The sequence below is a fragment of the Staurois parvus genome, unplaced genomic scaffold (genome assembly GCF_062004578.1).
Source record: "Staurois parvus isolate SC_StPar_1 unplaced genomic scaffold, SC_StPar_1.0 ptg000444l, whole genome shotgun sequence".
NCBI classification, from domain to species: Eukaryota; Metazoa; Chordata; class Amphibia; order Anura; family Ranidae; genus Staurois; species Staurois parvus.
The window spans coordinates 4,196,262-4,268,350 of record NW_028318240.1 but is presented as its reverse complement, the minus strand read 5'-3'; the positions used below and the strand labels follow the sequence as shown (position 1 = coordinate 4,268,350).

General features: G+C 45.3%; 2 protein-coding genes across 2 annotated transcripts; one reads left to right on the top strand and one right to left on the bottom strand.

Annotated features, from left to right (window-relative positions):
* Positions 1–20,632: 20,632 nt before the first annotated feature.
* On the top strand, positions 20,633–39,824 carry LOC149453968 (protein turtle-like; the record flags this gene model as incomplete). Its single annotated transcript, XM_089688003.1, has 4 exons — positions 20,633–20,984; positions 30,286–30,675; positions 32,609–32,617; positions 39,727–39,824. Coding segments are annotated over 4 exons (849 nt in total), but the record flags the coding sequence as incomplete, so codon positions are not given.
* A 15,714-nt stretch (positions 39,825–55,538) lies between these two features.
* Positions 55,539–60,908, bottom strand: LOC149453967 (uncharacterized). Its single transcript, XM_089688033.1, has one exon. The coding sequence runs from the start codon at positions 60,813–60,815 to the stop codon at positions 59,091–59,093; it is 1,725 nt and encodes a 574-aa protein (XP_089544159.1). The 5' UTR covers positions 60,816–60,908; the 3' UTR covers positions 55,539–59,090.
* Positions 60,909–72,089: the final 11,181 nt, after the last annotated feature.

The window sequence follows — 72,089 nt, the reverse complement described above, 5'->3', positions numbered from 1 at the left end:
GGGGATTTCTGCACATCCAACTGCGAGTACTCACGGTAAGGAGAAATTCGTTAAAGCGAATTTCCAAGACAGTTTGGCGAGCCTGGTGGATACTAACGCGTATTCTTGCGTAGCTAACCTAGAACGAGGGGGGAAATGGCTATCATGAACTAGCAAAAAGTATGCCGGCACATTTCAGGTCTCTCTGCCATTAAGAGGATCGCTTTTTGCGTGTTCGTGTGGCTGATTTCGCTCTCTGTTAGCTAACAAGAAATACCGCTTAACAAGGACCTCGTTTTTTGTCCTAAACTCTTGATTTGTGGGTGAAAAGACGAGGGTTTGTCTCTGCTGAGAGCAGCAGGGGGGGTGGGTTTGGTTGGCTGGATTTGGTCAAGTTTAAAAATCTTCCAACCAAAAATTAAACGGGTATATGTTTTAGTGGGTAAAAGTTGTTGCATAGTGTTAGGTAAGTATTTGTGGGCTGTAGGTACTGTGGTGATTGCTTTACCCCCCTCCACGTGAGGTAATTATTACAGTGCTGAAAGGCTTAGGTTAATTGTTAACTGTTGTAAGATCTCTGTGTGTATGTGATCTGTACAATGTGTACTACTGCTCCCAGCAAGCATGCAGCAGGGGGTCCTTTCTGTTACATGTGCATGTTAGTGTGATATGTTGGTGTTTTATGTCCGTTCTGTGATTGTGCCCAAATTGTGTTGTATGTGTGCTTCATATTGTTGTGTAATTGTCCAGTGTATGTTCTGTCTAAAAGTCTGTTTTATGTAAGAGGCAATTTTGAGGCTAGAGTCTGCCGTGTGCTCCTCTGTGGGGGGTCATTCTAGTATCTGCTGTCATGGAAATTTTGTATTGTTGGTCGAACTTTAAATGTGTCATGTATTCGTGTTATTCATATGTCTCTCGTGTGGCTTAATTAAAGCTCTGAAGGCTGCAATCGGGCCATGCGCATGTACAATGTATGTATTACAGTACTCAGCTTGGTAATGGATGAGATGGCAGATCTGCGCTTATAGACCGGCGTGTATACCACCACGGCATTCCATGCGAATGCTGCTGTCAGTAGACCGTGGGCCTGTATCCACATATCAGCAGCATGGTACCACGTGGGCTTCATAACGCAATGCGCAAGCGGTGTGAACTCCACGTGTAGGCTTATGCATATCTTACAACCCATTACCAACTTGAAACTGTATCTGGGATGGATGTGTTTTAATAAAGATCGTATCGGGCCCATCCAGGTACAGACTGATATTTTTAGGGAGTGCTTGTGCAGAGAATTTTACATACCAATAGAAGCTAGTAGGACAGGAAATATGACCTCAGATGGCTCATAGGGGGGAAGGGGAGGAAGTCTGCTGACCTCAGAAGGTTCATGGGGGAGGACCAGTGATAGATAATAGCAAAGGCTATGCTCCAATTGGAATGTACATCCTCTGTATAGGCAATCCCCATTGTATTGTTCGGTGGGAGGGATTGACTTTATTCATGTGGGGGGCATGTGTGTATTCTTAATAAAACAGAGAGCTGAGCCTAAAGCCGGCCCTTATGTGGATTGCAACCAGCCTTAGAGTGTCGTGTGATCATTCCAGGGTAACGGAGCTCCATCACCCACAAATTCAACAGAACCAAAGTATTTGGATGGGCAGGAATCGTGTAGTTTGGCTGCAGTCGTGGTAAGCGAGATTCGCACAGCTTTATGGGGGATTTCTGCGCATCCAACTGCGAGTACTCACGGTAAGGAGAAATTCGTTAAAGCGAATTTCCAAGACAGTTTGGCGAGCCTGGTGGATACTAACGCGTATTCTTGCGTAGCTAACCTAGAACGAGGGGGGAATGGCCATCATGAACTAGCAAAAAGTATGCCGGCACATTTCAGGTCTCTCTGCCATTAAGAGGATCGCTTTTTGCGTGTTCGTGTGGCTGATTTCGCTCTCTGTTAGCTAACAAGAAATACCGCTTAACAAGGACCTCGTTTTTTGTCCTAAACTCTTGATTTGTGGGTGAAAAGACGAGGGTTTGTCTCTGCTGAGAGCAGCAGGGGGGGTGGGTTTTGGTTGGCTGGATTTGGTCAAGTTTAAAAATCTTCCAACCAAAAATTAAACGGGTATATGTTTTAGTGGGTAAAAGTTGTTGCATAGTGTTAGGTAAGTATTTGTGGGCTGTAGGTACTGTGGTGATTGCTTTACCCCCCTCCACGTGAGGTAATTATTACAGTGCTGAAAGGCTTAGGTTAATTGTTAACTGTTGTAAGATCTCTGTGTGTATGTGATCTGTACAATGTTTTGTGGTATTACTGCTCCCAGCAAGCATGCAGCAGGGGGTCCTTTCTGTTACATGTGCATGTTAGTGTGATATGTTGGTGTTTTATGTCCGTTCTGTGATTGTGCCCAAATTGTGTTGTATGTGTGCTTCATATTGTTGTGTAATTGTCCAGTGTATGTTCTGTCCAAACGTCTGTTTTATGTAAGAGGCAATTTTGAGGCTAGAGGCTGCCGTGTGCTTCCCTGTGGGGGGCCATTCTAGCGTTACCATGTGCTTCCCTGTGGGGGGTCATTCTAGTATCTGCCATGTGCTTCCCTGTGGGGGGTCATTTTCTTGACTAAACCACATGGACTCCTTTTGTTTGGTGGCCATTTTGTTGGCTACCATATGTGCAGTAATCTCTATGCAATGTGCATGAAGTTTCCTATATGCATTTGACCCATATTGTGTTTTTAATCCAAATTTTTTACAGTTTCATTTGTTTGCTTTTAGCTTTAAATTTGCGTATTGCCAGCCAATTTAAAGTGTATTAAGCGAGTTTTCCCTTCACGTGTTCCACATTTAATGAGCGCGGTGTAGTCTGGGTTTTTGCACATAGATTTCTTGTATAGTGATTATGTTTTTCTTGTGTTTTTCCTGTTAAAAGTAGTTCCTTATTGTAAAGCGGGTTTGTTTTAAGCTGCTGTGTCGCGTGTTTCACGTCCAGCAGACTTTTTGTGTAAACGGTTCTAGGTGGTTGCAGTAAAGATTGCGTGTATAACGTGGATCGTTTAGCGGTGCTGATAGGAGTGATTTTTGCGTCAGCAACAAGGTTACTTTTGGCGCAGTTTTTCGGTTTACCTCTGTGTAATTGTTTTACTGTGAAACGTCCCGTGTTTTTCATAAGGATCCACTTTGTCCTTTTTAACAGTTTTTCAGGTTGAAAAGAGTTTTTTTTTCTGTGTGTATTAGGAAAGTTTTTTTCTTTACACAAATTTCCTAAAGGTCAGTTAGCAGGTTTCTGCCCAACCAGTGACCCCTAAGTAACATCCAAGAACCCCTCTTTTTGTTTTGACTTGTGTTAGCTACTGTGTGCAGGGAGAGAAAAGCCACTTTCATCATTGTGCGGTGTGGCCTGCCAAACACAGTGGGTGATGAGAACCACATAAATTACGCTGTGCGAGTGGGCGGTCCAGGGAAATCCTGGTCACCACAAACACTTCGGGTGGTCAGGATCACACAAATTGCGCTGTGGGAGTGGGAGGTGTGCTCTCAGTCTGACCGCCACTTGATGCGCTTCGGGTGATCGATAAGTATCACATAAATTACGCTGTGCTGGGAAAGTGGTGGAATCAGGCCTCTCGGTAGGATCCCACCGAGTGCTCCAGGGGGTAAACAGGTACCCGGACGCGGGATATATACCAGTGACTAGTCACGATGGGCAGTAGTCAGTCCATGAAGAGAGAGGGGGAACCAGCCCTCTTCAGGGTAAGGACAGCTGCACAACTGATGAAGGTGAGTTTGGGGGGGAAGTCTACAGAACCCCTCAAAAGGTGGAATAAATGGTCGAAGGGTACCAGATGGGAAATTCCCCGGGAAGGTACATTTGACGCATGGAGGTGGGAAAAATTCATCTCTGAATTTGGACCACGGATGCAGGCGTCAGAACTAGAGATCGCACAGCTATGGCTTCACAGGTCAATCCGATTAGGGAAGCAAGGCATACATAAACTGGTGTCTGTCCGGAAGAACCAGGTGATGTATACCTGGCCTCCAGAGGGAATAAAACAGGAGGATCCGGTGTCAGAGGTGGAGGAAGCTCTTTCAGGGCTGACTCTACTAAGGCAGGCAGGATCAGGGTCTGCTGGGGTTCCCCAACAACCAACAGTGACTGAGATAAGTATAACTGCACCTGTCTCTTCTGTTAGTGACGTCACTCTTGATGTACCTTCTGTCTCTATGCCTCAGCCTCTACCTCTACCTCTCCTTTCTTCCTGCTTCACCCCAGCTCCTTCTGTTTCCAACTATGAAGCCTACTCAACAACCGATTTGCAGACTATCTGTGAATCAAGGGGAGTAGACACCCGGTTAAAAAAACAGGGCGGATTGCATCAAAGCGCTACGAACCACTGATCAAACCCCTGCCCCCCAGCTATACCCTGATCTGAGGGACCTCAAACCTGAAGGTGCAGTAAGCGAGGTGGTTAATCTAAGCCCACCGATGATGCTGGGTCAGCCCTTGCACTCTTCCCGGACCGAGGCCTATCCAGTCAGGGTGCAGCAATTTGAAGGTCCTCCCAATGCACGGGGGGAACGGACTTTAGGGGAACGGGTAGTTTGGCATGTCCCCTTCACCCCGGCAGAGATCCGCACTATTCTGGCTGAGCTCCCGGACTATCGAGTCAATCCGAGAGGATTTGCTCGAATGTTTGGACAAAACCAGTTCAGCTATGGTATGAGCGGGTCAGATTGTGCACAGATCCTACGGGCAAAGGTGGGCATGGAAGTGGCCAGTACAGTGATTGCAGGGTGCTCTATAACCACGCATGAGGAGATGACTTCAGGGGGCAAAGAGTTCTGTACACAGCTAAAGGCAAAGCTTCCAGAAATGTATGGTGCTACCTCTACTACGGACATGATGAAGCTCACCCAGGGTCCTAATGAGGAAAGCGCCTGCTTCTGGCGCCGTCTCAAGCAGACGGCACTGGATGCGGATCTGGAAGTTGGACCTGATGCTCCAACTGAAGGGGTAAAGGTGACCGCGACGCACATTCTGTTGCGGGCCAAATTTTTGGAAGGCATCGATACTAAAATTCGGGAAAGGCTGGTTCTGGCCCGACCCGAATATAATGAGATGTCTATCCCTGCTATCCTTTCCACTCTTGCGGCAATAGAGAGGGAAATGGATAGAAGAAAACAAGACAAGGCCAAAGTTCTTATGTCCCAGACCCCACACGAAAAACCAAGGGATCTGGGTCACAGGAAGAATAGGCCCCCACCCAGGTGCTTCCAGTGCCACCAAACGGGGCACATGAGGAGGAGCTGTCCCCAATTACCTAAAGGTCGGTGGCAGTTCATTCCTGATGAGTCCTCCGCCCCTATGACCACCATGGTAAGTAACTCCTATGAATTCTCATAGGAAGTTGACAAATCGGTGTCGGCCCAGATCCATCTTTTTCTAGAGGAATTAAAATATCCCCTCCCTTGCCTCACCGACACCAGTGCAGCAAGAACGGTCCTGCGAAAACAGGACATCCAAGGCAAGGTACCCCTCTCAGGGGAAAACCCTCCTAACCCCTACTAACCTCACTATCAAACGATGCACTATTCTTAACCCAGCTTCTCTTCTTCCTGTGTCGGAAGATGAGAAGGGGGGGGAGGACAGCAATGACAGTGCTGAATTTTGCAACACGACTAACAATACTAACACCTCTTCTGCTAACATGTCTTCTTTGTCCACTACTAATCTCTCTTCCAAAGGACACGACTGCATCTCTTTGGTGGAACTGGAGTCAGCGGCGACACACCCCATATCACCCCGAGAGTAGCGGTAAGGTTGAACGTCTTCCGATACCCAAAAACCTTGGCCTGAGTGTCTCCCCATTGCCCTCTATTCCATCCGGAATGCCCCTCGGCAACCACATGGGCTGTCACCCTACGAGGTGTTGTTTGGGGGACCTCCCAAAACAGGGTTGTACTTTCCTCAACAGTTGTCGTCTTTGCATTCACAGCTTACAGGTTATGTGCAATCTCTGCAATGGGAGCTGCAGAAGATACACCATCGGGTTCGCGAATCGCTCCCCGATCCAAATACAATAACAGGTGTTCTTTCTATTGAGCCAGGTGATTGGGTCGTCCTAAAGAAACATCAAAGAACCGGACTCGAGCCACGGTTCACCGGACCATACCAAGTCCAGCTGACGACACCTACCTCACTCAAGCTCGAGGGACGAGACAACTGGGTGCACGCAAGCCACTGCAAGAAGCTTCTCAGCTACACCAGAGAATGAGGGGTGTCATTTTCCTTTTTCTTTTTGTTTGTATGTCATACATGTGTGTGAACGGAGGAAAAGACGGCAGATACCCCAACCTTTTATTTAAAATGCACCTGCGTTTAGCCAGAACCGCCAACAAAACCAACTGTTGGGTATGCTCTAAGCCCCCACCCAGTCATCACATGTCCGCAATGGCCGCTGTTCATGCCCTATATGACATCCGCGTCGGCATGAAAAAGCAAGGGACCCCTGGTCAGCCCCCACGTAGACATTTGTCGGTAGAACTTAATGACACATTTTTAGCAGGTAACATCAGTTTCAGCACCAATATTAGCTCTAGCTCCTGTAGGGCCCTCACCAGTCCATTATGGGTAACTGGGCAGCTAGGCAGCCCTCAGGTGTGCTTTAACATCAGCTTTGGCACAGGTAACAAGTTTGTTGGGACTACCACCTGCGAGGGAGGTATAACTGTCAATCTGACTAACCAGACTTCCTTTCTGAGTAACCACACTGACCGACCAGACCACGTGTGTTGGAAGGACGGATGTGATGTGCAGACTGAGGGAGCAATCCCCCAGTCTGTGCAACTGTTGCTCAGTACCAGAGGCCGAACGAGGAACTCCTCCTGTTCTGCTCTGACAGGTCCATACTATTTTCTGTGTGGTTCGGCAGCCTATAGAACATTTCCCCAGAACGCGTAAGGTTCGTGTGCCCTCATAAAGCTAGTCCCCGCATCCTATGTAGTGATGGATCATGAAGAGTTGATGGTCCACAAGAAGGTAAGGATGGCAGGGAGAGTTCGCAGGGAGCTGTTCTCTGAGGGCGACCAGGCATGGGCTTGGTTCCCCTCATGGACAGGATGGGGAATAGAACTTATGAAGCGCCTGAACAATTTTTCTGTCATCGTGGATAGTATGTTTAACGAGACCGTAGAGGCTGTCAGAGAAATTGCCCAAGAACAACGGCAGATGGGAATTTTAGTGCTTCAGGAGAAGATGGCCCTTGATTATCTTTTAGCCGCCAAAGGGGGGTTCTGTGAGTTCATCGGAGAGGATTGTTGTACTTGGATAGAAGACACCGATGACAAGGTCCAGGCCCATATGGACAAAGTTAGTGAACTACAGGGAAAAGCTAGAGCTATAGCTAGTGAGGGTTGGAATCCGTTGAAGGGTTTGGGAGGATTGGGAGATTTCCTGTTCTCCATCGGATCTTGGTTGAAGGAAGTGGGAGTGTATATCCTGATGCTTCTCTTTTTCATCTGCCTTTTATATGCCGCGGTGAGATGTTCCTGTTGCCTCATCGACCGTGTAAACCAAGCTCGGGCAGACGACCACATCTCCATGCCCGCTCCTGGGATCCCACTCCAACCACTGATCGGAGGAAGACCTCACCAACCATCCACCTTCTCTACAGATTACGTCCTGGCTTCCCTCTAATTTATCTCTCTGAAGACCACATTCTCCAAGACCTTCAAGCAAGCTTCAAGCCTCATCATGGTTTGTGTCTGCGATTTGGAAAACTGTCTGGGTCGAGACCAGCCTTGTGTGGCCCCGTCTGCAGGGGCAATTTGAGAATCTGTTGCTGGATCTCCCCAGACCACCGTGGGATCACAAGCTTTATTCATACCACAAGTCTGTTTGTGGTTTTTGCAAGAGCCTTCCTGTAGTGAAGGTTCCAACGCTCTTGAGGATCATCGCTTCAATCAAGCCTGTTTGCGTCGAGTCTGCGTCGGGTCTTGTTGTTTCAGGTACCCCATGGAGCTTTATTCTCAGGGACAACTACAGGAACTCTTTGAAGTTTGAGACTACACCCATCAAGCTGAAGAAGATCAAGAAGGGACACGAGGAGAATATGATAAAACAGGAGGGAATGTCATGGAAATTTTGTATTGTTGGTCGAACTTTAAATGTGTCATGTATTCGTGTTATTCATATGTCTCTCGTGTGGCTTAATTAAAGCTCTGAAGGCTGCAATCGGGCCATGCGCATGTACAATGTATGTATTACAGTACTCAGCTTGGTAATGGATGAGATGGCAGATCTGCGCTTATAGACCGGCGTGTATACCACCACGGCATTCCATGCGAATGCTGCTGTCAGTAGACCGTGGGCCTGTATCCACATATCAGCAGCATGGTACCACGTGGGCTTCATAACGCAATGCGCAAGCGGTGTGAACTCCACGTGTAGGCTTATGCATATCTTACAACCCATTACCAACTTGAAACTGTATCTGGGATGGATGTGTTTTAATAAAGATCGTATCGGGCCCATCCAGGTACAGACTGATATTTTTAGGGAGTGCTTGTGCAGAGAATTTTACATACCAATAGAAGCTAGTAGGACAGGAAATATGACCTCAGATGGCTCATAGGGGGGAAGGGGAGGAAGTCTGCTGACCTCAGAAGGTTCATGGGGGAGGACCAGTGATAGATAATAGCAAAGGCTATGCTCCAATTGGAATGTACATCCTCTGTATAGGCAATCCCCATTGTATTGTTCGGTGGGAGGGATTGACTTTATTCATGTGGGGGGCATGTGTGTATTCTTAATAAAACAGAGAGCTGAGCCTAAAGCCGGCCCTTATGTGGATTGCAACCAGCCTTAGAGTGTCGTGTGATCATTCCAGGGTAACGGAGCTCCATCACCCACAAATTCAACAGAACCAAAGTATTTGGATGGGCAGGAATCGTGTAGTTTGGCTGCAGTCGTGGTAAGCGAGATTCGCACAGCTTTATGGGGGATTTCTGCGCATCCAACTGCGAGTACTCACGGTAAGGAGAAATTCGTTAAAGCGAATTTCCAAGACACTGCCATGTGCTCCTCTGTGGGGGGTCATTCTAGTATCTGCCATGTGCTCCTCTGTGGGGGGTCATTTTCTTGACTAAACCACATGGACTCCTTTTGTTTGGTGGCCATTTTGTTGGCTACCAAATGTGCAGTAATCTCTATGCAATGTGCATGAAGTTTCCTATATGCATTTGACCCATATTGTGTTTTTAATCCAAATTTTTTACAGTTTAAGTTGTTTGCTTTTAGCTTTAAATTTGCGTATTGCCAGCCAATTTAAAGTGTGTTAAGCGAGTTTTCCCTTCACGTGTTCCACATTTAGTGAGCGCGGTGAAGTCTGGGTTTTTGCACATAGATTTCTTGTATAGTGATTATGTTTTTCTTGTGTTTTTCCTGTTAAAAGTAGTTCCTTATTGTAAAGCGGGTTTGTTTTAAGCTGCTGTGTCGCGTGTTTCACGTCCAGCAGACTTTTTGTGTAAACGGTTCTAGGTGGTTGCAGTAAAGATTGCGTGTATAATGTGGATCGTTTAGCGGTGCTGATAGGAGTGATTTTTGCGTCAGCAACAAGGTTACTTTTGGCGCAGTTTTTCGGTTTACCTCTGTGTAATTGTTTTACTGTGAAACGTCCCGTGTTTTTCATAAGGATCCACTTTGTCCTTTTTAACAGTTTTTCAGGTTGAAAAAGGGTTTTTCTGTGTGTATTAGGAAAGTTTTTTTTTCTTTACACAAATTTCCTAAAGGTCAGTTAGCAGGTTTCTGCCCAACCAGTGACCCCTAAGTAACATCCAAGAACCCCTCTTTTTGTTTTGACTTGTGTTAGCTACTGTGTGCAGGGAGAGAAAAGCCACTTTCATCATTGTGCGGTGTGGCCTGCCAAACACAGTGGGTGATGAGAACCACATAAATTACGCTGTGCGAGTGGGCGGTCCAGGGAAGTCCTGGTCACCACAAACACTTCGGGTGGTCAGGATCACACAAATTGCGCTGTGGGAGTGGGAGGTGTGCTCTCAGTCTGACCGCCACTTGATGCGCTTCGGGTGATCGATAAGTATCACATAAATTACGCTGTGCTGGGAAAGTGGTGGAATCAGGCCTCTCGGTAGGATCCCACCGAGTGCTCCAGGGGGTAAACAGGTACCCGGACGCGGGATATATACCAGTGACTAGTCACGATGGGCAGTAGTCAGTCCATGAAGAGAGAGGGGGAACCAGCCCTCTTCAGGGTAAGGACAGCTGCACAACTGATGAAGGTGAGTTTGGGGGGGAAGTCTACAGAACCCCTCAAAAGGTGGAATAAATGGTCGAAGGGTACCAGATGGGAAATTCCCCGGGAAGGTACATTTGACGCATGGAGGTGGGAAAAATTCATCTCTGAATTTGGACCACGGATGCAGGCGTCAGAACTAGAGATCGCACAGCTATGGCTTCACAGGTCAATCCGATTAGGGAAGCAAGGCATACATAAACTGGTGTCTGTCCGGAAGAACCAGGTGATGTATACCTGGCCTCCAGAGGGAATAAAACAGGAGGATCCAGTGTCAGAGGTGGAAGAAGCTCTTTCAGGGCTGACTCTACTAAGGCAGGCAGGATCAGGGTCTGCTGGGGTTCCCCAACAACCAACAGTGGCTGAGATAAGTATAACTGCACCTGTCTCTTCTGTTAGTGACGTCACTCTTGACATACCTTCTGTGTCTTCTGTCTCTATGCCTCAGCCTCTGCCTCTACCTCTCCCTTCTCCCTGCTTCACCCCAGCTCCTTCTGTTTCCAACTATGAAGCCTTCTCAACAACCGATTTGCAGACTATCTGTGAATCAAGGGGAATAGACACCCGGTTAAAAAACAGGGCGGATTGCATCAAAGCGCTACGAACCACTGATCAGACCCCTGCCCCCCAGCTATACCCTGATCTGAGGGACCTCAAACCTGAAGGTGCAGTAAGCGAGGTGGTTAATCTAAGCCCACCGATGATGCTGGGTCAGCCCTTGCACTCTTCCCGGACCGAGGCCTATCCAGTCAGGGTGCAGCAATTTGAAGGTCCTCCCAATGCACGGGGGGAACGGACTTTAGGGGAACGGGTAGTTTGGCATGTCCCCTTCACCCCGGCAGAGATCCGCACTATTCTGGCTGAGCTCCCGGACTATCGAGTCAATCCGAGAGGATTTGCTCGAATGTTTGGACAAAACCAGTTCAGCTATGGTATGAGCGGGTCAGATTGTGCACAGATCCTACGGGCAAAGGTGGGCATGGAAGTGGCCAGTACAGTGATTGCAGGGTGCTCTATAACCACGCATGAGGAGATGACTTCAGGGGGCAAAGAGTTCTGTACACAGCTAAAGGCAAAGCTTCCAGAAATGTATGGTGCTACCTCTACTACGGACATGATGAAGCTCACCCAGGGTCCTAATGAGGAAAGCGCCTGCTTCTGGCGCCGTCTCAAGCAGACGGCACTGGATGCAGATCTGGAAGTTGGACCTGATGCTCCAACTGAAGGGGTAAAGGTGACCGCGACGCACATTCTGTTGCGGGCCAAATTTTTGGAAGGCATCGATACTAAAATTCGGGAAAGGCTGGTTCTGGCCCGACCCGAATATAATGAGATGTCTATCCCTGCTATCCTTTCCACCCTTGCGGCAATAGAGAGGGAAATGGATAGAAGAAAACAAGACAAGGCCAAAGTTCTTATGTCCCAGACCCCACACGAAAAACCAAGGGATCTGGGTCACAGGAAGGATAGGCCCCCACCCAGGTGCTTCCAGTGCCACCAAACGGGGCACATGAGGAGGAGCTGTCCCCAATTACCTAAAGGTCGGTGGCAGTTCATTCCTGATGAGTCCTCCGCCCCTATGACCACCATGGTAAGTAACTCCTATGAATTCTCATAGGAAGTTGACAAATCGGTGTCGGCCCAGATCCATCTTTTTCTAGAGGAATTAAAATATCCCCTCCCTTGCCTCACCGACACCAGTGCAGCAAGAACGGTCCTGCGAAAACAGGACATCCAAGGCAAGGTACCCCTCTCAGGGGAAAACCCTCCTAACCCCTACTAACCTCACTATCAAACGATGCACTATTCTTAACCCAGCTTCTCTTCTTCCTGTGTCGGAAGATGAGAAGGGGGGGGAGGACAGCAATGACAGTGCTGAATTTTGCAACACGACTAACAATACTAACACCTCTTCTGCTAACATGTCTTCTTTGTCCACTACTAATCTCTCTTCCAAAGGACACGACTGCATTTCTTTGGTGGAACTGGAGTCAGCGGCGACACACCCCGTATCACCCCGAGAGTAGCGGTAAGGTTGAACGTCTTCCGATACCCAAAAACCTTGGCCTGAATGTCTCCCCATTGCCCCCTATTCCATCCGGAATGCCCCTCGGCAACCACATGGGCTGTCACCCTACGAGGTGTTGTTTGGGGGACCTCCCAAAACAGGGTTGTACTTTCCTCAACAGTTGTCGTCTTTGCATTCACAGCTTACAGGTTATGTGCAATCTCTGCAACGGGAGCTGCAGAAGATACACCATCGGGTTCGCGAATCGCTCCCCGATCCAAATACAATAACAGGTGTTCTTTCTATTGAGCCAGGTGATTGGGTCGTCCTAAAGAAACATCAAAGAACCGGACTCGAGCCACGGTTCACCGGACCATACCAAGTCCAGCTGACGACACCTACCTCACTCAAACTCGAGGGACGAGACAACTGGGTGCACGCAAGCCACTGCAAGAAGCTTTTCAGCTACACCAGAGAATGAGGGGTGTCATTTTCCTTTTTCTTTTTGTTTGTATGTCTTACATGTGTGTGAACGGAGGAAAAGATGGCAGATACCCCAACCTTTTATTTAAAATGCACCTACGTTTAGCCAGAACCGCCAACAAAACCAACTGTTGGGTATGCTCTAAGCCCCCACCCAGTCATCACATGTCCGCAATGGCCGCTGTTCATGCCCTATATGACATCCGCGTCGGCATGAAAAAGCAAGGGACCCCTGGTCAGCCCCCACGTAGACATTTGTCGGTAGAACTTAATGACACATTTTTAGCAGGTAACATCAGTTTCAGCACCAATATTAGCTCTAGCTCCTGTAGGGCCCTCACCAGTCCATTATGGGTAACTGGGCAGCTAGGCAGCCCTCAGGTGTGCTTTAACATCAGCTTTGGCACAGGTAACAAGTTTGTTGGGACTACCACCTGCGAGGGAGGTATAACTGTCAATCTGACTAACCAGACTTCCTTTCTGAGTAACCACACTGACCGACCAGACCACGTGTGTTGGAAGGACGGATGTGATGTGCAGACTGAGGGAGCAATCCCCCAGTCTGTGCAACTGTTGCTCAGTGCCAGAGGCCGAACGAGGAACTCCTCCTGCTCTGCTCTGACAGGTCCATACTATTTTCTGTGTGGTTCGGCAGCCTATAGAACATTCCCCCAGAACGCGAAAGGTTCGTGTGCCCTCATAAAGCTAGTCCCCGCATCCTATGTAGTGATGGACCATGAAGAGTTGATGGTCCACAAGAAGGTAAGGATGGCAGGGAGAGTTCGCAGGGAACTGTTCTCTGAGGGCGACCAGGCATGGGCTTGGTTCCCCTCATGGACAGGATGGGGAATAGAACTTATGAAGCGCCTGAACAATTTTTCTGTCATCGTGGATAGTATGTTTAACGAGACCGTAGAGGCTGTCAGAGAAATTGCCCAAGAACAACGGCAGATGGGAATTTTAGTGCTTCAGGAGAAGATGGCCCTTGATTACCTTTTAGCCGCCAAAGGGGGGTTCTGTGAGTTCATCGGAGAGGATTGTTGTACTTGGATAGAAGACACCGATGACAAGGTCCAGGCCCATATGGACAAAGTTAGTGAACTACAGGGAAAAGCTAGAGCTATAGCTAGTGAGGGTTGGAATCCGTTCAAGGGTTTGGGAGGATTGGGAGATTTCCTGTTCTCCATCGGATCTTGGTTGAAGGAAGTGGGAGTGTATATCCTGATGCTTCTCTTTTTCATCTGCCTTTTATATGCCGCGGTGAGATGTTCCTGTTGCCTCATCGACCGTGTAAACCAAGCTCGGGCAGACGACCACATCTCCATGCCCGCTCCTGGGATCCCACTCCAACCACTGATCGGAGGAAGACCTCACCAACCATCCACCTTCTCTACAGATTACGTCCTGGCTTCCCTCTAATTTATCTCTCTGAAGACCACATTCTCCAAGACCTTCAAGCAAGCTTCAAGCCTCATCATGGTTTGTGTCTGCGATTTGGAAAACTGTCTGGGTCGAGACCAGCCTTGTGTGGCCCCGTCTGCAGGGGCAATTTGAGAATCTGTTGCTGGATCTCCCCAGACCACCGTGGGATCACAAGCTTTATTCATACCACAAGTCTGTTTGTGGTTTTTGCAAGAGCCTTCCTGTAGTGAAGGTTCCAACGCTCTTGAGGATCATCGCTTCAATCAAGCCTGTTTGCGTCGAGTCTGCGTCGGGTCTTGTTGTTTCAGGTACCCCGTGGAGCTTTATTCTCAGGGACAACTACAGGAACTCTTTGAAGTTTGAGACTACACCCATCAAGCTGAAGAAGATCAAGAAGGGACACGAGGAGAATATGATAAAACAGGAGGGAATGTCATGGAAATTTTGTATTGTTGGTCGAACTTTAAATGTGTCATGTATTCGTGTTATTCATATGTCTCTCGTGTGGCTTAATTAAAGCTCTGAAGGCTGCAATTGGGCCATGCGCATGTACAATGTATGTATTACAGTACTCAGCTTGGTAGTGGATGAGATGGCAGATCTGCGCTTATAGACCGGCGTGTATACCACCACGGCATTCCATGCGAATGCTGCTGTCAGTAGACCGTGGGCCTGTATCCACATATCAGCAGCATGGTACCACATGGGCTTCATAACGCAATGCGCAAGCGGTGTGAACTCCACGTGTAGGCTTATGCATATCTTACAACCCATTACCAACTTGAAACTGTATCTTGGATGGATGTGTTTTAATAAAGATCGTATCGGGCCCATCCAGGTACAGACTGATATTTTTAGGGAGTGCTTGTGCAGAGAATTTTACATACCAATAGAAGCTAGTAGGACAGGAAATATGACCTCAGATGGCTCATAGGGGGGAAGGGGAGGAAGTCTGCTGACCTCAGAAGACTCATGGGGGAGGACCAGTGATAGATAATAGCAAAGGCTATGCTCCAATTGGAATGTATATCCTCTGTATAGGCAATCCCCATTGTATTGTTCGGTGGGAGGGATTGACTTTATTCATGTGGGGGGCATGTGTGTATTCTTAATAAAAACAGAGAGCTGAGCCTAAAGCCGGCCCCTTATGTGGATTGCAACCAGCCTTAGAGTGTCGTGTGATCATTCTAGGGTAACGGAGCTCCATCACCCACAAATTCAACAGAACCAAAGTATTTGGATGGGCAGGAATCATGTAGTTTGGCTGCAGTCGTGGTAAGCGAGATTCGCACAGCTTTATGGGGGATTTCTGCACATCCAACTGCGAGTACTCACGGTAAGGAGAAATTCGTTAAAGCGAATTTCCAAGACAGAAGGGGCCCTCAAACCTACCACCATGCACTTACTGGACGGGCACCTTAACCACTATGCTACAGCCACTGCCCTATCCATTGCTATATAGAGGGTGGGCCTCAAACCTACCACCATGCACTTACTGGACGGGCACCTTAACCACTATGCTACAGCCACTGCCCTATCCATTGCTATATAGAAGGGGCCCTCAAACCTACCACCATGCACTTACTGGACGGGCACCTTAACCACTATGCTACAGCCACTGCCCTATCCATTGCTATATAGAGGGGGGGCCTCAAACCTACCACCATGCACTTACTGGACGGGCACCTTAACCACTATGCTATAGCCACTGCCCTATCCATTGCTATATAGAAGGGGCCCTCAAACCTACCACCATGCACTTACTGGACGGGCACCTTAACCACTATGCTACAGCCACTGCCCTATCCATTGCTATATAGAGGGGGGGCCTCAAACCTACCACCATGCACTTACTGGACGGGCACCTTAACCACTATGCTATAGCCACTGCCCTATCCATTGCTATATAGAAGGGGCCCTCAACCTACCACCATGCACTTACTGGACGGGCACCTTAACCACTATGCTACAGCCACTGCCCTATCCATTGCTATATAGAGGGGGGGCCTCAAACCTACCACCATGCACTTACTGGATGGGCACCTTAACCACTATGCTACAGCCACTGCCCTATCCATTGCTATATAGAGGGGGGGCCTCAAACCTACCACCATGCACTTACTGGACGGGCACCTTAACCACTATGCTATAGCCACTGCCCTATCCATTGCTATATAGAAGGGGCCCTCAAACCTACCACCATGCACTTACTGGACGGGCACCTTAACCATTATGCTACAGCCACTGCCCTATCCATTGCTATATAGAGGGGGGCCTCAAACCTACCACCATGCACTTACTGGACGGGCACCTTAACCACTATGCTATAGCCACTGCCCTATCCATTGCTATATAGAAGGGGCCCTCAAACCTACCACCATGCACTTACTGGACGGGCACCTTAACCACTATGCTACAGCCACTGCCCTATCCATTGCTATATAGAGGGGGGGCCTCAAACCTACCACCATGCACTTACTGGACGGGCACCTTAACCACTATGCTATAGCCACTGCCCTATCCATTGCTATATAGAAGGGGCCCTCAAACCTACCACCATGCACTTACTGGACGGGCACCCTAACCACTATGCTATAGCCACTGCCCTATCCATTGGTATATAGAAGGGGCCCTCAAACCTACCACCATGCACTTACTGGACGGGCACCTTAACCACTATGCTACAGCCACTGCCCTATCCATTGCTATATAGAGGGGGGGCCTCAAACCTACCACCATGCACTTACTGGACGGGCACCTTAACCACTATGCTATAGCCACTGCCCTATCCATTGCTATATAGAGGGGGGGCCTCAAACCTACCACCATGCATATACTGGACGGGCACCTTAACCACTATGCTACAGCCACTGCCCTATCCATTGCTATATAGAGGGGGGCCTCAAACCTACCACCATGCACTTACTGGACGGGCACCTTAACCACTATGCTACAGCCGCTGCCCTATCCATTGCTATATAGAAGGGGCCCTCAAACCTACCACCATGCACTTACTGGACGGGCACCTTAACCACTATGCTATAGCCACTGCCCTATCCATTGCTATATAGAAGGGGCCCTCAAACCTACCACCATGCACTTACTGGACGGGCACCTTAACCACTATGCTACAGCCACTGCCCTATCCATTGCTATATAGAGGGGGGGCCTCAAACCTACTACCATGCACTTACTGGACGGGCACCTTAACCACTATGCTATAGCCACTGCCCTATCCATTGCTATATAGAGGGGGGGCCTCAAACCTACCACCATGCACTTACTGGACGGGCACCTTAACCACTATGCTACAGCCACTGCCCTATCCATTGCTATATAGAGGGTGGGCCTCAAACCTACCACCATGCACTTACTGGACGGGCACCTTAACCACTATGCTACAGCCACTGCCCTATCCATTGCTATATAGAGGAGGGCCCTCAAACCTACCACCATGCACTTACTGGACGGGCACCTTAACCACTATGCTACAGCCACTGCCCTATCCATTGCTATGTATGCTCCAACATGGAGACTCTCAAAGATCAAAGTGGAGTTCCAGACGTTTTTGTGTTTATTACAAGTCAGCAGCTTCAAAAAGTCTTGACTTTTAATAAACACACACTTACCTGTCCCAGGGTCCAGCAATGTTCTCACCCGTGGCGTCCCTTCTCTCTCTCTTCTCTCCTCCACGGCGCCGGCATCTCTACTGTGGTCACAAGGCTGTGACGGCTTTTGGCTTCATAGCCTGGTGCCCACTGCGCATGCGCAAGTCGTGCCGCTCCTCCTGATTAGTCCAGCAGTCTCCTGGAACCTGTGAAAGTCCCCAGGAGACTGCAGGAGGAAAGAGGGGGTTGAATTTCCGGCTCACTTCAACGTAGCGAACTGAGCCGAAAGTGGGAGCGGGTACCTGTCAAAACTAGGTATCCGCTCCCCCCCCCAAATATGGCAGTGTGGGGGGGGGGGCAAATAAGCAGAGCTTCCGCTTTTGAGTGGAACTCCGCTTTAAGGTTAGGACCACCTTATACATGGGGGGCCTCGATGAGACAGTGTGGCTTCCACATATATGTGCAAATGTTGTTCAACTAAAACCTTTTTTTTTTAAAGCAAATTGAGTGTTTTTTGCTAGCTAGTCCGATACGCTTGATTGTTCGACTAGCAAAAGTACAGCCAAAGTTCTTTTCATGGGGATCACAAGAGTATAGTTCGTTCTACACTCCTGTGACCCGTTTTCAGCCAACAGCGGACTGAAGCCACTCAGCTGGTCCAGGTTGGGGAAAGATCCCGAGTCCTCCTGCACACGGGACGTTTTTACAGCGGCTGTTTTTGGCTTTTGACATTTTTTTCTACAGCCAGTAAGCCCCCAGCATATTATCTTACGTGTCCATCCCCGGCATGTTATCCTATGTGTCCATCCCCGGCATGTTATCCTATGTGTCCATCCCCGGCATGTTATCCTATGTGTCCATCCCCGGCATGTTATCCTATGTGTCCATCCCCGGCATGTTATCCTATGTGTCCATCCCCGGCATGTTATCCTGTGTGTCCATCCCCGGCATGTTATCCTATGTGTCCATCCCCGGCATGTTATCCTACGTGTCCATCCCCGGCATGTTATCCTACGTGTCCATCCCTGGCGTGTTATCCTATGTGTCCATCCCCGGCGTGTTATCCTATGTGTCCATCCCTGGCGTGTTATCCTGTGTGTCCATCCCCGGCATGTTATCCTATGTGTCCATCCCCGGCATGTTATCCTATGTGTCCATCCCCGGCATGTTATCCTATGTGTCCATCCCCGGCATGTTATCCTATGTGTCCATCCCCGGCATGTTATCCTATGTGTCCATCCCCAGCATGTTATCCTACGTGTCCATCCCCGGCATGTTCTCCTACGTGTCCATCCCTGGCGTGTTATCCTATGTGTCCATCCCCGGCGTGTTATCCTATGTGTCCATCCCTGGCGTGTTATCCTGTGTGTCCATCCCCGGCATGTTATCCTATGTGTCCATCCCCGGCATGTTATCCTATGTGTCCATCCCCGGCATGTTATCCTATGTGTCCATCCCCGGCATGTTATCCTATGTGTCCATCCCCGGCATGTTATCCTATGTGTCCATCCCCAGCATGTTATCCTACGTGTCCATCCCCGGCATGTTCTCCTACGTGTCCATCCCCGGCATGTTATCCTACGTGTCCATCCCCGGCGTGTTCTCCTACATTTCCATCCCCGGAGTGTTATCCTACGTGTCCATCCCCGGCGTGTTCTCCTACGTGTCCATCCCCGGCGTGTTCTCCTACGTGTCCATTCCCGGCGTGTTCTCCTACGTGTCCATCCCCGGCGTGTTCTCCTACGTGTCCATCCCCGGCGTGTTATCCTACGTGTCCATCCCCGGCGTGTTATCCTACGTGTCCATCCCCGGCGTGTTCTCCTACGTGTCCATCCCCGGCGTGTTCTCCTACGTGTCCATCCCCGGCGTGTTCTCCTACGTGTCCATCCCCGGCGTGTTCTCCTACGTGTCCATCCCCGGCATGTTATCCTACGTGTCCATCCCCGGCATGTTCTCCTACGTGTCCATCCCCGGCATGTTATCCTACGTGTCCATCTCCGGAATGTTCTCCTACGTGTCCATCCCCGGCATGTTATCCTACGTGTCCATCCCCGGCATGTTATCCTAGGTGTCCATCCCCGGCATGTTATCCTATGTGTCCATCCCCGGCATGTTATCCTAGGTGTCCATCCCCGGCATGTTATCCTATGTGTCCATCCCCGGCATGTTATCCTATGTGTCCATCCCCGGCATGTTATCCTATGTGTCCATCCCCGGCATGTTATCCTATGTGTCCATCCCCGGCATGTTATCCTATGTGTCCATCCCCGACATGTTATCCTATGTGTCCATCCCCAGCATGTTATCCTTTGTGACCATCCCCAGCTTGTTATCCTATGTGACCATACACACAAAGACTGGGATCAACGTTTTTTGGCTGGAAAAAAAAACAGAACTAGTGGGCTTCTAGAGGAGTTTTTTAGCTGAAAAAACACTCTAATGCTGAAAAAGACTGCAAAACAAGGTAAAAATCAGCAAACTGGCATTTTTGGACTTTTTTTGACCCCTGCAATTTTTTTTTTTGTAAAAAACCTCAAACGCTGAAAAACATCGCTAGATGCTAATGCAAAAACGCCAAAAAATAGCTGAAAAACTCAAGTTTTAACGTGACTTTACACAGCTTTCCCCGGCATGTTATCCTATGTGTCCATCCCCGGCATGTTATCCTACGTGTCCATCCCCGGCGTGTTATCCTATGTGTCCATCCCCGGCATGTTATCCTACGTGTCCATCCCCGGCGTGTTATCCTATGTGTCCATCCCATCTTTTATGTTTTCCTGGCATTTCGCTGTAATGGATGATTTTGTTGTTTATTTTTCCCCCTTTTATTTAAAGGCCAGTACTTCGTAGAACAGCCGGATGTGGTCCCTGCTGTGATGGGAGAAGATATCTCTATACCTTGTGTTGTTCATTATAGATCACCTGATATTGTAGATGAGATCATCTGGAGGCGAGGAACAAGCGACCTGTGTTCTGACAATCCTGAATTGTTAAGATGGACAATACAAAGTATCCCATGCAAGGATGGACGATGGACGGTGCAGAAATCTGAGGACGGCTTCTTCTTACACATCGAAAAAGTTACAGGTGATGACAGCCTGCAATACTGCTGTGAGGTGAAGATGAGAACAAGGGAAAGCAGAGAATCATCTGCACACGGCACCCAGGTAGTGGTAGCAGGTAAGATCATTTTAGATTTGAGCTTTGAAATACACATCAATTCTAGAAATCCCAATAAATGTTCTGGGTGATTTTAAATGATCCTGAGTTATTATTTAGTGACCTGATTTCCTTTGCCTTATTTGCCTAGATCAGTGTTTCTCAACCTTTTTTCAGTCAAGACACTCTTTAAAGTTACGGACAGTCTTGAGGCATCCTTTAAAGTTACGGACAGTCTTGAGGCATCCTTTAACGTTACGGACAGTCTTGAGGCACCCTTTAAAGTTAAGGACAGTCTTGAGGCACCCTTTAATATTATGGACAGTCTTGAGGCACCCTTTAAAGTTACGGACAGTCTTGAGGCACCCTTTAATATTATGGACAGTCTTGAGGCACCCTTTAAAGTTAAGGACAGTCTTGAGGCACCCTTTAAAGTTACGGACAGTCCTGAGGCACCCTTTAAAATTATGGACAGTCTTGAGGCACCCTTTAAAGTTACGGACAGTCCCGAGGCATGCTTTAAAATTATGGACAGTCTTGAGGCACCCTTTAAAATTATGGACAGTCCTGAGGCAGCCTTTAAAGTTACGGACAGTCCCGAGGCATGCTTTAAAATTATGGACAGTCTTGAGGCACCCTTTAAAATTATGGACAGTCCTGAGGCAGCCTTTAAAATTATGGACAGTCCCGAAACACCCTTTAAAATGATTGACAGTCTTGAGGCACTCTTTAAAATGATGGACCATCCCGAGGCACCCTTTAAAATTATGGACAGTCTTTAGCAGGGGCATACTGACGACTCATGGATCATGGATCATGGGGCCCCTGTGTCCTTGCCCAAACTCAAAAAAAGCCTATGAAAAAGGTACCAGGCAGGGGCAGACTGACAACTCATGGGGCCCCTGTCAAGGTCCTACCTTTCCTCAGGGCTTGTGCTGTTCCATGTGCTGGCATCCATCTTAGGTGTCTGCAAAGCATTGTGGGATCCTTTATGCTTTCAGCCCTCTGCGGCTCCTCCCCCAGGAGGTGCAGTTTATCACATTTAAGTCTGCTGTTTGCAGCTGTCCATTGCATTCGTGTCCTGTCTGTTGCCCAGCAGCAAGCTCCTGTTTAGCTACTCATTGCTTTCCTGGATACCGACTCGGCTTTGGCTAAGACTCCTCCTGGCTTCTGACCCCGGCTCTGGCGACGATTCTTCCTGGCTCCTGATCCCGGCTCTGGCGACGATTCTTCCTGGCTCCTGATCCCGGCTCTGGCGATGATTCTTCCTGGCTCCTGATCCCGGCTCTGGCGACGATTCTTCCTGGCTCCTGATCCCGGCTCTGGCGACGATTTCCGCTGTTGGACTTGCATAGACTCTTGTCTTATTTTTATATTAATAAACCTACCTTTAATTGCACCTTCTTGTGTGTCTGGCTCCTCGCTCCCTGACAGCCCCCGGGCAATAAGAGATCATGGGGCCCCTGTGTCCTTGCCCAAACTCAAAAAAGCCTATGAAAAAGGTACCAGGGGCATCTCGTGGGGCCCCCTACTGACCGGGTCCTCGGGCAGTGCCCGAGTTTGCAAATGGTCAGTCTGCCCCTGGTCTTTAGGCACTCTTTAAAATTATGGACAGTCCCGAGGCACCCTTTAAAATTATGGACAGTCTTGAGGCACCCTTCAAAATTATGGACAGTCTTGAGGCACTCTTCATAATTTTAAAGGGTGCCTCAAGACTCCATAATTTTAAAGGGTGCCTCAAGACTGTCCATAATTTTAGAGTCTTGAGGCACCCCATTCTAAAATGTGAAAAACTATTCTAATAGTTTTGTATAACGCAGCAACATCCACACATGTAGGACACCCAACATTAGAGGTGATTTATTCTTCCAAAGCAAATACACTTTTGCACACTGGTACTGACTAGTATTCCAATGTTTCTCCTCTCCTTCAGTTTTTCTCCATCACTGAGCTAATGTGACCCCAGCACTGACGGAGGGGGGCAGGGGAGGGTCAAACTAGGATGCTGTGCAGGTAGCTGACATCCTCCTTATCAACTGATGATGTCATTGGTTGTCAGGATGCCAGCAGCTTGAATGTCAAAATGTTGCACAATGAAAACCTGTTGCTTTGTGTAACTAAAAGGCAGGCTAGTTTCACCCGCTGGCTTGTATACAAGTTTTGGGCAATTTTTAGACATTTTGCCAAGGCACCCCTGAAGAAACCTCAAGGCACCCCAGGGTGCTTGGGCACCCTGGTTGAGAAAGGCTGGCTTAGAGATTGAAAGGGGCCATAAGTACTGTGTTGTCCTGAGTTGTCCACACAGACATTCCGATCGGGTCCACCTGCCTGTTTTTCAGGTGGACCCGATCAGAACCTCTACTCTCCTCTATGGAGTGGCCACCAACACCTGCCGACATCCGAACTGCCAAAAAGAGATGGCTGGTGATCCATTCCCCTAACGTCTGTCAGATAGGATGGCAGTCAGATGGAAACAGGCAGTCCATTTCCATCCAACCACCCATAGAGGACAGTGGGTTGTGTCTGGTCTGCTCAGCAGAGCGGACACGTACTTGTTATCCTCTTGATCCCCCACCTGATCCACCGCTCAGCAAGCAGATCTACTGACGGGTTCACCCCATGTGAAAGGGGCCTTCATCTTTCACAGAGCAGCAATCAATCAGTGCACTTGCCGGGTGTAACCTTTCAGCTGATGGGTATTTCATGCTCCAAGGAGAGGGATCTCACATGAGGCAGAGCTAACTTTACTCTAGAAGGGTTGGTTTTAACTTCATAGATAAAGATAACAAATGTCTTTCTACTGTAAAATGAAACATACATTTTGTTACACTGACAGCAGTTTCTATAGTACTATATGGCCCTCCAAATGATTGGGTTAAGAGGTTTCCAGTGAAGGGTACTTTTAAGACTACAGAACACAAAAACATTTTAGACAGTTGTGCACCAACATTGTGGTAATGGTTTGCTGAAGACCATTTTCTGGTCATGCATGTCTGTGCCCCTGTGCACAAAGCCAGCTCCATGAAGACATGGTTTGGCCAGTTGTGTGGTGGAACCTGCATAGAGCCCTGACCTCAAATCTACTTAAGCAAGCCACAGATGATTCAATTTTCTTTCCTGCAAATTGGTTGATTCCCCCAACAGTCAGTGTTGACGGGGGAATCCTTCATGCAGATCTATTGTTTTCTACTGACAGGGGGAGAATATAGTGGCTATAGCCGCTGGTAATAATCACGTGTAAAGATCAGACATGCTGGTTGTACCCAAGTTGTACAACAATTGATTTCAGTAACAATGGTTAGAATCTCTACCAGCACCTGCTGAAACGGCCAGGATTCAAACCATCTATGGCTGGCTTTAACCAACTTTTGCATTTTAGAGTGCCTTGAAAAAGTATTCATACTCCTTGAAATGTCCACGATTTGTCATGTTACAACCAAAAAACGTCAATGTATTTTATTGGGATTTGATGTGATAGACCAACACAAAGTGGCACATAATTGTGAAGTGGAAGGAAAATAAATGTGTTTCAAAATTTGTTACAAATCTGTGAAAAGTGTGGCGGCATTTGTATTCAGTCCCCCGGAGTCAATACTTTGTAGAACCACCTTTTGCTGCAATTCCAGCTGCAAGTCTTTTTGGGGATGTCTCTCCCAGCTTTGCACATCTAGAGAGGGACATTTCTGCCCATTCTTCTTTGCAGAACAGCTCAAGCTCTGTCAGACTGGATGGAGAACCTCTGCGAATGGCAATTTTTCAAATCTGTCCACAGATTCTCCATTGGATTTAGGTCTGGCCTGTGACTGGGCCATTCTAACACATGAATATGCTTTTATGTAAACCACTCCATTGTAGCTCTGGCTGGATGTTTCGGGTCCTTGTCCTACTGGAAGGTGAACCTCCGCCCCGGTCTCAAGTCTTTTGCAGACTCTAACAGCTTTTCTTCTAAGATTGGACAAACCAAAAAATATCGCATGGATGGGTAAAGCCCATTCCATGAGACAAGTGGTTAATTGGAATTGAAAACGAGACTTATATCAGGTTGTAATAAAAAACTATATTTATTCAGTATTAGTTAAATCATTTTTAGTAGGATTAGAAAAAGCAACACACAGTGTTCAGCAGCCACAACCACATATAGACATATACAATATATATTTAAAAACAATGTCAATTAAAGACGTCCGGACGTCAATAATGGTATATGTGTATATAAGTCTTGCAGGAGCTCAACCCAATTGGGTATATTACGTTTATCAATCAATAGATATTATTATTATACAGGACTTATATAGCGCCGACAGTTTGCTCAGCGCTTTACATTATGGAGGGAGACAATACAGTTCAATACAAGAGGGATTAGAGGGCCTGATTCTTGGAGCGTGCAATCTAGGAGGGAGGGGATAGTGGTACAAGAGGTAATTAGCTGTGGGGGATGGAGTGGTAGGAGGAGTGGAGGAGGTTAGTTGTTAGGTGAGGTCGGGTGTTAGGTGAGGGAGGGGTAGGCTTCCCTGAAGAGGAGGGTTTTCAGAGTGCGCCAAAAAGTGAGCAGAGTAGGTGAAAGCCTAATAGCTTGGGGTAGGGAGTTCCAGAGGATGGAAGAAGCCCTGGAGAAATCCTGGAGACGAGCATGGGAGGATGAGACAAGGGAGCTTGAGAGAAGGAGGTCTTGCAAGGAGCGGAGAGTACGGTTTGGGTGGTATTAAGAGATAAGGTCGGTGATGTAATTAGGGGCAGTGTTATGAATGGCTTTGTACGTCAGTGTTAGTGTTTTGAATTTTATCCGTTGGGCAAGGGGAAGCCAGTGGAGGGATTGGCAGAGAGGGGTGGCAGATACAGAGCGGTTAGTAAGGTGAATGAGTCTGGCAGCAGCATTCATGATAGACTGAAGAGGGGATAGCCTGCGATGAGGTAGGCCAGTGAGGAGGGAGTTACAATAGTCGAGGCGTGATATAATAAGGGAGTGAATGAGTTGCTTAGTGGTTTCCGAGGTTAGGAACGGTCGTATTTTGGAGATGTTGCGGAGGTGAAGTCTACATGAGTTTGTCAGTGATTGGACCTGGGGCTGAAAGGACAGCTTGGAGTCTAGGATTACACCTAGTACCCTGACGTGACGGGAGCTCTACAAGAGTTTCATGTACACATATACAGTTGTGGCCAAAATTATTCAACCCCCAATGCTGTAAAGGGGTTTAGGGACTATAGTGTACATTTGGAATTGTATTCAGAATCAAATCCTACAAGGACGTTGTAACTACCCAAATGCAACTAAAATGACATCAATTGTTTATGTAATACAGTAGTAAATGGTTCTTATGTGGTTTCTTCATTGCCACAATTATTCAACCCCTTAAAGACTACCACTCTGAAGAACAGAGGTTCATACAGGTGCTTTCCATCAGGTATTGAAAACACCTGTGGATGTCACCGAGCAGCAATCAAGCATAATAAGCACCAATTAGGCAGCTTTAAAATGACTGTGATACTCAGCTCCTTCTAGACATTTACTGGTGTGGTTACAAACATGGTGAAGGCAAGAGAATGGTCCAGGAAGACAAGAGAAGAGGTGATTTCTCTTCACAGGAAGGGCAATGGCTATAAGAAGATTGCAAAGATGTTAAACATACCAAGAGACACCTTAGGAAGCATCATTCGCAAATTCAAGGCAAAGGGCACTGTTGAAACGCTACCTGGTCGTGGCAGAAAGAAGATGCTGACTTCGACTGCTGTGCGCTACCTGAAGCGTAGAGTGGAGAGAAGTCCCCGTGTGACTGCTGAGGAACTGAGAAAAGATTTGTCAGATGTGGGTACAGAAGTTTCAGCCCAGACAATAAGACGCACACTGCGTAATGAAGGCCTCCGTGCCAGAACTCCCAGGCGTACCCCCTTGCTGTCTCCAAAGAATAAGAAGAGTCGACTGCAGTATGCCAAAAGCCATGTGGACAAACCACAAAAGTTGTGGGATAGTGTTCTGTGGACTGATGAAACAAAATTAGAACTGTTTGGGCCCATGGATCAACGCTATGTTTGGAGGAGGAAGAACAAGGCCTATGATGAAAAGAACACCTTGCCTACTGTGAAGCATGGTGGAGGGTCAATCATGCTTTGGGGCTGTTTTGCTTCTGCAGGTACAGGGAAGCTTCAGCGTGTGCAAGGTACCATGAATTCTCTTCAGTACCAGGAGATATTGGATGGAAACGTGATGCAGTCCGTCACACACCTGAGGCTTGGGAGACGTTGGACCTTTCAACAGGACAATGATCCCAAGCATACCTCCAAGTCCACTAGAGCATGGTTGCAGAGGAAAGGCTGGAACATTTTGGAGTGGCCATCGCAGTCACCAGACTTAAATCCGATTGAGAACCTCTGGTGGGACTTAAAGAAAGCAGTTGCAGTGCGCAAGCCTAAGAATGTGACTGAACTGGAGGCCTTTGCCCATGAAGAATGGGCGAAGATACCCGTAGATCGCTGCAAGACACTTGTGTCAAGCTATGCTTCACGTTTAAAAGCTGTTATAACTGTAAAAGGATGCTGTACTAAGTACTAAGATTGAATGTCACTTGGGGGTTGAATAAAACTGATAATGCTGTGAGCACAGAAAAGACATTTGTGGTTATTTCATTATAACTGTTATGTTATATTTGTCTGACCTACAAGTGCCTCTTTAATGTAAATGTAAGCAAGATGACTGAATGATCAAAAGCAATGTCAAACTGGCCAAAACACTCAATTTCAGTGGGGGTTGAATAATTTTGGCCACAACTGTATACACCCCTGGGCCCATCTCATTACAATAGTAGGTGCATGGATGAATAGAAACAAGAGAGTTGAGATCTCAGGATACGTAACCACGAAACAGAAAAAGCAAAACAACCATAGTGGACATGGTCAGTAAGTAGTGGTTACTACTAGTACTAGTAAGTAGTCAAAGCAATTCACCATACAGGTGTCCACACTTTGCATCTTGAATTTCATAATTCCCTCTTAAGGAGCAATAGATGATTTGGTGGCTGTATGTCGATACCAATAAGTTCACTACATCCTGCTGCCTAATTGGAAATCTTTCCCTCTTGTTCCTTTGATATGATTGAAAGGCTTTTTATTCACCGTTACATGTGGCATACTATATTACAGCTGATTTTGGGACTTGGAATTGCTTTGACTAGTCCACTACTTACTGACCACATCCATTATTTTTTTTTGCTTTTTCTGTTTCGTGGTTACGTATCCTGAGATCTCAAGCCTCTGCAAGACTTATATACACATATACCATTATTGACGTCTTTAATTGACATTGTTTTTAAATATATATTGTATATGTCTATATGTGGTTGTGGTTGCTGAATACTGTGTGTTACTTTTTTTGATGCTACTGAAAATGATTTTGCTAATACTGAATAAATATAGGTTTTTATTACAACCTGATACCAGTCTTGTTTGCTGTCCAATTAACCACTTGTCTCATGGAATGGGCTTTACCCATCCATGCGATATTTTTTGGTTTGGTTTATGGTTTAGACGGCAACACTTTTAAAGTGAGGATGCAATCAGTAAATGTTCCTATTATTCCCTTCTTTTTTCTGTTATAAATTTCTGCTAAGATTTCCCTGTATTTGGCTCCATCTATCTTCTCATCAACTCTGACTAGCCTCCCTGTCCCTACTGAAGAAAAGAGTCCTCACAACATGATGCTGCCACCACCATGTTTCACAGTGGGGATGGTGTGTTCAGGGTGATGTGCAGTGCTAGTTTTTCACCACATAGCGTTTTGCTTTTAGGCCAGAAAGTTAAATTTTAGTCTCATCTGACCAGAGCCCCTTCTTCCACATGTTTGCTGTGTCCTCCACATGGCTTCTCGCATACTGCAAATGGGACTTCTTATGGCTTTCTTTCAACAATGGCTTTCTTCTTGCCACTCTTCCATAAAGACCAGATTTGTGGAGTGCACGACTAATAGTTGTCCTGTGGACAGATTCTCCCACCTGACCACCTTTATTGTTAGCTGTAAACAGCAAGCACATACGGGAAAAATAAAAACGCTCAATTTCAGGAGAGGTAATATGAGATCCATCAAATCCTGGACTCCAAGATTTCCAGTGGAAAGTTTTGATATCTTATTGATTGGAAGGGCTTCAGCCCTGAAGAAAGATCCAGGTTTTTGTATTGCATGCATCAGCTCCTCTTTTAGTAAAGAGATTCCATTTCTAATGGAAACCAGGACCTCCACTAGTGGGGAGGCACCCTATAAAGAGAACTAATATCACCATCACCTCATTCCCAAGTCTTTTCTCTAGTGTATGGCTGCCAGTGCTTCTGAGTTCCATTTGGAGTGCTGGCACCACAGTCAATCAGATTTTGAGCGACATCCTAAAGAACCGGGCAATGCATTGCTAAAATGTGCATTGAAATGAAATACATTGCTATGCCTAAGCAGGGGCGGACTGACCATTTGGAAACTCGGGCACTACCCGAGGGCTCGGGGTCAGTAGAGGGCCCCATGAGATGCCCCTGGAACCTTTTTCATAGGCTTTTTTGAGTTTGGGCAATGACACAGGGGACCCATGATCCCCTATTGCCCGGGGGCCCCATGAGTTGTCAGTCCACCCCTGTGCCTAAGCTAAGTTTCCTGCTTCTCCAGTGTCTGCTCTAGTTTTCCCTATACTAGTGAATGCGACCTATGTGCACTCCAGCAACCTCTGCACTCCTCTGCTTCAAACAACTCCTGGTCTCCTGTGCTTCCAGAGACACCGTGACCCCCTGAACACTCTTTTAACCCTCCTGTGTCCCCAGAACACCAATACTCCCTTCCTATACCTACAATGTGCTCCTGTGAACTTCTGTGATCCCATTGTCTCTAGTGACTTCTGTGACACCTGTACCCCCACTGACTACAGCACTCCAGTGCCCTCTTTGACCTTTGTGCTCTCCTGGCCATTTTCAGACCCTTATCTGAAGATGGACAAAATGTAGTAAATCAAGGGTCACCCCCATGTGCCTAAATAGGGTTCGATTCCAAGTCAGGATCTGCAGACTTTGTACAAAATTTGATATCCTGCCATCAGTAGCACTAGGCACGTTCACTCAACCTTACTCCTTATTATTCCATGCACAATACAAAACAAAAACATTTTGGATAGACTTTTACTTTAGTTTGCTAAACAAAATGTACAGCATGGCAGTTTTGCTAGTTTTGTGTGGTTTGACCACTGGATTAGAAGCTCAAATCTTCCTATAAAATGAATGCCAAAAGGTAAAACCTGCATTTGTGCACCAAATATTTTTCTGCAATGCAGCTCATTACATATTTTCTTTCTTTTTTCAGATCCGACTCAGAACGATCCCGAGTTCACTGTCACTCAGTCTGGAATAATATTGTCTAATGAAGGAGATTCTGTCACCATCAACTGCTCATACACCATCCCACCGAAAGAAAACTTTCTGTGGAGTGGTGTTTTCTGGAGAGTGGGCAGCCCAACAGGACCCTACGCCTATCACCCCTCTGATCTGATGATTGATCCCAATTACAGAGGAAGAACTCAGCTGAAAGGATTGGCTGATCTCCAGATAAACGGGTTCCGAGATAAAGATAACACCACCTATTACTGCTTTGTGATGCTGAAATTTTGTATTGGAACAAGCAAGGAAAACTCAGTTCTGAAATACGGGAGTGGGCAGCAATTCAAAATAAATGTAAAAAATACCATCCACACAGGTACAAATCACCTTATCTTTTCCATTTTTATTAATCGTGCAAACATTTTTATACATTAGAGGGCTTAAAATAGAATTCTACTTAAAAAAAAAATATCAAAAAGCAAGGCAGCATGCATCTTGATTGACTTTCACCAGATAGGATTGTCCTCATCACCATGGGGACAAGGTGCTTTGCCAGGGTGGCTCCCCCCATGGCATGATACCAGGCCTGGACTGGCCATAGAGCACATCGGGCATTTGCCTGGTGGGCTGGGGCTGCCTAGATTGGAGAGGCGGCCAGGAGGCACATAGAGGACCGTGCATTTCTCGGTTCCTGTATGTTCTGCCCAGCAGCCTATCCTATTCATCTCTTGCAGGTTGCATGCCCTGGGCTCCTGTATGCTCCCCCCATGGCTGCCCCCCCCCCCATCTCCCGGAGCACTGAGAGGGATCTGTTAGCATATGCCGTCCCCAGTGCTGACAGTTCCCCGTCCACCACAGATGGGAGAGGAGAAAGAAAGATGACCCTCCTACTCCCGCCCTCTCCTCCTGTGTCTGCCCCACCAGAGTCTCTCTCTCTCTCCTTCTCTTTCCTTCTCTCCCCCCCCTCTCTCTCACCCCCTCTCTCACATCCTCTCTCTCTCTCACTCCCTCTCCCTCTCTCTCTCCCCCCCTCTCTCTCCCCTCTCTCCCCCCTCCCCCTCTCTCTCCCCTCTCTCCCCCTCCCCCTCTCTCTCCCCCTCTCCCCCTCTCTACCCCTCTCTCTCTCCCGCTCTCTCTCTCCCCTCTCCCCCCTCACTCTCTCCCCCCTCTCTATCCCCCCCTCTCTCTCTCTCTCTCCTCTCCCCCCTCACTCTCTCCCCCTCCCTCTCTCCCTCCCTCTCTCTCTCCCCCTCTCTCCCTCCCTCTCTCCCTCCCTCTCTCTCCCCCCCTCTCCCTCTCTCTCCCCCCCTCTCCCTCTCTCTCCCTCCCTCTCTCTCTCCCCAGCCCTGACCTACAATAATCCTCTGACACAGCCCAGGCCCCAGGCTTATATTCAGCCTTCCTAGCTGACCCTAGCTACCTAGAAGGGTGCTCCACAAAAATCAAAATATTAACAGAATTATCAAAGAATTATAGGCCCATAAGGTTTAGCAAAGTTTACACAATGTATCCAAAACTGATGAAATAACAGAGCAAGGTGTTAAAGTATACAACCCATTATAGGAATTTTTTTTTCCTCTTGGGTTTTTTGGGTTTAGGTCAATGTTCCTAAACTTTTATATCACCCTCCACTTTTCAGGTGCATTAAAACAAAACATATGCAAAGTATTACAGTTTGTTTTCTTCATAAAGCAACAACAGCCTTAGTAGAAAAGTAGGTCCCTTTCCAACATGCTGTAAAGAAGGATCCTTGCTCACTCTGTGGAAAAGTGGTCTCTCTGCCGAGATCCAGTCCAACCCTGCTGAGCCAGAGCTAGAGCTCTCCAATTAGCAAAGTACACGGCTCCAAAAAATTAAAGGAACACTTTGAAAACACATCAGATCTCAATGGGGAAAAAAATCTCCTGCTGGATCTCTATATTGATACGGATGGGGTAATGTGTTAGGAATGTAAGGATGCCCCATTGTTTGATGGAAATAAAATTGATCGACCTACAGAGGACTGAATTCAAAGACACCCCGAAAATCAAAGTGAAAAAATGATGCAGCAGGCTAGTCCATTTTGCTGAAATTTCATTGCAGCAACTCAGAATGGTCCTCAGTAGTTTGTATGGCCCCCACGTGCTTGTATGCATGCCTGACAACATCGGGGGAGGCTCCTAATGAGACGATGGATGGTGTCCTGGGGGATTTCCTCCCAGATCTGGACCAGGGCATCACTGAGCTCTTGGACAGTCTGGGGTGCAACCTGGCGGTGTCGGGTGGACTGAAACATGATATCTTAGAGGTGTTCTATTGGATTTATCCAGATTGGTCAGGTGAACATGGGGGCAAGTCAATGGTATCAATTCCTTCATCCTCCAGGAACTGCCTGCATACTCTCCCCACATGAGGCCGGGCATTGTCATGCAAGAGGAGGAACCCAGGAACCACTGCACCAGCAAAGGGTCTGAGAATTGGTCCAAGGATTTCATTCTGATACCTAATGGCAGTCAGGGTGCCATTGTCTAGCCTGTAAAGGTCTGTGCGTCCCTCCATGGATATGCCTCCCCAGACCATCACTGACCCACCACCAAAACAGTCATGCTGAATGAGGTTAAAGGCAGCATAATATTCTCCATGGCTTCTCCAGACCCTTTCACGTCTGTCACATGTGCTCAGGGTGAATCTGCTCTCATCTGTGAAAAGCACAGGGCGCCAGTGGCGGACCTTCCAATTCTGGTGTTCAATGGTGAATGTCAATTGAGTTCTATGGTGTCGGGCAGTGAGCACAGGGCCCGCTAGAGGACATTGGGCCCTCAGGCCACCCTCATGAGGTCTAACTGATCGTGTAGTCAGAGATATTCACACCAGTGGCCTGCTGGAGGTCATTTTGTAGGGCTCTGGCAGTGCTCATCCTGTTCCTTCTTCAACAAAAGGACCTTCTATGGCCCTGTCCAGCTCTCCTAGAGTAACTGACTGTCTCCTGGAATCTCCTCCATGCTTTTGAGACTGTGCTGGGAGACATAGCAAACCTTCTGGTAATGGCATGTATTGATGTGCCATCCTGGAGGAGTTGGACTGCCTGTGCTACCTCTGTAGGGTCCAGGTATCACCTCATGCTACCAGTAGTGACACTGACCCTAGCCAAATGCAAAACTAGTGAAAAGATGAGTAGGGAAAAAAATGTCAGTGGCCTCCACCTGTAAAACCATTCCTGTTTTGGGGGTCGTCTCATTGTCACCCATCTAGTGCACCTGTTGTTAATTTCATTAACACCAAAGCAGCTGAAACTGATTAACAACCCCCTCTGCTACTTACCTGACCAGATCAATATCCCAGGAGTTTCATTGACTTGATGCTAGACTCTGATTATAAAGTGCCCCTTTAATGTTTTTGAGTAGTGTATATGCTACCTACTGATAAGAGAGCTCTAGTTCAAACTCAGCAAGGGGCGTGTTTGACCACTGCAGAAAGACCACTGCTTCTACAGCATGCGGGCAGGAGTCTTTTCTACTCCAGCTGTGGCTGCTTTCTAAAGAAAACAAACTTTGCATACATTTTTTGTTTTTAAATCCAAATAAATTTTATTGTCAAAGAAAATTAAAAATGGGAGCAATGCTTTCAGGATCTTGAAGAAATGAAGATACAATCAGCATAGTATACAGTGGTAACCCTTGGATGCGCAGATCCAGTGACATATGAAAACCAGAAGCATTAAACAGACATTGAAATATAAGGAGCCATAACTACCTTGACAATACATAACATAGAAACCATGAATAAATGAATAGGGGGAACCTGTGAAAAGGTCTATGGGTATAGGCAATCACTTCCTGAGGGATATATGGCGTTATCTGCATTAGAGTAGGGTATCACACCTGCAAGAGCCTGTCTACTAACAACTGAGAAGGGGCAAGCCCAGGAACATCTAGCCAGCCTTGCCACACATTCTGAAATTTACGGTGGGCATTGCGGTGTTGCTACGTGAGTTTTTCTCATAGGAGTAGAGAATTGACATAGTCTATCCATTGCTTTTTAGTTGGTGGGACAGAAGACAGCCATTGCCTAGCAATTAATTTTCTAGCCAGATATAGTAGCCTAGAAACCATGGTATACGTCCCAGGTTGTAGTCTCCTGATCCAAAGCACCCAACTGACAAGTAAAGGGATCCTGGGAAACAGTATATTGTGATACTAGGGAAATGGTCTGAAGGCCCTCCTTCCAGTACCTGTACAGTTTTACATATGCCAAAGCATATGGATAAAGTAACCCTGGTGCACCCTGCATCTCGGGCAGTCAGGGGAGTCTCTCCTGCCCCACCGGTGCAGTTTCACAGGGGTCCTATAAGCCCGATGGAGAATAAATAATTGTGATAATTTGTGTGAGGGAGAGAGAGAGATTACCGGTATAGACTCCAGGGCAGCACCCCAGTCATCTCCAACAATCTCCCCAATATCTTGAGTCAATGGAGACTAGCGTGACCCTGCACAGTAGCCAATAATTGTGAATAGATACGAGAAACCATGCCTTTTTATGTGTTGCCTGAGTAACATCTTTAACCACTTGAGCACCTGAGGATTTACCCCCCTTAATGACCAGGCCTCTTTTTGCTACTCGGCGCTGCACTAATTCAACTGATAATTGCGCGGTCATGCAATGCTGCACCCAAACGAAATTTACGTCCTTTTTTTCACACAAATAGAGCTTTCTTTTGGTGGTATTTGATCACCTGTGCGCTTTTTATTTTTCACGCTATAAACAAAAAAAGGCCAAAAATTTTGAAGAAAAACAATATTTTTTACTTTCAGCTATAAACAATATATAGTAAACTCAAAGTTGGTTATAAATTTAGGCCAAAATGTATTCTGCTACATGGTTTTGGTAAAAAAAATCCCAATAAGTGTATATTGATTGCTTTGTGTGGAAGTTATAGCGTCTACAAACTATGGTATAGATACTGCAATTTACGCCATTTTTCTGCTATACAGCGCTGCGCTAGTTTAACGGACAATTGCGCGGTCATGCAATACGGTACATAAATGAAATTTACATCCTTTTTTTCCCCACAAATTGAGCTTTCTTTCGGTGGTATTTGTGCGGTTTTTATTTTTTGCGCTATAAAAAAAAGGCTGACAATTTTGAGGAAAAAAAAAAACAGTATTTTGGACTTTTTGCTATAAAACATGTCCAGTAAAAAAAAAATGCAAAAATCAAATTTAGTCATAAATTTCTGCCAAAATGCATTCTGCGACATGTCTTTGCTAAAAAAAAAACCCAATACGTGTAAATTAATTGGTTTACGTAAAAGTTATAGAGTTTACAAATGGCGAGAAAGATACTGGGATTTTTAATTTTTATTTATACTAATAATGGCGCCGATCAGCGACTTTTGGCGGCAATCAGCGACATATGGCGGCAACCAGCGACTTATGGCAGGACTGCGGGACAGCGGCGGACATTTTGACACTGGGTGGGAACTGACTTGGGGTCACTGACATCCCCAGTGACACCAATACAGTGATCAGTGAAAAAAAACCACTGACACTGTACTAATGTCACTGGGGAGGAAGGGGTTAACATTTTTAGAATTTGCAGTGTAAGGGGAGTGTTTTACTAGGGGGTGGGGGGGTGTACTGGACGGGGGAGGGAGGGGGGAGCTGATCGAGGGAGAGAAACTCTGCAGCTTCTCACAAGCTGTCAGAGAACTGACACAGAACAGGGCTGTGTGTAAACAATGCAGCCCTGCTCTGTGTTAGCGATCACCGGCAATTGCGGGAAAACGGCCGGTAAAAACCAGTCGTGGCCCGTCGGCTGACACCCGCTGCTGACACCCGCGGGACAGGTAGGGCGGGCACGCGCCTCTCGCGCGCCCCCTACCTGTTTTGAAGGCAGCCGTTTTAAAACGTGCTTTTGCCTAAGAGTGCCGCCCTGCCACCGTTTATATGCGGTGGCTGGGCGGCAAGTGGTTAAGCAGAGTGGATTCTGTCAATGTGAGAAGAAGAGATCGGGCCTGTAAAGCATGGCGTATCTGGAGGTACTGGTAAAATTGCTTATGGTTTAGTGCAAATTCAGTTTCTAGTTGTGAAAAGGACTTCAGTATATCCCCAGAATACAGCTGAGCTACAAATCTCAAGCCCCCCTCCCTCCAAAAAAAACCTCTAACCTTAAATAATTCTGCATAGTTAGTGTTATGCCATATTGGGTACTAGGGAGACACCCAGTGACATGAAAAGACGCTTTCACCACACGCCACACTCGCATTAGTAGATCTACGGTGGGAGCTGGAGGTGGAAGGACTGGCAGAACCATCTCAAGGTGAGAGAGAGCCGAGAGAGTGGGATCAGGAAGGGGAATTAGGCCCATAATAGGATCTTCAATATCAAGTAAATCCCAGCCAGCTAGGTGCTGCATTTCAGCCGCCAGGAAATATAGCCTGGGATCAGGAACCCTCCTAAATCCTTGCCATATTGTAACTTTATCCTAGTCGTCTGTTTTTTCCAAATAAGGCTCCTGTGCTAAGTTTTTACAGTACGCGATAAAACCATTTTTTAGGAATCCATACTGGAGAATTGTGAAATACATAGAGAAGTTGTGAGGCCCATACCATTTTCATTAACCTCCTTGGCGGTATTCCCGAGTGTAGCTCGGGGTAACATTTCAGTACCACAAACGGTAACCCCGAGCTACACTCGGGAATACCATGCGGCACTGCTCCGGCATTTGTTCTTCACTTATCTTACCCTGCTCCCACGATGTGTCCCCTGCAGCGTCCCCGGCCATCTCCTCCGGCCGATGCCGGCATCCGGCTTCTGTGTCCTGTCAATGTGACGTCGGGACGTACGGGCGCCGCTGGCGGCGGGAAATTTAAAAATTTTAAAAAATGTCTTTTTTTTTTTTACATAGTAAAACATTGCTGTCTCAACCAATTTCACATACATTTTGTCCCTAATGCTTTGTCCTGCGCCTTGCCTGCATTTTGTCTGTTCTTTCTGCATGGAAACTGAGAAATGTCCATGGCATCCAAAAAGTGTCCCTTTAGGTCAGACGCGGTTTTAGACCGGCTAGAGAACAGCGATAGTAAATCAGAACTACTTGCAGAATTGAGTGATAATGATTTGTGGGGAAATTCGTCATCAGACACTGAAAACGATTTTGCGACTTTGCTCAGCAATGTGCGAACTTGGCGCTATATTTCAAATTTCAGTGTTTTTGGTTTGATTATATTATTGAATTATATGTATTATTATTATATTATTATTTTTTATGATTATTTATTAAATTATAATTTATGATTTCGTGTTTCAAATTTTATCATACCCGGGATGTTTACTAGACTCTTGTTCGGACAGATTTCAGTGAGTTATTCCTAAGAATTACAGGCCTACAATAAAAAAACTACATATTTCCATGCAAAAAAATGGTAGCGCTTTCAGCACCAGAAATCGGAAAGAATCAGACCGCCAAGGAGGTTAAATTTACCTTGCCCACAACTGAGAGAGGACGTTTACACGAGCTGTTACACTTCAATTTATGCTTTTGGAGCAGAGGTAGAAGATTGAGGTTTAAATATTGTTTTGGATTAGGTGAGACCACCACTCCCAGGTACCTAAATGAAGTTACTACTTGATTCTGCTGTGTGCAAACCGGAAGGGGGAGGTCTACAGGGTGCAAAGGCATTAAGACCGATTTATGCCAGTTAATTTTAAATCCTGACAAACCGCCAAAATGATCTATTAGAGACATAACAGGATGTAAGGATGTAGAGGTATCACCCAAATACAATAGCGTGTCATCTGCATAAAGGGATATTTTTTCAGTGAGAATTCTTCTATTGAAACCCACAATGTCCGGGGATTTCCACACTAGGATTGCCAAGGGTTCCAACGCCAAGGTGAACAGCGGGGGTGAAAGAGGACACCCCTGCCTTGTCCCCCTCTTAAGCTGAAATGAGTCTGAGAGATCCCCATTAATGCGTATACAGCACTAGGGGCCGCATATAAGATGCGCACCCACTTGATAAACTTTGATACACCTAGAATGAATTTAGGTGATTTAAACTAAAAAATTCAATTGGGTTTTATAGGAGTTACCTCCATAGCACAAATCTGGTGTTTCTGGCTAACCAAAAGCCACATCTCCAACATCTTCAGTAGAATATTATGAGCATGTATGGTAGCACTGTGATTTGGTTTCAAATGTTTGCAATATATAAAGTAGTTTCATGAGATAATTAATTCACAGGATGTAAAATGGTAATCAAAGAAGAATCCATTTTAATTATTACATAGTGATCAATACCCAAATCCCACTTTTTTATTGGAATTTTGAATATCATGGGGGTAGATTTTTATGGCTGCCTGTGTTTCCATCATTTCCCTTCATTTGCTGTTCGGCTTGAAACCCATGCAATCAACAAGATGGAGACACACACAGCAACAAAAGCATGACCGAAATTCTAACGCTATCCCAAATTTCTGAAAAGAAAATGTCCGTAGTGGGGCATTAACCCCCCTGGAGGTATTCCTGAGTGTAGCTCAGGGTTAGCTTTCAGTACCAGAAGTGTTAACCCCGAGCTACACTCGGGAATACACTACAGCACTGCTCCCGGATCCCTCTTGCACTTACCTTGTCCTGCGCTACCGTGATGTCCCCCCTGCAGTGTCCCCGGCCATCTCCTTCAGCCGATGCCGGCATACGTCTTCCGGGTTCCAGTTCCTGCGAGTGTTGGGACGTACGGGGGACGGAACCGGCAAGAAATTCACAAATTTTAAAAAAGACATTCACTCAATACACTAAAATCTGATAGTACTACATTGCTGTATCAAACCATTTCACATACATTTTGTCCCGAGTGCTTTGTCCGGCGCCCTGCCTGCATTTTTACGGTTCTTTCTGCCTGGAAACTGAGAAACGTCCATGGCGTTCAAAAAGCGTCCCTTTAGGTCAAAAGCGGTTTTAGACCAGCTAGAGAACAGCGATAGTAAATCAGAACCACTTGCAGAATTGAGTGATAATGATTCGTGGGGGAAATTCGTCATCAGACACTGAAAACGATTCTGCGACTGAGCTCAGCGATGTGCGAACTTGGCGCTATATTTAAAATTTCAGTGTTTTTGGTTTGATTACATTATTGAATTAAATGTATTATCATTATATTATTATTTATGATTATTTATTATATTATAATTTATGATTTTGTGTTTCAAATTTTATCATACCCGGGATGTTTACTAGACTCTTGTTTGGACAGATTTCAGTGAGTTATTCCTAAGAATTACAGCCCTACAATAAAAAACTACATATTTCCATGCAAAAAAAGTACCGCTTTGAGCACAAAAATATTGACATAATCAGACCGCTAGGGAGGTTAATGGTTCACTTAAAATTATGTGAATTGTTGAATTAGTGATCATTGTACTCTAATAATTATTTTCTGTCATTACAGGTCAGCAAATTGTATTACTTGCAGCTTATTTTGGGATCAAAACCGTTTTGCTTGTACTGGGTATTATACTGTGTGCCATCTACGTGAAGAGAAAGTGAAGACAACAATGCCCATTCTGAACTGATAAAACTGATAAGACACCTGAAAAGACAGCTTTGAATTGCCAATTTGAGGTGACAGGGTCTCCACATTCTGTTCCCGGAAAGTCTCTTTAAAATATCAAAATGTGAAGCCCCTCCATTGTTATTGGGTGGTGTGTGGTTGGTGCCCCCCTTTCTGAGCCTTTTAGATGGAAACTGTAGCACCTTGGTGGCTGAAAAGAAATCTAAAAATATCTGTCATGATATGGTCACCCATCCATACTACTCCTCCATTAACAGTCTGTATTTGGCTAGTTATCTCTAGTAAAGTGAACAGGTTGGCACATTACCCCTCTATTTATCTTCTTAAATTCAAAATCACTCTGCCATCAAATAACTGTGTGTGGGTGTAGCAGGGATGCTGTGTTGGAGGTGGTTGGTGGAGAGTAGTAGTAGGGCTGTGGATAGGGAGGTAGCACCAGTCCTTCTGTATGGGGCCCAGACCAGTAGGAGGGGGCCCAGGCAGCTGGGTGAGTTGGATGTGGGCAGGGAGGGTGAAATATTTCACATTTACCAACCCCTTCCTTTCCTGAATGAATGCAATGAGTGATCGGTACCAATCATTCACTGTGTTCATTCATAACTAAAGCATGGTAACCTCTGTTTTCCTTTGGGGGGGGGCTGTCAGTTTGTCTGTATGGGGCCCTGTGGTTTCTAACAGCAGCCCTGAGTAGTAGCCACTAGAATGGTGAGAGGCTCGGATACCGTGTCCTGTGATCTTCTCCCCACCATTAGGAACAGGGAGCATGAGACCCGGATGGACAGAAGGATGGAATGCACAATGGTAGTTCATAAGGATTGCCTTCCCAATCAGCTGTTTTTGTTGATTTCCTGTTCTGAGTGCCCCTCTAAAATTGTTTCCCCCAATAAAGCGTTTTGATCTATCCAATATAGAAAATGTACTAGAGGTGGCGGCAGATTTTAAAACCTGAAAAATGGCAGTTCAAATCCACAGCAAAGTCACCTTATATAAACACACAGCTAGAAGGAAATGGTTTAAGTGCTCACCAATTAATATACAGTATGTCATTTTATATGCTTGTGCTATTTAACTAGATTCTAGTAGATATGCAACAGCCATTTGATATACTGTATATTTATGAGCATATTTTATGTCTGCATATCTATATACAGTATATATACTGTATATATAATCAGATTCTTAAAAATAACATCATAATTTATATATATATAATGATATCATTTTTAAGAATCTGATTATTCAAATAGTTTCCCCCAATAAAGTGTTTTGGTCTATCCAATATAGAAAATGTACTAGAGGTGGCGGCAGATTTTAAAACCTGAAAAATGGGAATTCAAATCCACAGCAAAGTCACCTTATATAAACACACAGCGAGAAGGAAATGGTTTAAGTGCTCACCAATTAAAATATATTATAATCTTCATTAAATTAGATAAAGCTAAATTGTGATAAAAATGATACCAGGACCCGTGTTATCGCTTGACGTTATTTAATAAAGGGTAAGATGTAATTTAACATCGGAGTTAGAGATGAGCGAATCGAACATGACGAAGTGGAATTCGTTCTGAAGATTTGGAAAAATTCGATTTGCGACGAATCCGAAGATTAGCAAACTTCGGATGCACGAATCGAATTTTCCCAAAAATGGCGGCGACATGTGTGGCGACGGAGCGGGGATCTCTGGGAAGGCGCGCAGACAAGGCGCGCTGACCCATAATGCATTCATTCATGACATGTGATCGCATTAGCCAATCAGCAGCCAGCCAGCCAGCACTGTGTAATGGTGGAGCTATAAATCGCGGCCATCTTAGAATTCTCCATTAGCCTCCGGTCATTCAAGAGAGACAGACCTGTGTGTATTAAGGGACAGAGTTAGGGCCACAGAGACTTTAGGGCCACAGAATCATTACTCAGGGACACAGAATCGTTACTCAGGGACACACAATCGTTACTCAGGGACACAGAATCGTTACTCAGGGACACACAATCGTTACTCAGGGACACACAATCGTTACTCAGGGCCACAACTATCAAAGAATCGAAAATTTAAAGTGACATACACCCTTTTTTTTTTTTGGTGGCTGTCGTGCACAGTTGGTGCTGCAGTTTGCCGATTGTGCAAAATAAACTGACTTTCTGCTTCACAACCACTATTGTACATTCAAAGAGTTAAATCCATTTACACGCCGGCTGGCGGTAATATTTTTTGGGTGATTAGTGCATTCCAGTGACACAAACGTACAGTTTCCAGCCAACGGCAAGCTGCAATTGACCGATTGTGTACAATAAACTGACTTTCTGCTTCACAACCACTATTGTACGTTCAAAGAGTTAGATCCATTTACACGCCGGCTGGCGGTAATATTTTTTGGGTGATTAGTGCATTCCAGTGACATAAACGTACAGTTTCCAGCCAACGGCAAGCTGCAATTGACCGATTGTGCTAAATAAACTGACTTTCTGCTTCACAACCACTATTGTACGTTCAAAGAGTTAGATCCATTTACACGCCGGGTGGCGGTAATATTTTTTGGGTGATTAGTGCATTCCAGTGACATAAACGTACAGTTTCCAGCCAACGGCAAGCTGCAATTGACCGATTGTGCTAAATAAACTGACTTTCTGCTTCACAACCACTATTGTACGTTCAAAGAGTTAAATCCATTTACACGCCGGCTGGCGGTAATATTTTTTGGGTGATTAGTGCATTCCAGTGACATAAACGTACAGTTTCCAGCCAACGGCAAGCTGCAATTGACCGATTGTGTACAATAAACTGACTTTCTGCTTCACAACCACTATTGTACGTTCAAAGAGTTAGATCCATTTACACGCTGGGTGGCGGTAATATTTTTTGGGTGATTAGTGCATTCCAGTGACATAAACGTACAGTTTCCAGCCAACGGCAAGCTGCAATTGACCGATTGTGCTAAATAAACTGACTTTCTGCTTCACAACCACTATTGTACGTTCAAAGAGTTAAATCCATTTACACGCCGGCTGGCGGTAATATTTTTTGGGTGATTAGTGCATTCCAGTGACATAAACGTACAGTTTACAGCCAACGGCAAGCTGCAATTGACCGATTGTGCTAAATAAACTGACTTTCTGCTTCACAACCACTATTGTACGTTCAAAGAGTTAAATCCAGTTTTATTTTTGGGGTGCTTATTGAATTAAAGAGTATGTCAGACAACACGCAGAGGAGTGGCAGAGGAGGCAATGTTTCAGGAGCGAGCAGACGTGGCAGCAGAGGAAGGGGTCGAGGCAGCACTAGTCGCAGCCAGAGGCCAGTGCTCCCGGTGTCATCCAGCGGTCGTGTCTCCACCGACAACCCTGCCGTCATCGATTGGTTGACTCGGTCGTCTTCCTCTTCCCAGGTCACCTCTGACACCTACAGCCAACGGTCGGTGGGTACGTCAGACACAACCGTTAGTTGGCATGGCCCGGGAGCAAGCCCACTGAAATCACGTGTCCTCTACCTGCCCCTGTCCTTTGGTGTTCCCTCACCAAGCGAAGTATCGCATGCTGTGGGCTCAGCCCCACTGTACAGTGAGGAAGAGCTAACAGAGGGCGGTCAGGAACGGGGGGAGACATCCGCCTCTTCAGCAGCCCCCCTACAACCTACCATGTCGATGTGTTTGTTAGGTCTGGTTAGTGATCTCCTGCCCACTCTAGCTGAACGTACTCTGATTAGCCTACTGTTCTATGCTAGAAAGGTCTGAATTGGAAAAAACATGCTCCTCCATCTATTACATCATGGAAGCGGATAATTAATATTAATTTACCACTTTCTAAGGATAATTATTTGCACAGGGGATGCCCTTTTTAGGATCGAGTATGGTTCAAATGGTTGGCCGAACCCTCCACTGCCTCTGAACATTTCAATGACCTGAGTAATGTTGCACTATTATATTTTATGATTTTTTTTGTATTTCCTCTTGGTCTTGGGGACATAGTACACGTTATAATGTATACTTTGATGGGAAACTTCATATCCACACATTCATCCTTGGTTGGTAGTAATGATGTTGTGGGAGTTTAGGAGAATCTTCGAGGCAGCCTTTTGTTTTTAATTTCTCTGGATGTATGATTGACCTTTATCCACCCCTGAGTGGGTAGGACACATGTGAACCCTTGTTTCTGTTTTTTTTTTTGTATGTCCTTATATGTTAAAAAGTTCAATACAAAGTTAAAAAAAAAATTTGGAATGATACTTTAGCACAGATCTCACCGCTTTCCAGAGATAGCATTCTGGAGTATGATCGGTTAAGATGGTGTTTGCGTCTCAGGTGGGCAAAGAATCAGTGATAGCACTGGTCACGTCTCTAGGTGTAAGCAGTCACCATCAAAGATGGTGCCTTTCTCTGGTGTGAGTAAGCAGGGTTTTTTTTTTCCATCTTTAACCACTTACCCCCCTTCTATGACCAGGCCATTGTTTGCGATACGGCGCTATGTTACTTTAACTGACAATTGCGTGGCCATGCAACGCTGTACATAAATGAAATTTATATAATTTTTTCCCCACAAATAAAGCTTTCTTTTGGTGGTATTTGATCAGCTTTGCATTTTTTATTTTTTGTACTATAAACAAAAAAAATCCCAATATTTTCGACTTTTTGCTATTAAACATGTCCAATAATAAAAAAAAATTTCTTCATAAATTTAGGCCAAAATCTATTCTGCTCCATGTCTTTACTAAAAATAATCCCAATAAGTGTATGTTAATTGGTTTACATGAAAGTTATAGCATCTACAAATGGCGGTATAAATACTGGAATTTGTATTTATTTATTTTGTTATACTAATAATGGCGGTGATCAGCGACTCATAGCAGGACTGCGGTGTGCATTCAAACACTGGGGGGAACTGATTAACTGCCACTGATATCCCCAATGACACGAATACAATGTTCAGTGCTAAAAAAAAAAGCACTGACACTGTACTAATGGCACTGGGCAGGAAGGGGTTAACATCTGGGGCAATCAAAGGGTTAACTGTGTGTTGTGTTTTACTTGGGAGACATGCTGCTGTGCAGAGAGAGAGAAAGCAGCATGCCCATGCTGACAGGAGAGAGACCTGTGTTGTTTAAACACAGATCTCTCCTCTCACAGTTTTGCCGATGATCACCGAGTCCGGGCCGGGAGTCGCCAGCCGGGAACCAGTGATTGACATCCTCAGCAGTCAACAGCAGTGCAGGTAGGGTGGCGTGTGCACGCACCCCCTACCCGGAAATGCAGAATCACGTATATTTATGTGATTTTGCACAGGGAAATTGTCCTGTAGCAGTATATCTGCTATGGGGCGGTATGTAAGTGTTTAATACTGTTCTAATACTGTTTGGACCCATTGTCTACTTAGATCCACTGTCTGCTAATTCCGTCCCAGCTACTGTTGACTGTCTTTTGGACTGGACAGAAAATGTTATTGGTTTAAGATGTTCCTTTACCTGCCACTATGGTGTAGTCCAGTTTCAGGAATGTGGATCTGATTTCCCTGCAGGGGCAACTTGTTTGATTTGTGTCAGGATCAAGGAATATGTACTATATCAAAGTTGCTTTAACAGACATATTTCTTGATAAAGCACCTGGTACATTGGTTTTAACACTGGGAAACAGCCTTATTAAATGAAAATCAGACTTTTGTGGTTATCAACTAATAAAAAGTTTTGGTCATCTATTAAAAATAATTCTCCCATAATTCCTTATGGCACTCTATTATATAATGCAGATGCTCTATCTCAGTCCATCATGCAAATATGCACCATGTCCTTTTGCAGCACAATATGGTAGCTCCATGATATGATGTTTGAAACCTGAGATGTGGAAATCTGTTATTGACAAACCATCTCCTTTCCATATAATGAAACGCTTCCACCCAGAATCACCAGCAATAATGTATGTTATTAGAATTTATAAACACAGAATATAAACGAGCGCTAGGTATAAAGCTGCTAGCATCAAGATACACCTCCTACCCTTCTAAAAAGTCTGATAAAACAGGGATGCAGCGCTAAAATTTATACAAGTGAAAATATATTCAGGCGCCTATAGGCATAAAGGTGAAATCACGTGAATCGTCCAAATGTGACATAAAGACTGTAAATGCTATCCAATAATAAATATACTATAGTCATGTGACTATGGTGATGAATGTGAAGTCCACTGAAGTGATAATCCAATTCCCTGACTAGAATGCTTAGAAAATGTCAATGCACTAACCACAAGCGCAATCTTTTTGCACATTTGTGTAAATGGTAGTGTTTTATCAGTCATGTTATTAGAACTGATTGATAATTGAATAATACTTGATGTGATTGTTGTAACATATTGTGTGTTATATATATATATATATATATACACAGTTATGTTCAAAATAATAGCAGTCAGACATCACTAAAATGATCAATCACTGTTTTTGGTAGAAACTATATTTCTACATGGCAAATAATTTACTAGCAGGTGTAGTAGAGTAATAGAAATCCAACAGACCCAACAGTCATGACATGCATGCTGCTGATTCTGTGTCATTGAATCACTCATTGAAAGTGGCGTGTTCAAAATAATAGCAGTGTGGAGTTCTATTAGTGAGGTCATTCATTCTTTGAAAAACAGGTGGCAATTATTGCCCTTATTTCAGCGGTTCTCAACCTGGGGGTCGCGACCCCTTTGGGGGTCGAACGACCATTTCCCAGGGGTCGCCTAAGACCATCGGAAAACACATATTTCTGATGGTCTTAGGAACCGAGACACCGCTCCTCCGTCTCAGGCGATGTGTGGGCGGGATGATACGCTGCTCCTGTAACCTGGCCACACCTCCGGGATCGCTCAGCAGCTCCGCCTCCTCGCCGCTGATTGGCCACCGGAACTGTAGCTCAGGAGAGGCACACAGGTGGCCAATCACCGGCGAGGAGGTGGAGCTTGGAGAGGAGGAGCCGAGCGGCAGCGCGCGTCCATCAAAGAAGATCGAGGGAGCTGCCGGAGCGAGTGAAGAGGAGAGCGGCCAGAGAAGGAAGACAGCTGACAGGTAAGTGAGAGAGCGAGCCCAGGCTGGAGCAGGGGTCAGCAAAGTAAGTATCATTGGTGTCAGTGGGAGGAATAGTGCCCCATCATTTGTGTCACTAATACCAACGATGGGGCACTATTCCTCCCCCCACTGACACCAACGATGGGGCACTATTCCTCCCCCCACTGACACCAACGATGGGGCACTATTCCTCCCCCCACTGACACCAACGATGTGGCACTATTCCTCCCCCCACTGACACCAGCGATGGGGCACTATTCCTCCCCCCACTGACACCAACGATGGGGCACTATTCCTCCCCCCACTGACACCAACGATGGGGCACTATTCCTCCCCCCACTGACACCAACGATGGGGCACTATTCCTCCCCCCACTGACACCAACGATGGGGCACTATTTCCCCCCCCCCGACCCCAATGATGGGGCACTATTCTCCCCTCCACCACACTGACATCAATGATGGGGCACTATTCCTCCCACTGACACCAATGATGGGGCACTATTCCTCCCACTGACACCAATGATGTGGCACTATTCCTCCCACTGACACCAGTGATGGGGCACTACTCCCACTGACACCAGTGATGGGGCACTACTCCCCCCACTGACACCAGTGATGTGGCACTATTCCTCCCACTGACACCAATGATGGGGCACTACTCCTCCCACTGACACCAGTGATGGAGCACTACTCCTCCCACTGACACCAGTGATGGGGCACTACTCCCCCCACTGACACCAGTGATGGAGCACTACTCCTCCCACTGACACCAGTGATGGGGCACTACTCCCCCCACTGACACCAGTGATGGAGCACTATTCCTCCCACTGACACCAATGATGGGGCACTACTCCCCCCACTGACACCAATGATGGGGCACTATTCCTCCCACTGACACCAACGATGGGGCACTATTCCTCCCACTGACACCAACGATGGGGCACTATTCCTCCCACTGACACCAACGATGGGGCACTATTCCTCCCACTGATACCAACGATGGGGCACTATTCCTCCCACTGACACCAGTGATGGGGCACTATTCCTCCCACTGACACCAGTGATGGGGCACTATTCCTCCCACTGACACCAGTGATGGGGCACTATTCATCCCACTGACATCAGTGATGGGGCACTATTCCTCCCACTGATACCAACGATGGGGCACTATGCATCCCACTGACATCAGTGATGGCGCACTATTCCTCCCACTGACACCAGTGATGGGACACTATTCCTCCCACTGACACCAGTGATGGGGCACTATTCATCCCACTGACATCAGTGATGGGGCACTATTCCTCCCACTGATACCAACGATGGGGCACTATTCCTCCCACTGATACCAATGATGGGGCATTATTCATCCCACTGACATCAGTGATGGGGCACTACTCCTTCCACTGACACCAATGACGTGGTACTACTCCTCCCACTGCAAAATTACAGTTATGAAGTAGCAACGAAAATAATTTTATGGTTGGGGGTCACCGCAACATGAGGAACTGTATTAAGGGGTCGCGGCATTAGAAAGGTTGAGAACCACTGCCTTATTTAAAGGAAGGAAGGCAACAGATATTGTACATGCTGGTTACAGTGCATTTCGCTCTGAAATTCTGAGGAAAATGGGTCGTTCCAGACATTGTTCAGAAGAACAGCGTACCTTGATTAAAAAGTTAATTGGAGAGAGGAAAACATATAAAGAAGTGCAGAAAATGATCGGCTGCTCAGCTAAAATGATCACAAATGCTTTAAAATGGCAACCAAAACCTGAAAGACGTGGAAGAAAGCGAAAAACTACCATTCGATTGGATAGAAGAATAGCCAAAATGGCGCGGACTCAGCCAACAATCAGCTCCAGGAAGATGAAAGAAGGTGTAAAGTTCCCTGTGAGGACTGTTAGAATTAGAAGACGCCTATGTGAAGCCAAGCTATCTGCAAGAAGCCCCCGCAAAGTCCCACTGTTGAAAACGTGCTGAAGAGGTTTCAATCTGCCAAAGAGCACATTGACTGGCCTAAAGAGAAATGGCACAACATTTTGTGGACTGATGAAAGTAAGATTGTTCTTTTTGGGTCTAGTGGCCGGAGACAGTTTGTCAGACGACCCCCAAACACTGAATTCAAGCCACAGTACACTGTGAAGACAGTGAAGCATGGTGGTGCAAGCATCATGATATGGGGATGTTTCTCATACTACGGTGTTGGGCCTATTTATCGCATACCAGGGATCATGGATCAGTTTGAATACATCAGAATACTTGAAGAGGTCATGCTGCCTTACGCTGCAGAGGAAATGCCCTTGAAATGGGTGTTCCAACAAGACAACGACCCCAAACACACCAGTAAACGTGCAACATCTTGGTTCCAGACCAACAAGATTGATGTTATGGAGTGGCCAGCCCAATCCCCGGATCTTAATCCAATAGAAAACTTGTGGGGTGACATCAAAAATGCAGTTTCTGAGGCCAAACCAAGAAATAGAGAAGAACTGTGGAATGTAGTCCAATCATCCTGGGCTGGAATACCTGATCACAGGGGCCAGAAGTTGGGTGACTCCATGCAACACAGATGTACAGCAGTTCTCAGAAACAGTGCGACTACAATCAAATATTCATTAAGTCATTCAAAGGAAAGCAAAATCTTCAAACATTTTTCAGTTTATATAGTGAATGTTTGAGTTTGTAAAGAAGAATACAAACACTGCGATTTTTTTGAACCGTCTAATATTCACTTTTCTTCAATTTTTTTAGAGGAACAACACAAACTTGACATATTTTTCTTCATGTTTTGATGTGGAATAGAATGTGTTGTGTTCCCAATGCATTTGTGTGTATGGAAATAAAAGCTATTAGAAGGATTTTGAGCTTTATTCACTTTTTTCAACACACTGCTATTATTTTGAACACAACTGTATATATATAATTTATTTTATGTGGTGTATTCTCAAGTTATTGACCAAGCCAGAATATAATTGAGCTAGATGTATTTTACACACCAAAAGCAGCCATGAACACTTTGCTATGTTAATTTTATGCAAGATAACCTGGGCACTCAGAGGTCGACTTGTTACAATTCAAAGTAGGTAATTTGCAAATTTGCAAGGGTGATAAAATGTAGATAACTCAGTCAGACTTGAATGGAGTTGGCCAGCAGAGGTATTAAGTATGGTAAATAGCATTCTTCAAAGGGTAACTTATTTATCTAATTAATAGTAAAAGAATGCAGTTTCGGAAATATCTAGATAACTTTACTTCAGCTATCCAAGCCCAAAAGGCATTACCTGTACCCGGAAGATCAAAGGAGCTCCTAAAAGTGGCCAATCAGAGTTCTTGCCATTGTACTGAATGGGAAAAATGTGTATATTAAGGAAGCTTATTTTTGGTTAAATGTGACAGGACACAGGAAGGTTCTCTGAAGGGTTCTAATGATTGCCTGAATATTCTAAGTATCCTGTCATCTGCCTTGTCTGTACCTCTATCTTATGAACTATCGCTGAACTGATTGAATGCACCTCTCTGGAATAGAATTGTTAGTTGCTGCGGGAAAAGTACATTTATAAATATATATTGGTCATACGTCCTCCATCATTGATATAAGACAACAGATTTGTCTTCTGAACTGTTTTAGTTTGGACTACCATTATGATAAAACAACAATTGTGTCCTTTGAACATATCAAGAAAAAGGAATTTTATATACGTATACAGTATATGGTTATAACCAGCTGAGCTTGAAGTTTTGTCCTGCTAATAAATGGCTTTTGGTTCAAAGTTTCAATAAACTAGATATGTGCAGTTTATTTCGTTATGAATCGAAATTTGGACAAATTTTCTATTATTCGAAGATTCGGATGTATCCGAACTTCGAATTACAAAGGTAACAAATTTAAACGAATCTGAAATAAGGAAACAAAATTTAGCTGAACTTCAAATCGATTTGAATTTGAAAACGCATTAGAAAAAATTCAAATTAAAAAACAAATTTTAAAACCAATTTAAATTTGAAAACAAGAATAGAATAAAACAGAACAGGAAATAGAAAAGAATCGAATTAAATAAAAAAAAAACAAGAATAGAATAGAACAGAGTGAAAAAATAACAATAGAAAATAAAAGAATAGAACAGAATAGAGAAGAAAATAATAGAGTAAAACAGAACAAAATAGAATAGAAAATAAAGAAATAGAATAGAAAAGATTAGAATAAAAAATCAAAGAATAAAATAGAAAAAAAAATAGAATCAATTAGAATAGAATAGAAAAGATTGGAATAGAAAATCAAAGCATAGAATAGAAAATAATAGAGTAAAACAGAGCAAAATAGAACAGAAAATAAAGGAATAGAGTAAATTAGAATAGAATAGAAAAGATTAGAATAGAGAATCAAAGAATATAATAAAACATTTGAATAGAATTAATTTGATTCCAAACAGAATACATTAGAATAGAATATAAAATAATAGAAAAAAATAGCATAGATTAGATAAAAATTTTAAATGCTTTACGAAAAATTGAGAGCTGCGCTATGGTGAGTTGTGATCAGCAAAGGCACTGTGAACATTTTGCTGAAATAGAAATTTCCAATATGGTCATGCAACTCTTTTTTTTTTTTTAAGAGCCTTTATTGGGTTTTATTGTATACATAATATCAACCAAAGATAACTTCCGAAGGTATATCATGGCAACATAACAATATTGAAAATAAATCCAACAGTTTGACCAAAGCAGGAAATATGATATTTCTGGGGGCTTGCAAACGTCCTTCTGCAAATGTGATGACACAACTCTGGTCCAGAAGTCGGTTTGGAAACCGATGTTTGTGTGTGAGAACTAATTTTTAAATGTTGATTGCGGCTACCACACATGCAAATGGATTTTGTGTGTGCAATATATTTACTATGAAAACTGTTTGATTTTATTTACAAATGGATTGATGTTCCTCGGATTGCAACTGGTGAATTAAAACAAAAAAATGAAGGCCCAGGCTGACATGGTAAATACTCTACCTGTCCACCAGCTAAATTCAACAGTCCCTCAAATTCAACTTCGGAGCTGGTAAAGTTTTTTTGTGGTATTTTATTTTTATTTAACACCTTGAGTGCAGAATAAAAGGTCTATTTTGTAGACTATTGTATCTTTATTTGTGTGGGTGTTAACAATACATTCCACTTAAGAAAAAAAAAAGGTTTTTTGATCCAACACATACAGAAATAGTTCAACATTTTACATTTATTTTGACAGTAGCAACACAATTAGGTACATTCATTTACTTGTGTAAAAAGAAACAGTATTTATGGTGCTACATTTCGCACAGCGCTTTACAAGAGGGTTAGAAGGGTCCTCCTCATAAGAGCTTACAATCTAAAAAGGATCACAACTTAACTTTCACAGTGTACAGCAGGTAACAAAATACGGCTAATATTAACCAGGCAACAAATCTCACCACTCACCCACCCCTATCAATTTGTTAGGTGCAAGATTCTCAAAAACAAAACAGGGTATAAAAAAACAAACAAATGTAAGAATACAGTACTACAACATAGCGCCAACACCCCACCCCACCCTTACAAATACATTTCTGATTATGGTAAGCAGGAAGCTGCATTTCTGTCTACATGATAAAGCAAAATCGAAGTTGTAAGAGTAGAACAATTGATATTTAATGGTAAGAACAAGTGTCAGCAGATGCTCGCAAACTATAAACGCATGGACAAACTGGAAAAACACCCAGAAAACTGAAGCCATGCCCACAAAACCTACTTTTGAGGGACAAATGCAATTACAGCAAACACACAAAGAAAACATTAAAACAGCCTTAGTGGGGTATTGGTCAATATGAACAATATCTCCCCCCCCCCCACCTCCCAAAAACCCCCCTCCAAATCCCCCCTTCTCAGGCAAAGCAAACCCCACTACTGCAGTCCTTTATATAACAAAGGTAGTATTGTTAGCACACGCAATAAAGGACATGCCCACCAATGTCATTCAATCTGTCTCCTCATGTATGCCTTTACTGTTTGCACCTGATTAGCACAAATACTTTTTCCAACTGTGTTAGCCCTTGGCTATGTGCATCAATTCAGACTGAAGACCAAAGATTTAAATCCAATAGCATGCATGGAGAGAAAGAAACAGTTATCTAAGCATACAGTCAGGTCCATAAATATTGGGACAGCGACACAATTCTAACATTTTTGGCTCTATACACCACCACAATGGATTTGAAATGAAACGAAAAAGATGTGCTTTAACTGCAGACTGTCAGCTTTAATTTACATCCAAATCAGGTGAACGGTGTAGGAATTACAACAGTTTGCATATGTGCCTCCCACTTGTTAAGGGACCAAAAGTAATGGGACAGAATAATAATCATAAATCAAACTTTCACTTCTTAATACTTGGTTGCAAATCCTTTGCAGTCAATTACAGCCTGAAGTCTGGAAGGCATAGACATCACCAGACGCTGGGTTTCATCCCTGGTGATGCTCTGCCAGGCCTCTACTGCAACTGTCTTCAGTTCCTGCTTGTTCTTGGGGCATTTTCCCTTCAGTTTTGTCTTCAGCAAGTGAAATGCATGCTCAATCGGATTCAGGTCAGGTGATTGACTTGGCCATTGCATAACATTCCACTTCTTTCCCTTAAAGAACTCTTTGGTTGCTTTTGCAGTATCCTTTGGGTCATTGTCCATCTGCACTGTGAAGCGGCGTCCAATGAGTTCTGAAGCATTTGGCTGAATATGAGCAGATAATATTCCCGAAACACTTCAGAATTCATCCTGCTGCTTTTGTCAGCAGTCACATCATCAATAAATACAAGAGAACCAGTTCCATTGGCAGCCATACATGCCCACGCCATGACACTACCACCACCATGCTTCACTGATGAGGTGGTATGCTTAGGATCATGAGCAGTTCCTTTCCTTCTCCATACTCTTCTCTTCCCATCACTCTGGTACACGTTGATCTTGGTCTCATCTGTCCATAGGATGTTGTTCCAGAACTGTGAAGGCTTTTTTAGATGTCGTTTGACAAACTCTAATCTGGCCTTCCTGTTTTTGAGGCTCACCAATGGTTTACATCTTGTGGTGAACCCTCTGTATTCACTCTGGTGAAGTCTTCTCTTGATTGTTGACTTTGACACACAAACACCTACCTCCTGGAGAGTGTTCTTGATCTGGCCAACTGTTGTGAAGGGTGTTTTCTTCACCAGGGAAAGAATTCTTCGGCCATCCACCACAGTTGTTTTCCATGGTCTTCCGGGTCTTTTGGTGTTGCTGAGCTCACCGGTGCGTTCCTTCTTTTTAAGAATGTTCCAAACAGTTGTTTTGGCCACGCCTAATGTTTTTGCTATCTCTCTGATGGGTTTGTTTTGTTTTTTCAGCCTAATGATGGCTTGCTTCACTGATAGTGACAGCTCTTTGGATCTCATCTTTGTTGAGAGTTGACAGCAACAGATTCCAAATGCAAATAGCACACTTGAAATTAACTCTGGACCTTTTATCTGCTCATTGTAATTGAGATAATGAGGGAAGAACACACACCTGGCCATGGAACAGCTGAAAAGCCAATTGTCCCATTACTTTTGGTCCCTTAACAAGTGGGAGGCACATATGCAAACTGTTGTAATTCCTACACCGTTCACCTGATTTGGATGTAAATACCCTCAAATTAAAGCTGACAGTCTGCAGTTAAAGCACATCTTGTTCATTTCATTTCAAATCTATTGTGGTGGTGTATAGAGCCAAAAATGTTAGAATTGTGTTGATGTCCCAATATTAATGGACCTGACTGTATGTACCTGTGCAGTGTACAACAGAAAATGTGAAATGTCCAAGTTCCTGGGCATGCTCAGTGCTAAAAAAAAAAAAAGTTGTAAGTCCTTGGGCATGTGCCGGGTACAGAGCAGGAAATCTCTAATTTGTGAGGGTTGCTTCATCCAGATTGCTCACAAGCACATTCGTCATCAGCATCCAAAACCCATGTCCAGTGTTCCCATCTATTCCAATGGCTCTAGTTCACCCCAGTGCAGTGTGTTCTTGTGCAGCCCCCCAAATCAGAACATGATGAATGTGTTATGCATGGCAGTACACTGGGAAATGGCCAAGCACCTCCTAAACGCACTGACAGGCATTTTTGTTTGCAAATTCTCTGGGTCATGAGACGGCACCTACAGGCATTATAATAACCAGAGACTCATCCCTGTTGTCCACAGTGATTCCCCAATGACAACAAAATGAAGACAGCATAGCCAACATGTACCAAAAGAGCATGGGCCCTTCAGTCTGTCATGGATCTGAAGGGGAACCCCATGGCCAAAAAATAAAAAAAAGTGTGCCCCCCCCCCCAAATCACTAACACACCCTTATCTGAGCATACAGTCCTGCAGGCCAGGAAAGGTGTGTGTGTGTGTGTGTGTGTGTGTGTGTGTGTGTGTGTGTGTGTGTGTGTGTGTGTGTGTGTGTGTGTGTGTGTGTGTGTGTGTGTGTGTGTGTGTGTGTGTGTGTGTGTGTGTGTGTGTGTGTGTGTGTGTGTGGTTGGGGGGGGGGGGGGGGGGGTGAGAGAAACCCCTCCACCCTCCACATACACACTTTTTATTTGTTATGTCAGCTATTTTGTTTACATTATGTGAAACCGTCTAAAATGTATCAGATTGCAAAAGACACAAATAAAAATATGCATTTTTATTATTTCAGGTACTTATATAGCACTGTCAATTTACACAGCACTTTACATACATTGCTCAGCATAAATGAGTACACCTCTTTGAAAAGTAAGATTGTAATCAATATCTTAAAGAACACAAGAACAATTTCCAAAATATTGACAAAAATGATTTTTATAGAACATTTGTTTTGCTCATTACATGAAAGTAAGGTTAATAATATAACTTAGATTACAAAATCTTCAGCTGGATGGAGAGTGATGCTCAACTTGTCTCTTCAGAATTCCCCATAGGTGTTCGATTGGGTTCAGATCAGGAGACATACTTGGCCACTGAATCACTTTCACCCTGTTCTTCTTGAGAAATGCAAAAGTGGCCTTGGATGTGTGTTTTGAATCATTGTCATGTTGAAAAAGTGCACGATGACCAGTTTGGCTCTTTATTTCTTTAGCTAACTGCAATAAACTTGCATGGCAAATTTCTTCAACCCTTCTCATCAGAAGATGCTCCTGTCGAGGTGGATGGCCTGGGTGTCTTTTTGAGATGGTTGCAGTTCCATCTTTGTTAAAGTTTTGTGTCACTTTTGCTACAGTATTCTGACTGATAAAGCTTTGCTGATCTTCTTGTAGCCTTCACCTTCCTTGTGTAAAGTAATTATTTTCTTCCTTAGGCCTTGTGACATTTCTCTTCCATGTGGTGCCATTGCTGACAGCATTAAATGGGAAGGGGTTTAATTTGTTAAGTAACGCCCTTTTATAATCAACTGTCTGCTGGACATCTTTTTAATGAATAATTAGACTCCCCTGTAGTTGAATGCTTATTAATTGGGATTTTGTAGTCTAAAACTTAGCTTTTCTCCTAAGACCATTTTTGCAACATGGTCTTGAATGAACTTTTTGGGAAAAATACTTTTTTGTGTGTACAAATGAACAAATCTTATTTGCAATCAATGGTCTACATTGTTGGGAGTATTTTGTAGTATAGTGTCCCATAGAAAATGTTGATTCTGAAAGGAAAGTAAAGGTTTTCTGACAAATCTGTTGAGGTGTACTCATTTATGATGAACACTGTATATATTGTACATTCACATCTGGCTCTGCCTTCAAGGAGCTTACAATCTAAAATCCCTAACTCACATTCATATACTAGGGACAAGTTAGACAGGAGCCAAAACAACTACCAGCATGTCTTTAGAGTGTGGGAGCAAACCCACACAGGCACAGGGGGAACATGCAAACTTCAAAGCAGGTAGTGCCATGGTTGGGATTCGAGCCTACAACCCTAGTGCTGCTATGCAGAAGTGCTAACCACTTAGCCACTATGCTGCCATATGCATGTAAACTGCATCTCTGTGGTGTAAATCAGCCCTATGTCCCTGGACATGCTCAGTGTAACAAGCAATATACACCATATTGCCATAAGTATTGGGCCAGCCGCCCAAATCATTGAATTCGGGTGTTCCAATCACCTTCATAGCCACAGGTGTATAAAATCAAGCCCCTAGGCATGCAGACTGCTTCTACAAACATTGGTGAAAGAATGGGTCGCTCTCAGGAGCTCAGTGACTCCAAGCGTGGTCCCGTGATAGGTGGCCACCTGTGCAATAAGTCCATCCGTGACATTTCCTGGCTACTAAATATTCCACGCTCAACTGTTAGTGGGATTATAACAAAGTGGAAGTAACTGGGAACAACACCAACTCAGCCACCAAGTGGTAGGCCACATCACATGACAGAGCGGGGTCAGCGCATGCTGAAGCACACAGTGTACAGAAGTCGCCAACTGTCTGCTGAAGACCTCCAAACTTTGTGTGGCCGTCAGATTAGCACAACAACAGTACGTAGAGAGCTTCATGGAATGGGTTTCCATGGCCAAGCAGCTGCATCCAAGCCTTACATCACCAAGTGCAATGCAAAGCCTCGGATGCCGTGATGTAAAGCACGCCGCCACTTGACTCTAGAGCAATGGAGACATGTTCTCTGGAGTGACCAATCATGCTTCTCTGTCTGGCAATCCAATGGACATGTTTGACGGTTGTCAGGAGACCGGTACTTGCCTGACTGCATTGTGCCAAGTGTAAAGTTTGGTGGTGGGGGGATTATGGTGTGGTGTTGTCTTTCAGGGGTTGGGCTTGGCCCTCTAGTTCCAGTGAAGGGAACTCTTAAGCTGTCAGCATATTAAGACATTTTGGACAATTTCATGCTCCCACCTTTGTGGGAACAGTTTGGGAATGGATCCTTCCTGCTCCAACATGACTGTGCACTAATGCACAAAGCAAGGTCTATAAAGACATGGATGAGCAAGTTTGGAGTGGAGGAACTTGACTGGCCTGCACAACCTCAACCTCAAGGAACACCTTTGGGACGATTTAGATCAGAGACTGCAAGCCAGGCCTTCTTGTGCGACATCGGTGCCTGACCTCACAAATGGCCTTCTGGAAGAATGGTCAAACCTTCCCATAGACACCCTCCTAAACCTTGTGGACGGCTTCCCAGAAGAGTTGAAGCTGTTATAGCTGCAAAGGGCGGGGCCAACGCAATATTGAACCTTGTGGACTAAGACTTTGATGGCTTTAAAGTTCATGTGCGTGTAAAGGCAGTCAGCCCAATACTTTTGGCAATATATGTATCTCAAATGGAATACAAATGTGGCACTGTGTATCCCAATACAAAGATTTACAATATTATCAACCCCCCCAAAAAAAAAAAAAAAATCAGAAGATGACCCCACTATTCCAAAGTGACACACACAAGATAAAAACCCCATAAAGCAGGGATTCACTTTTTCCACCATTTCATTTTGATGTTCATTAGCAAACTTCAGATGGGTCTGTATATGTGCCTTTTTGAGAAGGGGGACCTTTACAGGTGCTGCAGGATTTCAATCCATGGCGGCATATTGTGTTACCAATGGTTTGTTTGGTGACTGTGATCCCAACTCCTATGTAGTTCTGGGCTGATCCCTCACTTTTCTCATGATCATTCTTATCCCATGAGGCAAAATCTTGCTTGCAGCTTCAGACTGAGGGAGATTGATGGCTATTTTTTGTATTTCTTCCATTTGTGAATAATCGCTTCAACAGTTGGCTCTTTCTCCCCATGCTTTTTACTGATGGTGTTGTAGCCCATTCCAGACTTGTGAAGGTCTACAATCTTGTCCCTGACAACTGTTGACAGCTCTTTGCCCAATGATGATGAGGTTTGATTGGAAGAAAGTGATTCTGTGGACAGGTGTCTTTTATACACATAACGAGGTGTCATTAGGAGCACCTTCTTAAATTGACAGGACTAATCTGTGTACCACATGAGCACATAGCCAGTCTGTGGGAGCCAGAATTATTGTTGGTTGGTAGAGGATCAAATACTTATTTTACTCACTGAACTGCAGCTCAATTTACAACATTTGTATTGTGTTTTTATTAGATTTTTAGTTGATATTCTGTCTCTATCATTTAAAATACACCTATGATAAAAGTTATAGACCCTTCATTTCTTTGTAAGTGGGCAGGGGATTCAATAATTATTTTCCCCACTGTAGTTCTGTGATGTGTCTGATTTTAGGATGTATCCATTTGATCTTCAGCACTTTCTTCATTAATTAAATTAGGGTTGTGTTCCTCTGGCTGATCTGCTACTCCCAAAGTTTTTTGGAGATCCAAGATAGAAGACTTTATATGATCAGGGTGCCCGCCCGACTTCATGTAGCTGGACAAATTACTGTTATCTGAACATGCATTTTTAAACCAGGATTTTAGCTCTGCTATGTAGGATGTACCTTCAATAAGAATTTCAACAATGTTTCTACCATATTCAATTACACTTTTCTTTCCTAAATTGGTGTCAGCAAAATACCCTCCTGTGTGCATTGCCACAAGCTTGCCTTTATCATCAAAAACTGGGGATCCAGAAGAACCCCAATAAAAACATGTATCATAGGTCAGTAGTGTCTTGCTGGACAAAATCTGAAAATTGTACTTTGTCAGGACATGTATGTAAGATTTGTCAGACAAAATGTTTGCAAGGATTGTGACATCTCTTTGCTTTAAATCAATCACTGAACACATTGTATCAATTTTTTTGTAGCAAACTGGTTGACTGGCAGTAGCAGTGCCATCCTCTGATGTGAGTGGCACATCTTCCTGTGGATGACCAATGATGCTGACAGCTCCATCCTGTGGAGGGAAGGAAACATAATTTAACAAGCCTTCTTGACCTGTACTTTCTGAAACCCGCAAAAATGCACAATCTTTTTCTTCATTATAATATATAACTGTAGCATCATATGAGATCCTCATACAATCTTTCTCCTCATGGTTAAATGTTATTTTTCCAACAGGTGGAGATGCACTTTGATACTGACATTTTAACTCTTCTGGAGGTTTAAGTACATGGTTAGCTGTGAGGCCCAGAGTGTCAGTAAGAAGGAAAAAAGTCCCAGTTTTTGTTTGTTTGTCAAATGTAAACTCGATGAGCCCCACACTGTCCAGGTGCTTGGTCAGTAGTCGATGAGTGGTAGCCAGCATGGGCTCCTTGTACATGACATTACGACCGTAATCTTTAATCATATTCAACCTTATCTGCTGTTTCTCTTTAGTACTGAACCCAGAAAATGCACTTGAAAAGTTTCTGCTGATCTCCGACTTGTAGTTTTCAGGTACAGGTGGATTCTTTACAGGATGCTGTACTGGGTTAGCAGGGGCATCAACAGGATGTGAAACTTTTTGCTTCTCAGATTGAAATGTAGCAGGATTTTTTTCTACGTTTATACTCTTAGCAGTGGTAAACACAATCGTATGTACCTCTTCATCTGGTTTCTTAAGTTGTGACAAATTCACATTACTTTTATAGTGTGAAGTCTTGTCTGCTTTTTGAAGAATGAACTCACTGGTGATATTTAATCTGTTATCATTCTTAATTGCTTCTTTTATTGATTTATTCTTATATCCAAACACTGCTAGTGGTGTGTTTTCCCATTTGTATATATCATTGCTTAATATTGTCCGTGGAGCTTTCCCACTTGTGTATCCTATATGATCCACTTTGAAAAACATTCCTCCTTCTGCACTGACATAACTTGAAGCTGAGGATGGCCCTGATGAGGATGGTGAAGTGTTTTTTCTTTTCTTATTTCGTTTTGTAAATATTTCAAGCTTTTGATCTTGCAGGGCTCCACATGGTACTCTAGGATTGATGATCGCATTATACTTATTAGACATGATGTATAAATAGAAAGAGTCTTTCACACAATCTGTATATTTCTTTAAACTATTATAAATTGTCATTTCTACTGGTGCATTGACTGTAGAATTTGTACTGCCACATTTGTAAGTCAGAAGTGCTGTTTTCTCTTTGACTTGTGTTGATGTAGGTTCAGTGTTTACTTCCTGAAAAAGAAAAGGCATAGTTTTATATAAACATAGGTAGTAGTCAATATCTCTGTATGTTCACAAGGAACGATTCCGTGATATCTCACTGATATGCAATGACAGTCAAATCACATTAAGTTGCCATAACTAAACATTGTTTGTCAGAAATGTATCCCACAACAACTACCCTATTGTTGCACAAGATAAAGATAAGTTAAAAATTTGAGCTGGTACTGCTGTAAAATTTTCAGGATTGTATCTGAGGTATCAGGAATATTGGTAACCCTGTCTCCTGTTTTAGCTGTATTGAATTTGGTTTTTGAGGTTATTTCACATCCGCTGAGGACAATCACAGTCCACATACTCCTTATTGCTATAATAAGGCATGGTATAACCTTTTTCCCAATACCTCTGAAACAATTAGGAATGTACAACTAAACTATACATATGAAAAAATGCTTGTGTCAGGAGGGTGTAGTGTTTCTACTCCATTACAGCTGCAGGTCTCATTCCAGCATCCTGGTTTTGATTGTGATACATTCTCCCTGTTAGTCTGTCCACCTGAAAGGTGATTGATGTGACCAGTCTCTGGGTGGAGTTCAAATCTCATTTCAACCAGCCAAGCCTGCAGTCTCATACTTGTGATATTGTATTTGTAACATGCGCTCCAAGCTCTCTGTCTGCCCTGCTTGCAATTTTGGATTCCCTTATTGATGACCTTGGATCCGATATCGACTACTCTCTGAACTCAGCCTGCCTTGTATCCGGCATTGCCATGACATTAGTATCTCCTGTTGCTAGTGCATTTGATTGCATCTTAATTGTATAGATAAAGATATGTGAAACTACTTTACTTGCTGTATTAGAAAGCTCACCGTGCAGGATACTGGGATTTTTTATATGTGTTTTTTTTTTATTTGTATATCTGCCAAAATCTAAGCCTTTCTTGAAGTCTATAAAGATTTTTTGAAATGAGAATAATTTTCAAACAGCAGATTTTCTAAGTTGAAAACCTCTGGACGCAGAAAAATGGTTTCTTTATCTGTGGATATTTCATGACCTATCTCACAGGTGGAGTGTGCCAGACAAGGACCTCCTGGCTTCCAGACCCTACAATAGACTGGACAGGTTTGTCTCTAGGTCCAGGCATTCTCTGGAAATGGCAGTGGATGCTCTGGTAACATAGCAGGATCAGTTACACCCAGGGGAGGACTGACAACTCATGGGGCCCCCAGGTAATAGGGGATCATGGGGCCCCTGTGTCCTTGCCCAAACTTAAAAAAGCCTATGAAAAAGGTACCAGAGGCATCTCATGGGGCCCCCTACTGACCCAGGGCCCTCAGGCAGTGCCCGAGTTTCCAAATGGTCAGTCAACCCCTGGTTACACCTGATCTATGCCTTTCCTCCTCTAAAATTCATTCTTTATCTGCTCTGCAGATCTGTGATCATTGGCTCTTGAAGACCAGGTCCTAAGGAATAGGGTATTAGGCAGCACAGAGGCTAAATGGTTAGCACTTCCACCAGGCAGTTCTAGGGTCATTGGTTCGAATCCCAACCATGGCACCACCTGCTTGGAGTTTGCATGTTCTCCTTGTGCTTGCGTGGTTTTCCTTCGGGTACTCCGGTTCCATCCCACACTCCAAAGAAATGCTGGTAGGTTAATTGACTCCTGTCTAAATTGTCCCTAGTATGTGTATGTATGAATGTAAGTTAGGGACCTTAGATTGAGGGTTACAGACTGATGTCAATGTAATATATACAGTATATGTAAAGTGCTGCGTAAACTGACGGCACTATATAAGTACCTGAAATAATAATACAATATATATATGTAAATTGCCTGTGCTATATAAGTAATAATAATAATAATATTAGTATTATTCAATTCCATCCATCCTACAATTCTGAAAACTGGGAAATATACCTCTTGCAATGTTTTCTAACAACCTGGAAAGTGTACTCTGCATGGTGCAAGGCACGGAAGTTTTACCTCATGAAATACTTTATGGGACATATTCTGACCTTCCTCCCATGTGGTGTGGAACATCTGGCCTTCAGTACTATCATAGATCAGATCTCGGCTCTTGTAATTTTCTTTGAACCTATTCTATTAACATTTTATAAAAAGCAACCAACCACTCCACATGGGGTGGGAATAACATGAGGGACTTTAAATGTACTGTACCTCAAAGAAGGGTCCTAATGTGTTACACAACATACAATTTTATGAAGAATAAAAGCACATTTTATTATTTATTTAAAAGACGCATCAGTGCTATTAAAACTCATCACAAATAACTCCACATATGATAGCTTTTTCACAGCACTTGAAATCGATGCATTTTGTGTTCACAAATTGCCTCTTCAGGATATGAACTGAAGTCAGGCCACTACCTTATCTTCAGTTCACAAGGTGGATGTTTAAACCTCAGTTGATGCAAGCTTCAGATATAAAGTGCTTCAGGCAGCCCAGTGAACTGCGGCCAACTGTGTTTTTACCTGTTTTCATTGGCTTGTTGGCATGTTTGTTGCTGTGTTGCACCCCTCATTTGGACTGCATGTCTCAAAATTTGGCTAACCCTGTGACCCTTAAAGTAGTTGTAAACTTATCTATATCCATGCATATATAAGTGACAAGTTTCAGTTGACACACAGAGATGAAACAAATCCGCCTACACACAAGTTGTACCTGTTTATTTGCAGCTATTTGTCCTGTACATCCTTGTAAAACTCAGAGATTAGAAATATTTTTCACAGACTCGCAAAGCAGGGGGCTCCAGCTACACACTGTACAAAAGCTCTGAAAGCTGATTGGAGAGACGGAACACACCCCCTTCACACATTAACAGAGCTGAGACTGTCAATCACAGGCTGTATTAAAGAAAATAGGATTTATGACTTGCCCTAAAATCCTTTTTGGAGTTCATTAAGAGACACAGATCCTACCCCTCTTGTGATTACTCCTACTACTGCTTTTAGAACAAATTGAAGCATAATAGGAGTCAGAGGGGATATAATAGTTGACTGACAGAATTCATTATTTGCCAGTGTTCAATTCTTTAATAGGCAGGAGTATTACCTATACATCTCTGAATTCTTCTAATGTTGTGTCCCTTAATGAATTCCAAGAAAAGGATTTTATGGTAAGTCAAAAATCTTATTTGTGACTTGTGCAGAAGCTGTCCCATGACATGGATGCCTCTAATTGTGTCCCTATTTATTTCAACTTCACTGTCTCAGTTTGTTGGGAGTTGCGGGCATATTAGTTCTCAGTCTTCAAGGAGCAGACTGCCGGTAACTGTCACTTGCTCTCTGCTCTGTCCCTCCAGAGCTCACTGGAGTGCTGGACTGTGCAGGAGGTGGGAGTGGCTGGCTTAGACTTCAGCTGCTCATCTAGCGAGCTGTTGGACAGGAAACTGGGTGTAACCCAACTTTAAAGTTGGGAGCTCTCCAGAGCCCGCAGTGGCTGAGTGATGTCAGTGGACAGTGGACTTTAGCCCACTGTCAGCTGAATGTTCTCACAAGAGTGCAGAAGAAAGTGCACTACTGTGACGCACAGGAGACGTAGAACCAAAAGAGCTTTGGCCCTACTTCTCCTTTACCACACACACACCTCACTAATCTGACCAAATTCAGAAACCAGCCCTATTCATACAAACCCCTTACTATTCCTCCTAAAGTGAATCACTTGTTAGTCATCCTCTTTGAGAACATTTTGGACCCAAGAATGGAGAAATATTTAGGAGCACCCAAATGCCCCTTCATATTTCTTTTTCTAATCAATCAACCTTCTCACACATCTCATTCTTACTTCAAGCCTCATCACATTTCACTTTTCCTGTAGAGGATTCCTTGTCACCTTTCATTCTTCCTGTAGAGGATTCCTATCTAGAGTTCCCGTAATAATGTGCACTTGGGGAAGATGTGGGTTCTTTGGCAGTCTTAAAACCCTGCCTCTGCTCTGCATTATACCTTAAGCCCAGTGAGATAGGCTGAAAGGAAAGTAAAGGAAAGGGTTCAGTGTTTGCAAGGTAATAGAGGGAGTCAGAGCCTCAGTTACCAGTTGTATGCTGTTGTGGGTCCTAGCAGGGAGAACCTTGCTCCATCTGGAAAAAAGCTAGTGAAACAATGATATGTAGCATCTGATGTTTTACAGAAATAAAAATTGTAAAAGGTACCACATGAATATAGCTGATAAAAGGCTGTTTGAGAAGAAAGTCAAAACTTGAGACTCTGCTTATTGCCAACTGCCCTCCTTGTTATCGTTCACCTCTCCTAATATGATCTCTATATAACTGGAAGCAGGCTGTGTGATCTGCCCGCTCATTTCTCTCTTCCCCAGGTAGCACTTGTTATAAACCGCCTGGCAGAGTCTCTAGCAGCCCAACGCACGGACGCCCTCAGGGCGCGGGGTCTAAGTCCCAGCCTGCTGTTCACCAGGGCCCCTGATGGTAGGGATGGACTTGGTGCAGACTGGAACCAGGTCGCGACCCCCGAGTGCATCCTGCGGTGGTAGAGAGTACTGACAGGGGAGTGCAGGAACGGAATCTAATTGGAAAAGGCAGACAGATACACTGGTCTGATCCGAGCCGGATGGATGGATGGTCGGGTACGGTATGCGTGGTCAGACAGGCCGGGTCGGTGTTATGCGGCCAGCGAGGTACAATAGGAGCGAGCTAAGAATGGTCAGGTCACAAGACAGGTTCAGCAGGATGCGGGCAAACACAGTACCAGGGATCAGACGGAAGAATAGTCAGGCAAGCCAGGGGAAGAGCAGGATCAGGAACAAGCAGAGGTCGGCAATGGAGTATACAGCAACACAGAATCAGGAACAGGATACAAGACCAAACGGCAACTTGACATACCTGTTCCTATGTTTAAATAGCCCGCCACCCGCTGTCATTGGTGCCAGGTGCGCGTCCGCAATCCCGAGTGCGCATGCGTGAACCCCGCCGCCACCATGCGCGCCCAGGTTCTACCGCCCGCCGGGTAGTGAGTGTTGGTGTTCTGTGCATGCGCCGCCCGATGCGATGCCGCAGAACACCCGTATCCTGACATTGCCCCCCCCCCCTACGGGCAGCCGCCGGATGCCCAACAGTTCTCTCTTGCGTGGGTGGTTGTCAAAAAAATCCCGAATCAATCTAGAGGCATGAATGTTCTGGGAGGGTTCCCATGAGTTCTCCTCTGGACCATACCCTTTCCACTTAATGAGAAACTGGGTCTGACCTCCCCTCTTTCTACAGTCTAGAATTGTCTCAATTTCGAATTCTTCCTCCCCATCAACGTTTATGGCATCAGGAGGCCTAGATCTCCGGTTCGGGAATGGGTCCGGTGCCGCGGGTTTCAACAGAGATACTTGAAATACCGAGTGAATTCTAAAGGATTCCGGGAGTAAGAGCTCGTACGCCACTTTCGTTAACCTGAAATGGGCCCATAAATCTTGGTCCCAATTTTCTTGACGGGCATGTCATCTTAAGGTTTGTCGTGGCCAACCAGACCTGGTCCCCTGGGTGTAAAATAAGCTCCCCTCTTCTCTTTTTGTCAAAGGCTTTCTTACTGCCCTCCTAAGCCTTCAGGATTGCTTCTTGTAAGACCCTATTGTTTGTAGAAAGGAAGTGCAACATGTCCTGTGTAGCTGGCACCGAACTTTCAGGAATTGTGTCAGGTAAAAAAGTCGGGTGGAAGCCGTAATTGGCAAAAAATGGGGATTGCTGAGTAGTCGAGTGGCTTGTATTATTGTAAGCAAATTCGGCCAGTGGTAAAAGAGTTAGCCAATCATCCTGAAGAAATGACGTATAACATCGGAGATATTGTTCCAAGGTTTGGTTTGTACGTTCCGTCTGTCCATTGGTCTGTGGATGATATGCCGAGGAGAGAGATAACTTGATTCCCAAGGTCTCGCATAGTGCCTTCCAAAATTTGGAGGTGAACTGGGCTCCTCTATCTGAAACTATATCCTTAGGAACTCCATGGAGTCTTACCACCTCTTTCACAAAAATTCGTGCTGTCTCCGCAGCGGATGGTGTGTCTTTGAGAGGCACGAAGTGGGCCATCTTGGATAGGCGGTCCACAATCACAAAAATGGCGGTATGGTCTTGAGATGGAGGAAGTTCCACAATGAAGTCCATTGAAATCATTTCCCACGGTCTGTTAGGTATGGGTAAGGGTCGCAGGAGCCCCCAAGCCTTGTTCCTGGAAGGCTTATTGCTTTGACAGACCGCGCAGGTCTTTACGTAAGCCTCGCAATCCTTGGACATGCTGGGCCACCAGAACATACGTTGCAGATGTTCCAAAGTCTTCTAGGTCCCGAAGTGGCCAGCCAGGGGATGGTCATGGCAATGACCCAAGACCGTAGTGCGAGATTTGTCTGGTACCAAGATTCGTCCTTCTTTCCACCATAATCCGTCTCTATTCTGTAGCGGCACCCCCGGAACATTTGGAGCCCCTATGGATGCTGCCTGTAGTTGGGAACGTAGCTCAGTCTGTAATGTCAGAAAATTACCAGAAGACAGCATGGTGTCAGGTTTGTGGGACTCCTCTGGGTCTTCGAACATACGCGAAAGAGCATCTGGTTTCATGTTCTTTGATCCAGGCCTATAAGTAATGTGAAACACAAACCGAGAGAAAAAAAGTGCCCACCTAGCCTGTCTTGGTCTCAAGCGTTTTGCCGTTCTTAAATATTCAAGGTTCTTGTGATCCGTGAAAATCAATATCGGGTGCACGGCTCCTTCCAGCAAGTACCTCCATTTCTCCAACGCTGCCTTGATGGTCAGGAGTTCTCGGTCCCCTGTCATAGTTCCTTTCTGCAGAAGACAGTTTCCTGGAGAAAAATGCCACGGGATGCATCAATTCCTTGATGCCCTTCCTTTGGGAAAGCACAGCCCCAACCGCGTTTTCGGATGCATCCACCTCCAAGATGTAGCGTAGTGAAGAATCAGGATGGCTCAATACTGGGGCCTCGGTGAATAACCTCTTTAGGGACTCAAAGGCTTCTTGCGCCTCAGGTGTCCATTTGAAATGCATTCCTTGTTTGGCAAGTTGCGTGATAGGGGATACCAGGCCTGAAAAATTCCTAATGAATTTCCGGTAAAAGTTGGCAAAGCCAATGAACCGCTGAACCCCCTTTTTATCCAACGGCACCGGCCATTCCAGAACTGCGGAGATCTTCTGGGGATCCATCGCTATTCCAGTAGTAGAAATAACTAGGCCTAAGAAGGGAATACTGTGCTGCTCAAAACTGCATTTTTCCGCCTTTGTGTATAAACCATGCAAACGGAGCCTTTCCAGCACTTCCCTGACGTGACTCTATGCTCCTCCAGAGATGCAGAAAAAATTAAAATATCATCAAGATAGATGACCACAAAGATATCCAAGAAGTCCCTGAACACATTGTTAATGAAGTGCTGGAAGGTGGCGGGGGCGTTACACAGACCGAAGGGACCAGGTTGCGACCCCCGAGTGTGTCCTGCGGTGGAAGAGAGTACTGACAGGGGAGTGCAGGAACGGAATCTAATTGGAAAAGGCAGACAGATACACTGGTCTGATCCGAGCTGAATGGATGGATGGATGGTCGGGTATGGTATGCATGGTCAGACAGGCCGGGTCGGTATTATGCGGGCAGCGAGGTACAATAGGAGCGAGCTAAGAATGGTCAGGTCACAAGCCAGGTTCAGCAGGGTGAGAGCAAATACAGTACCAGGGATCAGACGGAAGAATAGTCAGGCAAGCCAGGGGTTAAGCAGGAGAAGAGCAAGATCAGGAACAAGCAGAGGTCGGCAGCGGAGTATACAGTAACACAGAATCAGGAACAAGATACAAGACCAAACGGCAACTTGACATACCTGTTCCTATGTTTAAATAGCCCGCCTCCCGCTGTCATTGGTGCCAGGCGCGCCTCCGCGATCCCGAGTGCGCATGCGCGAACCCCGCCGCCGCCATGCGCGCCCAGGTCCTACCGCCGCCGGGTAGTGAGTGTTGGTGTTCTGCGCATGCGCCGCCCGACGCGATGCCGCAGAACACCCGTATCCTGACAGCACTGTGTAATCAGGGACCCAGCGGAAGAAGTGGCTGTGCCGTGGGCTTCCTTCCCCCCACCAACACTGCTGCCTATGTAGAAGCAGCATGCTGGTCTCCTCTTCCCTGCTTTTGACAGTGGCTGCTGCACAGCCAATAGGCAGCTGGGGGAGGACTTGGACTGTTGCATTGCACAATTGGACGCGTAGTCCCTAGGAGAGACTGCGGAATTCTGCAGGATGGCAGCAAAGCTACATTTCCCATAGGACACCAGGAGCATTTTTACTGTGCTGCCAAAGAAAGTTCAATTGTTTACAGGAAATCAAATCCTGGATCTCTTCTAACTTTCTTACATTAAACAGTGACAAAACCGAGCTTCTCCTCAGTGGTATGAAATCCACCTTGACAAAGCTTAATATTTTTCAGGTACACAGTCTGGGAGTCATCCTTGGCAGTACACTATCTTTCCAAGCTCACATCAGTAATGTCACTCGGTCAGCATATTTCCATCTACATAAGATTAATCACCTCTGTCCATTCCTCATCCCCAACTGCACTGTCATTCTCATTTATCTGGTCACTTCCCACATAGATTACTGCAATTCCCGTCTTTTTAGTCTCCCTCTCAAGTCCCTCCATAGACTGCAACTGGTTCAGAACTCTGCTGCTCACATGAGCACTAGAACCCCCTCCTTTAATCACATCACTTCTGTCCTTCAGCACCCTCACTAGCTTCCAGTCAAATATCGTATTGATTTCAAGATCATGTTACTTTTCTTTAAGGTCAACCAAAACCTTGCTTCTCCGTACCGCTTTGAACTTCTGCATATCAACAGACCTTCCCACGCTCTCAGGTCTTCTTCTTCCATCCATCTCAATGTTCCATCCACCCAACTAACCACTATGGAACTGACAGCCTTTAGATGCTCTGCCCCACACTTTGGAATATCCGGCCACCTGACATCCATAACATTGTTTTCCTACTCATTAGAGATGAGCGAAGAAATGAAAAATTCGATTCGACTGATTCGGCGAATTCGTGGACAATATTCGATTCGAGTCGAATAAATTCGCTGTGAATTTAACTTAAAAAAGGGTGTTTCTAGGCTTCAGAGAGACTTAATATTAGTGCAGAACACTGTACCTTTAATTTAAATGCCCTTGGAGTCTGCTGGGGAAGAGAAATAATACTGTCAGTCAGTATGACATGCAGATGAGTGCCGTCGATCTTAGAATCACCGCACACTTCACTCATTTGGGCAGTCACGGGGCCAAAACCAGAGTGTGGAGCCACAGTGTGGCGGTGGAGGCAGCAGCAATGGGAGGCCATACAGCACCCTATGACAAAAATGGAAACCACCAGCAGTGTGAGGAGACCTGAAAGTGGCACATGGCAGAGTGTGGCGATAGAGACAGCAGCAATGGGAGGCCGTACAGGGACCCATGACACACTCTGGACCTGGCAGCAGCATGAGGAGGCGGTACAGGGGCCCATGACAGATTACGGGCCTGGCAGCAGCATGAGGAGTCGGTACAGGGGCCCATGGCAGATTACGGGCCTGGCAGCAGCAATGGGAGGCCGTACAGGGACCCATGACACACTCTGGACCTGGCAGCAGCATGGGGAGGCGGTACAGGGGCCCATGACAGATTACGGGCCTGGCAGCAGCATGAGGAGTCGGTACGGGGGCCCATGACACACTCTGGACCTGGCAGCAGCATGAGGAGGCGGTACAGGGGCGCATGACAGATTACGAGCCTGGCAGCAGCAACTTGGACAGGAGGACGTTCAGCTTCTGCACCGTCGGGTGCGTGCTCGCAAACTGTTGTCTCTTGGAAACGGATTCCAAGAAAGACTGCTGACGGAATCCGTGAAGAGGAGTAGCAGGAGAAGGAGCATCTGAACGAGCGGAATATGCCAACAAGCGACAACAGTGGCCCATGACAGATTACGGGCCTGGCAGCAGCATGAGGAGTCGGTACGGGGGCCCATGGCAGATTACGGGCCTGGCAGCAGCTATGGGAGGCCCGTAATCTGCCAGCACCCTATGACAAAAAATGGAACCCACCAGCAGTGTGAGGAGACCTGAAAGTGGCACATGGCAGAGTGTGGCGATGGAGACAGCAGCAATGGGAGGCCGTACAGGGACCCATGAGAGACTCTGGACCTGGCAGCAGCATGAGGAGGCGGTATAGGGGCCCATGGCAGATTAGGGGCCTGGCAGCAGCTATGGGAGGCCCGTAATCTGCCAGCACCCTATGACAAAAAATGGAACACACCAGCAGTGTGAGGAGACCTGAAAGTGGCACATGGCAGAGTGTGGCGATGGAGGCAGCAGCAATGGGAGGCCGTACAGGGACCCATGAGAGACTCTGGACTTGGCAGCAGCATGAGGAGGCGGTATAGGGGCCCATGGCAGATTAGGGGCCTGGCAGCAGCTATGGGAGGCCCGTAATCTGCCAGCACCCTATGACAAAAAATGGAACACACCAGCAGTGTGAGGAGACCTGAAAGTGGCACATGTTTGGGGCATGATTCATGGCGGATTTAGTCAGTTGTGTCAGGAACTGGTGGTTTGAAATCCAGACTAATCCACGCCTGATTCATTTTCACAAACGTCAGTCTCTCCACACTTTGGGTGGACAGTCGTGTCCTCCGCGGAGTTGCAATACCTCCTGCCGCACTAAACACGCGCTCCGATGCCACGCTACTGGCCGGGCATGACAGCCTTTCAAGGGCAAATTCAGCTAGTTGGGGCCAAAGGTCAAGTTTCGTTGCCCAGTAGTCAAGGGGATTGTCTACCTCGGTTGGCAGGGTGCTGTCCAAGTAGGCCTAAGCCTGTTGTTTGAGGTCCTGCTCCAGGTCCACCTGATGCTGCTGCTGCTGCTGCGGCTGGTTAGTAGTTTCCTCACTGCGCTGGTGAAGAAAGCTACTCATCATCGACTGCAGACTGAGGCAGCCGCTGCTGGTGGAGCTGCCACTGCTCCTACCACCCCACCCCTCCCCTGCTGCCATGGCAGCGGAACACGAGCGCACAGGGCCCACAGTGTCTGAGGATGGACGTTGGCGCAGACAGGCAGAGACCAGCTGACTACATAGGTGTTTTTTATAGTACGTTATTTTGGCCTCCCTCTCAGCAGGTGTGAAAAAGGCCACCATTTTTGAACGGTAGCGAG

Bases quoted from the DNA above. Each gene is read 5' to 3' on its own strand.
- LOC149453967 (XM_089688033.1), bottom strand. From the start codon at position 60,815: ATGACAATTTATAATAGTTTAAAGAAATATACAGATTGTGTGAAAGAC.